We start from the raw sequence: 72,089 nt of genomic DNA, 5'->3' as shown, positions 1-72,089 counted from the left end.
CACTGAATTAATTGAGACTGTTGGTATACATATAGTTTATTTCAGAGTAACAGCCGTGTTAGTCTGTATACGCAAAAAGAAAAGGAGTACTTGTGGCACCTTATAGACTAACCAATTTATTTGAGCATAAGCTTTCTTGAGCAAGAGCTGTAGCTCACGAAAGCTTATGCTCAAATAATATAGTTTATTCACATCCATGTGTTTGTAGGATCAGAGTCATAGGTTTCGTTTTCCTACATACAATACTACAAGGCTTTGAACAGGGAACAGGTTGTCTTAGATAGTATGGTATATGGAACAACTCCTCTGTTACAGCTATAATAAATAATAAATTAATTATTTAGCACGGCCGCCCGCAGCTCCCATTCACCAGGAACGGTGAACCGGGGCCATTGGGAGCTGCAGGCGACCCTGCCTGCAGACGGTCAACATAGACACTGTGTCGTGACCCGCCAGCGTATTACCCTGATAGGCGGCAGGTTGCCCACCAATTTAGACTAAATTAATTTGTGTTTCAGGATCTTTTCACATAGTAAATACAGTATTGTTATGCTGCAGTATATTAGTAGCAGCCATCAAGAGTGGCTTTGATCTATGGACAATCACAGACGCCGTTAAACCTGTTGGGTATGCTAATTTCCTTTCATTCAGCCTAAATGAGGAAGCAATTAAATAACCCTTTGTTTAGTAATAGCTGGAAGAATAGAAACTACCACCCAAATCACAGACCAGCAAGGCAAGGCTGGAGTAGAAGCTAGGCCAAGCAGGCTGAGAGGTTTCCCTGGGAACAGATTGCAAATGTAGGGACTGGTCTTTATTACGGCTGTGTGTCTGTCTATGTGTGTGAGAAGCAGGAAGCTAGCAGGAAAGCAGCTAGGAAGGGCAGAAAACAGCAAGAGAAGCACTGATAGTGTGGCCCTGGGAGGAAGCTGAGAAAGAGAGCTTCTTTCCCTACTAGGAAACAGGACTTTTGTACATTCTTTATAAGTAGGATTGCACCCAAGAAATATCTGACTCTGTCATCAACCCACAAGCCCCTGAACATTTGCTAACCAGTTGGGCCAAAAGGAGCAAGTGTCATGTGTTATTAAATGGAATTAAATATATTCTAGATGTAGCTTGTTGTAGGTCAAACTTTTAGAACAAATACTGAATTAAATTTCTGGAGTACCTGATTATTTATTACATAGTTACTACTTGCTAAATCTGCACCCTCAGTGGGCTCTCATCTCCTAATGTACAGAGAAGTGTGATTATTGATCAGAAGGTGCAAAACAAGTGGATGGAAGTGTCTAAAACCACTTTTCTCATTGCATAGTGTACACTGATTTAAATATAGACTAAGTCTTGTTTTCATCACACTTATAGTGAACTTGCTCTTCTACCACTTGTTCCATGACAAGAATTGTGTCATCAGCAGAAAGGATTCACCTCTATTTAGACAGAGGTGATTTTACTATTATTACAGTGATCAAAAATGTTATCAGTATCATGAGAGTCAAACTTTATTATCACCAAGCAGTACCTTTTGTAGCATCACTTTTCAGTAGATAGGTCTAGATCCTTGGATAGTAGAAGTCAACATAGTTCCATTGATATATACCAACTTAGCATCTGGTCCTTGATATGAATGCTCTCTGTTTAGGATTACATCTGTCTACCATCAGACAAAACCAACACTAATGCTCAGTGATTTCTTAAATACTACCACCATAATAATGAGGGACTCAGAGAGAATTAGTCTGCCTATGAAGGAGCTCATTCCTTCTGTGAATACCACTAACTTACATCTGCCACAGATTACTTGTCCCTCAAACCATAAAAATACTCCTGTATATCCATTTTTTTCCAATTGGAATGCAACCAAGTCCCAATTTTTTAAATTTCCCCAGACACCTTTTCCTGGACTTATTACCTCCTTTGATTTCTAATTACAGAAATTGAACACGATGCTATATCATTAAAGTAGCCAGTTTGTCAGGAACACAGTGTAACCGAGTGCACTTATAATAGGTTGTTTGCCAGATGGTTACACTGATTCTAGTGATGAGAAATATTATTTTTTCAATAGAAAAACAAATATATAGGATCTTCACTTCCTGTACTCTGAGTCTCTCCCTCCCCTAAGAATAGAGGGTTTATTAATAGGCCCAGGAAGAAATATTTTTGAGAGCCCCTTATTAAAATATTGGTAGCATGTGACTGCAGATGCTGATGTCTTGATTTGTTTAGATGGCTTGGATAACTGTGCAGATTCACCTCTTTTCAGGTAGTGTTTTATGCACTAACTAGAATGTCCAAATTAAGTGAAAATTAAGGCTGCTGTGGCCCTTCTTCTATAGGGATTTTTAAGGACACACATGAGTTCTTAACTGCAAGGAAAAAAGGGGATCTAACCATCTAAATGGTTAATGCCTTTCTAATGTGACTAGTATTCTAGATATGGTTAATACAAATAAATCATACAGTAGCACCCAGAGTCTCTCTCTAGACTAGACAAATCCTCTCTGAGGAGCACATGATGCAGGTAAGGGGGGCATACAGGTCCTCTTGCACTCTCCTGATCCTGAGGCTGCTCTGTCCTATTGGGTTCTGGGAAGTGGGGTCCAGGAACTCAAATAATTACAGGGGACAACCAAAAATGTAACAGGGGCAGGTGTGAGGTCAAAGGATCAAACAAAGGGAACCTGAAGGGGAAACTAAGCAGAGAACCCCAGACAGCGCCCACTGCTCCTTGAAGGTGTTAAGGGAACCAGCGGACACTGCCCAGAGGAACTCTGCCCGGATACGTGAGCGAAGGCAGGATCGGAAATAGGTCCCAGAGTCGCAGGAAACCCCCTCAGCCAACCTCCTCTCCCAGGTCTTATGGATGGCTACTTTGGCCAGAGCAAGGAGGAGGTTCACAAGGAGGTCCCGCGACTTTGTGGGGCCAAGGATAGTGTGTGTGTATATGAAAAGGTGATGGGAAAAGTGCAGCCAGAAACGTACTGAAGCTGCTCTGTGCTGGGCCGGTTACAGCAACCGTCAGTCTGCTCTAACCAGCAATAGCTGTCTGCAACTCCAAAGAGCTATTACAGTAGCCAGTGATCTCCAGGTCATAAGGAAGCTCTGGCTACAGCCTGTTCACTTGCAGCTGGTGCAGCCAGGATCAGCAGTGCAGCCAGGATCAGGTTGAACTGTTCTTTTTCTCATTCAGAATCTTTGACCATGTGAATTGTTCCTCAGAGAGAAGGAAGTTTGCATGTCAGGAAAATTGTTTCCTATTGCAGTGTGAACAACCCAACTGGTAGCAAACTGGCTGTTTGCCATTTAAAATTGAACAGCCAATGTTAAACTGTGTCAGAGTTATTTTGTACTACTTTAATGCTTCCTAGCCACACATTGGAGCAACAGTGTTTTCAGATCATAATCTGTTCAGCTCACATAGAACAGAAATAGGAAAAGAAAGACAAGGAAGTTAGCCTGTCAGAAAATTTGTTTTATCTTCTATTGTAAATAGCCAACTGGCAGCTGGTCAGTCATTCAGAGTTTAAAGGTCCAGGGACACCTGTGTCAGGTGCATCCCTTCCTTAGTCTAACAGGATTGAATTCATGTGGACTAGGTGACAGCTTTGATTGCAGTTAACAGTTCATCTGCCATTTTCTATTTAAATTGTCCAATGGACAATCAGTTAACTGACGCTGATGGCTTCATCAATCAGTACATCCTGAGCATAAGTCTTCCTTCTGGACAAATAGCTCATGGGGACATTTTAATTTTCAATATATAAGACAAACTGGTGCTTGCTTTAAGGCCCAGTCCAATGCGCACTGAAGACAATGGAAAGACTAATTTTATTTTTAATGAGTGATGGATCAGTACCCTCGTGTACTTCTCCCCTCCGCCCCCAATGTATTATAAATGCATTTAATAGCATTAGGGAAAAGAAAAGAGATTTTTGTTCTGGTTTTCCATGTGTTGTCATTCCAATATAGTGACAAATCATCTCTTGAGTCATGGTGGATTTTTATGCAGTGGTTGATTCAGCATTTTAAAAAGGTTTCAGAGTAACAGCCATGTTAGTCTGTGTTCGCAAAAAGAAAAGGAGTACTTGTGGCACCTTAGAGACTAACCAATTTATTTGAGCATAAGCTTTCGTGAGCTACAGCTCACTTCATCGGATGCATACTGTGGAAAGTGTAGAAGATCTTTTTATATACACACAAAGCATGAAAAAATACCTCCTCCCACCCCACTCTCCTGCTGGTAATAGCTTATCAAAAGTGATCACTCTCCTTACAATGTGTATGATAATGAAGGTGGGCCATTTCCAGCACAAATCCAGGGTTTAACAAGAACATCTGAGGGGAGGGGGGAATAGGAAAAAACAAGGGGAAATAGGTTACCTTGCATAATGACTTAGCCACTCCCAGTCTCTATTCAAGCCTAAGTTAATTGTATCCAATTTGCAAATGAATTACAATTCAACAGTTTCTCGCTGGAGTCTGGATTTGAAGTTTTTTTGTTGTAATATCACAACTTTCATGTCTGTAATCACGTGACCAGAGAGATTGAAGTGTTCTCCAACTAGTTTATGAATGTTATAATTCTTGACATCTGATTTGTGTCCATTTATTCTTTTACGTAGAGACTGTCCAGTTTGACCAATGTACATGGCAGAGGGGCATTGCTGGCACATGATGGCATATATCACATTGGTGGATGTGCAAGTGAACGAGCCTCTGATAGTGTGACTGATGTTATTAGGCCCTGTGATGGTGTCCCCTGAATAGATATGTGGGCACAGTTGGCAACGGGCTTTGTTGCAAGGATAGGTTCCTGGGTTAGAATCATAGAATATCAGGGTTGGAAGGGACCTCAGGAGGTCATCTAGTCCAACCCCCTGCTCAAAGCAGGACCAATCCCCAATTAAATCATCCCAGCCAGGGCTTTGTCAAGCCTGACCTTAAAAACTTCTAAGGAAGGAGATTCTACCACCTCCCTAAGTAACGCATTCCAGTGTTTCACCACCCTCCTAGTGAAAAAGTTTTTCCTAATATCCAACCTAAACCTCCCCCACTGCAACTTGAGACCATTACTCCTTGTCCTGTCCTCTTCTACCACTGAGAACAGTCTAGAACCATCCTCTTTGGAACCACCTCTCAGGTAGTTGAAAGCAGCTATCAAATCCCCCCTCATTCTTCTCTTCTGCAGACTAAACAATCCCAGTTCCCTCAGCCTCTCCTCATAAGTCATGTGTTCCAGACCCCTAATCATTTTTGTTGCCCTTCGCTGGACTCTCTCGAATTTATCCACATCCTTCTTGTAGTGTGGGGCCCAAAACTGGACACAGTACTCCAGATGAGGCCTCACCAATGTCGAATAGAGAGGGACGATCACGTGCCTCGATCTGCTCGCTATGCCCCTACTTATACATCCCAAAATGCCATTGGCAACAAGGGCACACTGCTTCTTGGCAACAAGGGCACACTGCTGACTCATATCCAGCTTCTTGTCCACTGTCACCCCTAGGTCCTTTTCCGCAGAACTGCTGCCTAGCCATTCGGCCCCTAGTCTGTAGCTGTGCATTGGGTTCTTCCATCCTAAGTGCAGGACCCTGCACTTATCCTTATTGAACCTCATCAGATTTCTTTTGGCCCAATCCTCCAATTTGTCTAGGTCCCTCCGTATCCTATCCCTGCCCTCCAGCGTATCTACCACTCCTCCCAGTTTAGTATCACCCGCAAATTTGCTGAGAGTGCAATCCACACCATCCTCCAGTTGTTACATACATCCTCCGGTTGTATCGCAAAGCTTGGCTGTAGACGATGGATCGTGTGGTGTGGTCAGGGTGAAAGCTGGAGGCATGTAGGTAGGAATAATGGTCAGTAGGTTTCCAGTATAGGGTAGTGTTTATGTGGCCATCGTTTATTAGCAGTGTAGTGTCCAGGAAGTGGATCTCTTGTGTGGACTGGACCAGGCTGAGGTTGATGGTGGGATGGAAATTGTTGAAATCATGGTGGAATTCCTCAAAGGCTTCTTTTCCATGGGTCCAGATGATGAAGATGTCATCAATATAGCGCAAGTAGAGTAGGGGCGTTAGGGGACGAGAGCTGAGGAAGCGTTGTTCTAAGTCAGCCATAAAAATGTTGGCATACTGTGGGGCCATGCGGGTACCCATAGCAGTGCCGCTGATCTGAAGGTGTACATTGTCCCCAGATGTATGCAAGGTAACCTATTTCCCCTTTTTTTTTCCTAACCCCCCAGCCCCCCCAGCCGTTCCTGTTAAACCCTGGATTTGTGCTGGAAATGGCCCACCTTGATTATCATACACATTGTAAGGAGAGTGGTCACTTTAGATAAGCTATTACCAGCAGGAGAGTGGGTTTGTGTGTGTGGTTGTGGGGGTGTGTGTGTGTGAGAAAACCTGGATTTGTGCTGGAAATGGCCCAACTTGATTATCATACACACTGTAAGGAGAGTGATCACTTTAGATAAGCTATTGCCAGCAGGAGAGTGGGGTGGGGGGAGGTATTTTTTCATGCTTTGTGTGTATAAAAGATCTTCTACACTTTCCACAGCATGCATCTGATGAAGTGAGCTGTAGCTCACGAAAGCTTAAGCTCAAATAAATTGGTTAGTCTCTAAGGTGCCACAAGTACTCCTTTTCTTTTTGCATTTTAAAAAGGATTCCCTGGCATAGTGAAAGGTGAGGGAGTCAAAATTGTCATTTGAAGATGGAAGATGCAATCAGCTGTGGAATCCATAGGAAATTTCAAGCTACCGTTACTCTCCTAAATAGTGAATCAGACCATATTCTTGGATTCCAGGGACAGGACAGAATGGAGGTTGTTGGGTATCTTTTCTAACAGTGCTCTGCCGAGGTGCTGGAACAATTTGTATAGTGGGGGTGCTGAGAGCCATTGAACCAAACTATGAACTTTGTATATAGTGGAAACCACTTCAAGCCAGGGGGTATGGCAGCATCCCCTGCACCCCTAGTTCCAGCACCTACGCTCTCTGCACTGGCTTTACAATCTGACTTGGAAGATCACTTTCCACTTTCTGCCTGAAGAGAGGATGTTGCAGTAGCGTCTGTCTACAAGAAAGAAGAATAAACAAGTTGAGGGAGAAACAAACAGAGAAGAAATGGACACAGAAAGCAGAAATGGAGCATGATGTGGTGACAGGTATTTTAATCATTCACCAAATCCATTGCAATGGATTGTCCGACAACAGCAACAAAGGCTGCCAACCATGGCCTTATGTAGAATTACTCATTAAAAAACTTTGTGAATAGGACATTATGAAAGCTGTAAAGTCAAGCATTCAAAAGTTAGGAAATGCTAGTGTAACTCCAACAGACCCTGGTCATTGGCAGGCGGGATCGAATCTGGGACCTCTGGAGCTTAGTGCATGATGCTCTACCGCATGCGCTAAAAGCCAACTTGCTGTTAGCAGACTCATTTTATCTCTCTCTTAAGTGGTCTCGGTGCCAGTAGATGGGACACAACACCCAGAAGGTGTGTGGGTTATACTAGAATTAAGGTTGCCTGTGCAACCTTAATTTGGTCCTCTTGTACATATGCATTATGATACAGTTTTTAATTACATTATCACGTTGTGTTTTCATATTATCATTGCTCATAGCAGCTAAGACCTGCAATTGTGGCAAAAGTCCTGCTCAGCTCCAGGCTGGAGCATGCCCAGTGTAGACAAAATCTTCGGGGAAATTTAGCTGCTAAAATCTAAGAAATCTCTACTGAGCTTGTGCAAACTGTGATTTTTCAACTTGGCCAAATTTGGGTGGGTTTTCACAGGGATGGCGCAAGGCCACATCCCAGACACAAAGGCCACCTTCCTGCTTAATCCCAAATTCTGCTCCAAAACATTGGGTTGCGGGGTGCTAGGTGGAGCTGTGTGCTACAGCTTTTCAAATGAAAGGATGCCAGAATTTTTAATGTAGGAAAAATGTTTTTTCATAACCTCATTCTTAGAAATAGCTGAACCATTTTGTCTGAAAGTAAAAAAAAAAAAAAAAAGTCATCCTAAACCAGACATCCAACCGAGAAAATTTCATCCCAAATGATTAAAATTTGGCAGAGTTATAAGCAACTGACAACAAGATCTTATAACGGAAAAGATCAGGCAACCTTACTAATAGGTGGTGCTATCAGACCTGCCTATAATACTTGAAGGATTATCACTTTCCTATATGATGCCTATAAGCAATTATTTTAGCATTGGATGAAAATATTACTTAAAATTAGCTGGGAGAAGCTAGAAAGGGTGCAGGAATCAACTAAGTTTAACTAAGGTGAGCTTTTTCTCTCTGATTACTGATCCAGGACCAGTACTTAGAAAAACTTACTGGTCTTGAAAGTATTCATGCTACACTGTAAAAGATTTCTACCCTGGGAGGTTATGAAATGTATGACATGCTTTTTTTTTTTTAAATTATAATTCCCTATCATTAAATAGCTGAGATAATACAGAAAGGAACACATAAAGGAATACCAAAATAGGGAAAGAGCTTAGGTAGGAGGGGGTGGGGAGCTTCTCCTGTCTGAAGACAAGCAGCTCAGCCACACCCACATTCAGGGGCGGGAGCTCCCCGTCATGGAGGCACAGCTGCACCAATGGAGGAAACAAGGCTTACTATAAAGGAGGGACTACAGAGAAGGTGGGGGAGCTAGAAAGACCTAGGACAGCAAAAGGGCAACACCCTTTTAACCTTAGTTAAAGAATATTTGACTAAGTCAGATGTATTCAAGTTGGTAGGGCCTGTTGAAATTAATTCTGAGGGACTTAAGAAACTGATGCAATTTCAGAACCATTAGTGATTATCTTTGAAAACCCATGTGTGGCATGAGGTCCCAAATAGTTGTAGCAGGATAAACATAGTACCAATCTTTAAATATGGGAACAAAGAGGACCTGGGGAATTGTAAATCAATGTAACTTTGACACCAGGAAAGCTACTGGAACAAATTATTGAACAATTATTTTGTAAGGATAAGGGAATAGAAGGAATAGCCAGCATGGATTTGTCAAGAATAAATCATGCCAAAGCAACCTAATTTCCTGCTTTGTCATAGATACTAGCCTTCTGGATGGGGGAAATCAGTAGATATCATATATCTTGGCAGTTTTTTGTTTTGTTTTGTTTTTTGTTTTCTAGTAAGGCTTTTGGCACAGTCCCACAATAACATTTTCATAAGTAAACTGGAGAAATGTGGTCTAGATGGAATTACTGTAAAGTGGGTGCACAACTGGTAGAAATACCATACTCAAAGAGTAGTTATTAATGGTTTGCTGTCCAACTAGGAGGGCATATCTAGTGGCGTCCTGCAGGAGTCAGTCCTGGCTCTGGTACTTTTCTACTTTTCATTAATAGCTTAGGTAATGGAGTGGAAATTATGATTATAAAATTTGCAGATGACTCCAAGCTGGGACGGGTTGCAAACACTTTTGAGGATAGGATTAGAATTCAAAATGATCTTTACAAATTGAAAAATTGGTCTGAATTCAACATGATGAAATTCAATAAAGACAAGTACAAAGTACTACACATAGGAAGGAAAAGGCAAATATGCAACTACAAAATAGGAATAAATGGCTAGGCAATAGTGCTGCTGAAGAGGATCTGAGGGTTATAGTGGATTACAAACTAAATGTGTCAACAGTGTGATGTACCTGCAAAAAAGGCTAATGTGATTCTGGGGTGTATTAACAGGAGTGTTGTATGTAAGACACAGGAGATAAGTGTCCCATGCTACTCAGCATTGATGAGTACTCAGTTGGAGTAGTGTGTCCAGTTCTGGGCACCATACTTTAGGAAAAATGTGGACAGATTAGAGAGAGTTCAGAGGAGAGCAACAAATGATAAAAGGTTTAGAAAACCTGACCTGTGAGGAAAGGTTTAAAAAAAATAAAATTAAAAAAACAACAACCTTGGGCATATTTAGTTTTGAGAAGAGAGGGCGGAGGGGCGACCTGATAAGTCTTCAAATATGTAAAGGGCTGTTATAAAGAGGATGGAGATAAATTGTTTTCCATGTCCACTGAGGATAGGACAAGAATGGGCTCAATCTGCACCAACGGAGATTTAGGTTAGATATTAGGAAAACTTTCTGACTCTAAGGACAGTTAAACTCTGGAATAGGATTCCAAGGGAGGTTTTGGAATCCCCAGTATTGGAGGATTCAGGATACCTGTCAAGTCTCTGCTGAAGAGATGCCATGTTAATGGGCACTATAGAATTTCCTATACATTAATATATACATCAATAAAACAACTTGCTCAGCTAGGATGGAAACCTTAAAAGTTTTTGTAGTTAGAATGACTTCTACAAGTCACGGCCTTAGGGTGACTGAGATCTGATTGTGATTGCTTCTACTAGGAGACAGTCTGAGAAGAAAGCATTGATGACTTGTGCCACTGGAGAGCAGTCTTAATGATGCTTGAGACTCTGGAAATCAGGAATAGGACTTTAAAAGCAGAAGAGCATCTCTGAAACTTCAAAACATACAAAAAGTGGAATTTATTTGGAGTGGTTCTCTTTGTGTCTGAAGAGAAGACCAGGATTTTTTTTTTTTAAGTGAAACAGCAATGGTGTGCTCTTGGGATATAGTTCTCTGTGGTATGCCTGCTCTAATTAGGGAGTTATTGAAGGGTTCCCCTTCTTCTTTTCAATCAGCCAGACCCAATCTTCTTATATACTAGAAATGATGTAGAGAAAAGCCAGAGAGTGACTGAAAAGGTAAGCTAATCCGAATTGTATGTGTTTGATTTATATTAGTTGTACCCAAAAGTACAATGAATAGGATATTATAGCTGATCTTGCATGACCATAAAATCAGTAGCTTTGCAGTTGTGGAACTCCATCTGTATACTACTTCTTAGTGTATGTGCAACATGCCTCAGGTGGCACGGGACCAGGATTCATAAATGAATTTGGTCCACAGATTGGATCACTAGCGTCCCTGGGATGGAACAGGTACTGAGGGGGAGTGCGATGTGAATGCTGATCCATGGCCCCTGGAGTCTTTGTAGCTGGCTGAGAATGAGAAAATGGGGGCCTCACATAGTCCTACTTCTGTTCAGATTTCCTCACTGATCTTGGGAACATAGTAAGGACAAGCATGTGGGGAAGTAGGATTTATTTATTATTAGGCCCACTACCGACACAGAAAAACCTATGATAGATATGAAAGCCAGGGAGTGGCAGTTCAAATTAGTAGCCTGCCTCCACAAAAATAGATTATAAATTTGTCCAGGCATGTCACTTAGCCTCCTTTTGTCTGAAAAGCACCTAGCGTATTGTGGTGTCTGACAGCACCAAGTTGTTACCACGACTAATAAAGATACAGAAATTTTGTTATCCACAGAAATTTGCTTATTAGTAGGTGATGACACTGTAATTTCAAAACTAGTTAGAATAAAATTAACAAGTGGTCTTGATCGTTTGAATTTTGGTCAAACAGTGATGTCAGTTCACTTTGTCAAAATAATTAGAACTAGGCTTGGTCTGGAATCTCACTTGAAGTGAATGAAACTTCGTTGGTTCAGCCTAGTCCAGTTTGGATGAGCTATTACCAGCAGGAGAGTGAGTTTGTGTGTGTATGGGAGTGGGGGGTGTATGAGAAAACCTGGATTTGTGCTGGAAATGGCCCACCTTGATTATCATGCACATTGTAGGGAGAGTGGTCACTTTGGATGAGCTATTACCAGCAGGATAGTGAGTTTGTGTGTGTGGTTTTTGGGAGGGGGGTGAGGGGGTGAGAAAACCTGGATTTGTGCAGGAAATGGCCCAACTTGATTATCATGCACATTGTGTAAAGAGTTGTCACTTTGGATGGGCTATCACCAGCAGGAGAGTGAATTTGTGTGGGGGGGTGGAGGGTGAGAAAACCTGGATTTGTGCTGGAAATGGCCCAACCTGATGATCACTTTAGATAAGCTATTACCAGCAGGACAGTGGGGTGGGAGGAGGTATTGTTTCATATTCTCTGTGTGTATATAAAGTCTGCTGCAGTTTCCACGGTATGCATCCGATGAAGTGAGCTGTAGCTCACGAAAGCTCATGCTCAAATAAATTGGTTAGTCTCTAAGGTGCCACAAGTACTCCTTTTCTAGTCCTAGCTGTGACCTTGTACAACTATCTGTTGTTCCTTATGTAAAATGAATGGCTGATATTTGCCTTCCTCCTAAGGCAGGCATATAGGGTGACCAGATATCTCAATTTTATAGGGACAGTCCCGATATTTGGGGCTTTGTCTTATATAGGTGCCTATTACCCCCCACCCCATCCCGATTTTTCACATTTGCTGTCTGGTCACCCTACAGGCATATGAAGCTTTTGCTCAATAAAACGTGGGAAATGCAGAGAATATTTGACACCAGTCAGAAGAGGTGAATTTAGAATTCATGAGTGGGGAGAGCAGTAGTAGGATCCATTTTGTCCGTAGGTCCAGTTGTGTGTGACTGCTTCTGACTGATGCAGGCAGCTGACGAGAGCCCAGGAGAATACACACTGCCACTGGAAAAGGAAGGGACCAGCCTCCAGCACATTTTGTTAAGCATGTGTAAATGGTAATTTTCCCAGGATGTTCAGTTGGTCAAACCTGGACAGCGAAGGCTGCTCTCTGACCCCAGGGTGAGCAGGGCCGTACTGCGTAGGGCACCTGAAAATTTGGGGCACCACTGGGTCTTAGTATCCACCTTTTCTGCCTCTTCCTATCCCTGTTGTGACCCTTCCTGCTGGCTCCCACCACAGCTGGCTGCTGCAGCCTGGTGAGCCTTCCTCCGGAAGGGATCTAGTAACTTAAAAGTGAAAAAGCCTTCCAGCCTGCCAGACCTATTAGCACAACACTGAAGCTGTTAAAGAGCCATTCAAGTGGTAATGAAACCATTTAACAGGCATTTGCCAACCCCCAGGTATATGCTGTCAGTTTCTGAATTTACTGACAAAAACAGTTGTGCATTACTGTAATATTTACTCAGAACATGTTAGTCTACGGGACCTTAGTTTAAAATTTGCTTTTAAAATATTTCATTAGTGAGTTGGTGAAGATTATAAAATCACATCTCTAAAAAATCCTTGCATAGATTTTTAGCCCTAAGCACAATCATCTTTAGCCTTAAATACTTGGATCTTCAGACATATAGTTTTAAAAATAAATCCTTCAAAAGACCACCCTTATCTAAAATACACCTTTTAATTTTAATGACTATAGTAAAAAAACACAAAAACTTGCTTCCAGAGTCTTTCTGTCCATCCCTTTCTCCCTTCACACGCCACCCCCCCCACCCCGCCATTGAAGAGAGCCCTTAAAGGGACAACACCCCTTTCGTTCCAGATAGTTGGACAAAGAGTTTTCCTTTCTTTACTACTGACTATCTGATGAATTAGTTTTAAAAGAACTCTCCAGCAAAATCAGTACCTTAATAAGATATAAAATCCTTTGTTATGCCTAAAATCTTTGGAAACATATTTTTAAAGTAGATGAAATTTCATAAACATGTCTATTGTTATGGAGTAACAAAGTAAATTAGTGTTCTCTTTTTCTAAATGCAATTAACATTGTAATGAACACACTAAACTTCTATGACTGATTAATTTAAAATAATGTCTTTGTTTCAGTGAGTTAAATATAGTAATCTGGAATGATTAATTTATGAAGGTTTAAGAGTACATTTAAAATATAAAATCAGATTAGAAATATTGATTAAGAAAATGTAAAACAGAGAAGAGCTGCATCATGTATTCCATAATATTTAATATTGTATTCAGCAAGACAGCTGACTCACCCTTACTACAAAGTTTTTGCAAATAAATCTCTGACAAACTTCAGGGCATATCAAAAAACCTGTGACTGATATTTTTTATTCCCATGTTTAGTGCTTTTAATTAGGTACCTTCTGCATGTCCAGTCTTCGCCATCTGGCATGCAGTGGAAAACATGCTTCATTTTCTTTAGAAAGCAATTGCAGAAGAGTGTTTTTTCCAAATGTCATTTGCTTCATTTGGGTTCAGGGATTTGGCTGGAAAGGGGTGAGCAGGGTGGGGAGGGGGAAGAGGGCAGGGATCTGGGTGGAGTGGGGCAGGGCCTGGGACAGAGTAGGGGTGGAGTATGGGCAGGGCACAGGCAGAAGAGGTGGGCTGGGGAGCTTCACCCATCGCTCATGACAGCAGGTAAGAGCAGGTCGGCTCCTGTACACCCAGAGCGCACTGCAGTCTCCTTAGGCAGGGGCTGTATTTACAGAGCCAAATGCGCTGGCGCGTGCATTCTGCATGTGGGAGACGGTACGGGGGTCTCTGCGGGGAACTGTGACTCTCTACTGCTGTGAGATGGGCCGGGCGTCTTGGTGTCCTTTGGTGCCTCGGTTTAATAATACTGTGTAGGGCCCCATAAATCCTAAGGACGGCCCTGAGGGTGAGACTCTGTCAAATGTCAAGATCCTGCTCCAAATCGTGGAGGTGTTACAGCTGTTTAAAAAATGCATCAAAAATATTTAACATTGTCAGAATGATCAAATTCTTTATTAGCCTTGTTCTCTAAAATGGCTACACTGTTTTTGCTCAAACTTTCCACCAAAAAAAAAGAAAAAGAAAAAAGGAGTAGTTTCAGGCAAAGATCTAGCATTAAAAAAATTGAGCCTGAATTGTTCGGGTTTTGCCAAAGTTATAAACAATTGAAAACAGAGGATCATAATTGGAAGTGTTGGAAACATTAATATAAGTGAAGCTCCCTCTCCACCCAGTTGCAGATTAGCTATTGGGTCAATGGGACCTGTGCCCATGGGTCCCAGATAATTTTGGGGCCCCATAAAAATGGGCGCCCCCGTGCCCTGACCCACTCTGTCCTCCTGGTGCTCCTGCCAGGGGGCAGCGGGGTTGGGGTGCAGGGGCTTGCTCCATTCCCCAGCAGGAGCGCTGGGCGGGTGGAGCTGGGCAAGTCCCTTGTGCCCCAACCCCGCTCCCTGGTAGAAGTGCTGGGTGGGCAGGGGAAGCCCCCATGCCCTGCCCTTGCTCCCTGGCAGGGGTGGTGGGAAAAGACTGCAAGCAGATGGGGTGGGGAGGGCCCCCACTTTTTCTGGCCCAGGACCCCACAAAACTGTAATCCGCCTCTGTCTCCACCTTTAATATAACATGAAAATGCTTTCCTTCTGTTAGGCTCTGGGCAACCTATCAAGCACAGCTGGCTTGTAGTAGGGTGCCTGATTGGCTACACCGCTTCGTTGGTTGGAAGAGTTGGTAGTCTGTTTCTTAAGCCTAGAAGCAGCAGCAGCAGTTCAGTGGCTGCTCAAAGCATTTGTCTATGGCTGCAATAGCTCCTTTTTCAGACCCAGCCTTGCCTCATTCCTGGTAACCTAGCTCTGACCCTTGGCTCTGGCACCTGGCCACTGACTCCAGCTCTGACTGTTAGGCATGACCACCCACATCTCAGTCACTGACACTATCCATCTGTGACACCTCAGCAGTTCAGGTGCTTGAACCAACACATTCTCGGGCTCAAGGAGGGAGCGTGTTATTTTCAAAGCAGGGTCCTTGGCACTGGAATTTAATTCACTCCCTTGTTCCAAGAGGCTGAGTTGGCTGACTTTTAACTATTTTGCCAGGCTTTTGCCATGGGATGGTATGAATGGGATGTGGGGACAGTTAGCAGCTCTGATCAGTTGAGTCTATTTTATGGTGGATATCAGTCTAGTCTGCATTTTTTGCACATTTATTATTGAAATCCATTTTATGTGGGAATACTGTAGGTGTATTGTAAATGTATAGATCCTTTAGCAAACTATCCCATAAACTCAGGTATAGATATGTTAAAAACAAAAGAAGAAATCTTTACAATGAGCAAATACTACAAATCAAAATCTTGCACTGTGTATTTGTGCTCACACATATTTGTTCTTTTAACCTACATAGTAAAAAACCACCCATTCTAAGTTTCCTAAAAGAATTAAATTTGTGTCTCATTTAAAGTCAGAACTAGTTTGCTATAATCTTGGTGCTGGTACTTGAGAATATTAGAGTGCACCTGTATCTGTAATTCTGTCTGATTGTCCATCCCTGTTGTGGTGTGTTCTCTTCCCTTGAGTGGTACTTTATGGAATTCACATGCAAAGAATACAAGTGACAGTGCAGACGAGGGTCAAGAATAGGTCACCTTGGAGCGGTTGTGTTCTGCAGAAAGCTGAGTAAGTGTCTCTTGCAGCAGACTGTTAAACAGTTAATATGAGAAAGTGAAATGGAAAAAGGAAATATTTCTTTAAAAAAGGAACCAGAAGCAGGAGAATTACATTTTACCATTTTAGCAACAGCCGCAGCTGCCAAAAAAGGCATGGGACTAATTGCTTTCTAATTTTCATCAAAATGCAGGAGGTAGGCCAGTGTGAAAATTAGTTACTATATTAGATCTTTCAGGAGCACCACAAATACAGATTTAAAATGTTGGACAATTCTATTTTCTAGAATTGTGTGATTAGGAGGAACTGAGAAAAGGAGATGACTGAATCCTAATGCCTGTCATGTAGGTATAGTTCTGTCCCTAAACTACATGTGTTATTTTTCATATTAGTCTCTATTACAGCGCGTCTTCTGTAGTCACAAAAACCTAGGCATTCTTATTAACCCAGCACAGTACAGGTATTAGGATGGGTTAATGCTGTGTGGATCAAAAATGTAGAAATACAGTTCCAAAGTTAGAAGGACACGCTGGACATATTGGACCTGATTTCCACAAGAAACATAAGTATATGTCTAACTTTCAGCATGTGAATAGTCCCAGTGGCTTAAATGGGACTATATGCATGCGTGAAGTTAGACACGTGCTTAAGTTCTTTGCTTAATCAGGATCCTGGATAACTGATCTAACACACGCTGTCATGAGGGGGTAACTGAAATTTTTTACATCCAGTAGGATTTCGTTTATTTTCCAGCTCTCAGCTAGTACGTACATGTCCATCTTCAAAAATAATACCATCTTGGACAACAGTTCCTTCAGTCAATGTTAATAGAATTCCAAAGAGCGCGCATAATCCTTTTTCAATTTTACTGTGACTTTTTTTACAGAAGGATTCTGTCATTGCTGATTTTCTTTATATTTATTTGGATGGTTGGGGAATTAATTCTCTCACACAAATATGTGTTTTACACTGAGTTTAAAAATGATCTTGCTCAGGAAAATAAATCAATAAAAAGTAAAAAGTGAAAAAGTGAAAAGTAAAAAGTGAAAAAGTGAAAAAGTAAAAAGTAAAAAGTGAAAAGTAAAAAGTGAAAAAGTCCCGTAGAATTTAATAGAGAATAACTTTTCTGTTGAGTTTTTAAACCAACCTGTAGAATTCCACAGAATTATATAATTTGTATTAAAATATGTAGGTTTTTCAGTCCTATCTTTATGGATACTCAATGTCCCCTACCTCCAAACACCGATGTATCTCCAAGCCTTTTATACTAATTTCTGTAGCACCCTAACTTCAATAGAATAACTGGTTTCATCATTATTAAATTATATAGTACTTTCCCATAAAGGTATAAACAGCCTGCTTATTATCATCCATCTTAATCCTTTTAGTTTACTAAATCCTATGTCTAGATATGTTAATTATTATCTTAATCATTTGTTAGTTTTGCTACTGAGTGCCAGCAGTGTGCGCAACATTTTACATTAACGTTGTAAAAAAAAAAATTGTGTCTCATTTAAAGTCAGAACTAGTTTGCTATAATCTTGGTGCCCCATAGAATTTACGGCCAAAATCTCTGCTGGTGTGAACTGGCACAGTGCCCGTGTACGCAGTGGAGCTGTGCTAATTTACATGAGAAAAGTTTGCCCCTTAAAATCTTGATCCAACAAGTGACACTGTGGGCAGACCTGCACTGAAGTCCATGGAGCTCCATGCAGGTGCGGGGATCCCCTTCTGCAGTCTGTTGCAGGATTGGGACATACCCTGAACAGACAATACATTTCAGACACCCATTGGTAGAATGACAGGGACCAAAAGGCTTGTTCTCAATGTTTATTCTTTTTTTTCATTTATACCTTCTTTGGAAGATTATCATCTGAAAGGTTTGTGGATTGTGATGAGATATTACTTCATAGGAATCTTTTAGCAATTTTCTCTGCCAGGTGTTGCACTACGTGCAAATGCCAACACTCATGTACCCTTTGGACCGAATTCTGAAAAATAACTGCAGCCACTGTCACTTTGTAAAAATGTGCAGCCACACTTTAACATGCAGCTGGGCGAGAGAGTGGGGCAATAGCGAATGAATATGAATGAGTGCAACTCTATGTGCATGTTTTGCACATGGCCTAAGATTTAAACCTACTGAAGATTTGACCCTTTATAACTTGAAATGACACTGGCTGTAATTATTGTTGTGCTCAGTAATGACTATCCTTACGCATTTTTTGCAATAGCTGTAGCTAAGATAGTGAACAAATACAACTATTTTTGTTTTAAAGAGTTTTCACCTTTCTCTTATTTTTGGTATAAAGACGGTTTCCTCTGACAGTTTTTGTTGGTTTTTTTGTTTAGGTTTGGCTTGGTTTTTCTGGTGCTACATGACAATACTATAGCTATCCCAGGACTTTCCCCACATTTCACTGCAAACATAGCAACCCCCTGGGGGAATCTAAGAGGAACTCGTTCTTTTTCCTTTTCTTCTTTATTTGTTTGAAGACACAAGTGAACCCAGTTCATTTTCACTGAGAATTACAAGGAAAATTGTGAAAAGGGCCAACCATCATTTTTTCTAAAATATATTGTTGCATCTAGCAAAGAGGAAGTGTTGAGAGCCACAGATACTGAGCCACAAGGGAATGAACTAGGTCACTCCCCAGCTGTCAAAGAGGCATATCTTCCTCCACATGCAGAACTAGTTTATAATGCCTGGAATGGTTGTCTACAATCATAAAAAAAGGCTTTGCTTCTGATCTATGAGCTCTCTAGATTTATATTGTTGAGAGTCATATGCATAAGTCCCACATTTTAAGGGATATTAGACTTCTAAATCACCATAGAATAAACTTATTCCTCTGACAGAACACAAACATATCTGTTCTTAGAAAAGGAGTACTTGTGGCACCTTAGAGACTAACAAATTTATTTGAGCATAAGCTTTCGTGAGGTACAGCTCAAATAAATGTTAGTCTCTAAGGTGCCACAAGTACTTCTTTTCTTTTTGTGAATACAGACTAACACGGCTGCCACTCTGAAACATACCTGTTCTTGTTTTTCTTCATTGTTTGAACTCCTTCTGTGCATAGCATGACAGGCATCAACTCTCCATTCAAGTCACTCCTTAAACAGGCTCTGCAAAGTCTGCAAGCACTAACCCTGGTCTCTAAAAATGCTCTGAGCATCCCACCGGAAAAAAAGAAAAACTAACAGCCTAATTAAAGTGATGGTTTACAGTATAACCATCCTCTGGGTTTCTCATAGCATTTTCACTGTCCATGCTTAATCTACTTATTTAGCCCTTGAACCTGGAGAGACTTTCACGCATGCTTTAACCCTATCTTTAAGCAAGTGTGGAAGTCTTTTCAGGATTGAACCTTTGATTGTAAATTCTCTGGGGGTGAGGACTATCTTTCTTTTGTGTCTTGTACAGGGCTGAGCATATTGTCAGTAATTAAATAATAAATAAGAACAGCGTTGTATAATTTTCTCTCTGCAGTCTGTGATGATGAGGTGTTCCACATAACTGAAGGAATTATGAAGGTCTTATTCCCTCTGCTCCCCATTTACCTCTCCTCCATTCCTGTAGGTATCTCATCACAACCATGGTGCTTCTAGCCTTCAGAACAGTCAGAGAGTCTCTAATACTTTCAGTGGCCAGGAGGAGTCACTGTGGAGTAAAGTGAGGCCCTTCCCAGGCAGATCAGGGTCCGAGTACACTGTGTGCATTATTGTACAACATGTTTATGTTTAGTTGTTTACTTCCTGATGGGTTTCAATGGTTTAACAAGAACTACAGCAGCATCTTCCGTATATCTTTATTTGCTTAAATTAACAAAATACAATTTACATGTTATTTTCAGGTGAACTGCTTTTGCCATTGAGATATAGTGCTGCAAGCTGAACATTCACAACTTTAATTGGTTCATTCTTTTGAGTTTTTGTCTTTAAACAGCAAACCAGCATTCTCTATGAAATAAACATCTACTGCAATGTTTTTTCCAAATCTGCTGAGTACAAAATGTTAGCGCTGTTACATCTTGTTCAGCTAAGCAGACACAACTTACTACGAAAAAACATGTTAATACTTTATTAAATACTTTTTTGGCACAATAAATACAGTACTTACATTACACTTCTTAATTATACACCAGCTGCACCTGAGTCTAGCAGCACCAGATGAATAATGAGATTAGAAAATTGGCTACACAACTGGCACAGAGCTCTAAAAAGAGGAATGTGGTGGCAGCATCAGAAGACCACTTGGCCTGTCTGATAAACAAGCTATAGCTAACATGTTATAAAAGCCAGGAAGTGAATGGTAAAGCCCTTCTAGGAGATGCTCAGCAGCCTGCAAAGTTGAGTCCATAAAAGATGTTACCAAATTCTTCAAGGCAAAGTTCAATGCTTGCTCAGGCAGCAGCACATTATCAATAATGCAAATTTCTCAGTGGATGTGCCATAGCTCTTCATCCTGAGTTTAGTTTGACACTTGAATTTGTTGCTTGCTTGCTTACTCTGCTCTGTACAGTACCTTGTAGAACTCAAACATCCCAGTGCTGCCCCGATAGTAAAACTACCTATTAACAACCTGTATTTGTCCTGACCCCTCTTCTGCCCACACTCCTGATGAAGTTGCCAATCTACCATTCTTCAGCAGGCTTCTATGGAGCTCCTTGAGCAAGTGCTCTTCAAAGAATTTCAGTGAAGTAAATTTATAGACACTTTGAACTCACTATTAATCAGTTCTGAAGGGTGGAATTGGATTCCAGTAATAACCAAGGAAACCAGGATGACCTAATTGGATCTATAGCTTTCATGGTGGCTGAGCTTTAATTTGACCTGTTGTGCCAAAGTGGCCACTGAGGCAGTGTGGCAAAATCAGGTAGAGGCCACACTGAGGCATCCTCTAAAATGTTTTTAAAATATCATACAATTATAAAGATCCAGATTATAGAAAATGAATAAAGTGAAGCTTTCTGTGCCACCTTGCACCGTAGGCCTCCTTTATAATCTAAACCTGGAGCAGTTCCATGCCTGTAGGCAGAGCAGATGATTAAAGCTGAGCACATAGAAATTAGATCTGGAAAATACCTTCCTTGTCAGTGCAATTTTTATTTCTACAAGAAATTTTAAAACTATTAAAGACTCTTAATATCCATCCTTCAAAAATGGCAAAGTGAAGATCAAGTAAAAGAAAAGCAAGGCATTTCATAATGGAGACTCTCCTTAATTTGTTCCTTTGGACCCACATATGGCAGATTTCACTGTTCCAGCTACGCTATATCCTGCAGTATGGAGGCATCTATAGATGGACTATTCTTTCTGCATCTCTTTGCTTTTGTCACTTTGTGCCATGCCCTTATCATTACATCAGTAATGGTTTTGTTTGCAATTCCTCTGTCATTCTCTGATTCATGGATGCTTTGGCTGAGTTCTTTATAGATCTAAGATGAATTAGTATTGGGTGGTTGATGGCTGAGGGAATGAGTAGACTGGGACTGCCTGAGAACCTCATGGGAAGAAAACTGTGGTGGTCTTTGCTTTCTGGGATAGCTGTGAGAAGAGGGGTTTACAACAGGTTTCAAACCATATTGCTGGTTCCTAAATGGTAATGCCATTTTGGGGAAGACTATCCTTTCCTTTCAGCTACAGGACTGCATCTCACTGTTGTTCTGAGGGGAAATGGAATTATATGAGCAGGAAAGGGGAACGGTGGTGACAATGAAGGTGTTGTTGGAAGCTTTGGGCTACTCAGCCAGGCGAGCTAATGTAGTTGCAGTGACTTACTTTACAAAGGGCCCACTTGGCATTTGCATTTGGTGGGGTCTAAGACTACGTAATTTTGTTGCAACCTCTTCCAGAGCCAACATTTCAGTGGTTCTAGTGGCACCTTAGAGACTAACCAATTTATTTGAGCGTAAGCTTTCGTGAGCTACAGCTCACTTCATCGGATGTAGCTCATGAAAGCTTATGCTCAAATAAATTGCTTAGTCTCTAAGGTGCCACTAGTACTCCTTTTCTTTTTGCGAATACAGACTAACACGGCTGCTACTCTGAAACCTGTCATTATGCAAGGCACTGCATTTAGCCGTATGGAGTGGAAATCTGTCAACTTCATGAAAAAACTCATACAGATACAGACAGAGGAATGCATCCGATGAAGTGAGCTGTAGCTCACGAAAGCTTATGCTCAAATAAATTGGTTAGTCTCTAAGGTGCCACTAGTACTCCTTTTCTTTTTGCGAATACAGACTAACACGGCTGCTACTCTGAAACATTTCAGTGGTTATGTCTCTAATGCAGCAGCCCACCTTTGTAGCCAAATTTTCAGAAGAGCTCAGGGCCAGATTTCAGCATTCTCCAGTCAGGGCTAGATGTTTAAAAACACTCACCACCACTCTGGGCACTCTTGAAAATCTGGTCACTTACTTTGGTGCCTACCTGGGAACTGAGTTCGCTTAAAAATCTGGCTGACTGTGGGTAGTGAGCTATAAAAAATCTGGCCCATATTGCATGAGATTGTGTTTCGGTAAGTAGCTGCTGTCTTGTGTCTTTTGACCAGTGCACTTCATGTGACCTTTTGTCTCTTATGACATAATAATAATAGCTAACTTTTAAGTAGCATTCTTCATCTGTAGTTCTTGCTCAGTGTGATCCAGTAGTCTGGTGGTAAAGCCAGGAACAGAACTGCAGTCTGATGATGCAAGCCCGTTATTTTATGTACTAGGCCATGCTACCTCTGCAACCATGCTGCTTTCAAGATAGACACCTAAACCTAATGTAGTGACTAGAATGGACTGTCTCACAATGAAAAAACATTCAACTTATGCATATGATAAAAGGGCATGGACCCATCACTGAATGTCTGCAGGTCATACCTGCACAGTCAACCTGTGGAACTCTTTGCTAGAGGATGTTGTGAAGGCCAAGACTATAACAATGTTCCGAAAAGAACTAGATAAATTTCATGGAGGATAGGTCCATCGATGACTATTAGCCAGGCTGGGCTGGGATGGTGTCGTTAGCCTCTGTTTGCCAGAAGCTGGGAATGGGAGACAGGGAATGGATCACTTGATGATTACCCATTCTGTTCATTCCCTCTGGGGCACCTGGCAATAGCCACTGTCAGAAGACAGGATACTGGGCTAGATGGACCTTTGGTCTGACCCAGTATGGCCGTTCTTATGTTCTTTCAAATGTACCTCATTTGGGAAAGGGGTGGGTCATTCATTTTAGTCCCAAAGTTACCTGCATTCCACACACATTTGGTGTACCCTGGCTTTTATTGTTAAAATTATTCACAGCAGAAAGAGTTAATTACACTATAGAAATGGATCTGCCATCCTTAAGTTTCCTGGAGGAGTAACATTTTTGTGCTCCTCATTCAGAATCTTTGTTATATATTGTGTCCCATACATGGGCCTTGGAAGGTGGACAGAAATGACAGCATATCTTTTCCTATGGATTCAAACTGCACAAACCCAGCATGCTACACCATAAATGAGTGGTATTTCCCTGTAGCGGGTGGCAAACAGAAAGGACATGAGAACTACTTCAGTGACCCAAGAGGGTTTCCTTTAGTGGTAGAAGACTGAGATTTTGAAACAGACACAATCAGCATGTGTTCCTAATAACCCATGAACATATGTTTTCTATAATAGTTGTGTCTATTGTAACAAATTCATGTGCTGTAGACATCAAATATTGCAGGGGTAAAACAGAATCCTAAATTGAGGGCTTGACAGGTAAATAAAGGGGAAAATCATTTTCATATATTTTTCAAAATATATGTATCCATATGTAAATCTAAACATATTAAGTTATTGATTTTGTATCTCAAAAGTACATAGTTAATTAACAAGGTATTAGAATGTTGTCATTTCCCTTTCAAGTGACAGCATGGCTTTGGGCTCTTTGCCATATCTCTCAAAGTTACAGGAACCAGGGCACTGGTCAAAAAAAAAAAAAAAAATTCTACATTTAAAGGAATGTGCTTTGAGTAATGCTCTTACTAGTGGCCAGAAAAAAGGACATAGGGTACTCTGTCAAAGTACTCCACGTATACTGCATGAATACCTACTAATACAGCTTAAAAATAAAGTGCTTCCTGTCCGGGACCTGATACAATATAATAAGACATGAGTCCGAGGATGAAAATTTGGGACTGAGTTATTAAGAACAGCCTGAGTAGAACTCTATTTTCTATTAATCATTTGAAAGGGCTGGATCCTATTGGTCAGTTATATTAATGGGAGAAAGTTTGTGGGTCAAATCAAGGGAGATTTGAAGTACCAGACGCCAGGGTTTTTATGGGGTGTTTTTGGGCAGGGCGATGGGTATTTTGTTTTAATATTTCTTTTAAAACAAAAGCAGTTCAGATATTGGATTTCAAATTACCACAGCTCTCCAAAATGAAGGTGAGAGATTAATGGGAAAAATTCACCATTGCGCTCAACTAAATTAATTCTCTCTCATTCTTATTGCTTATGTGCAATTACAGCAAAATTTGCAAATAGAATGTGCTGCTGCTCCTCAAATGTATTGGCCTGAACAAACAATAAAATAAAATATCAGCTCAGTCCATGCTATTTAATTTCAAGAATTGTTAAATGCTCCCATGCTGATAGAGATGCAGCAAAGCATTACTATACCCTATGTCACAGAAAAAAGGCCTCTGAACCAATTCTAGTCCTTTCACAAGAGTGTGAATTATAAAGTTGTTGCCCATCTGACAAGACATTAGAGTTTCATCTTATTTTGTTTCCCATTTCTCACTGTAAACAGATGCATTAAAGCAGTCATTTTCAATAACACAGAACCTCTTGGTTGTGTTAGTTCTGAGATCAATGACAGACAGTATTTTCATGCATGCATATTTAACAATACTTTTGCATATGCTGTAAAATACTTAGCATATTTGGAGCTCTTAAAACCTGCATAAATAAGTGTTCTTATATATTCTTTAGTCAGCTAATACCTCAAACACTACAGTACACTGCTTTTTAATAACTAGAAAATTGTGTATAAGTTGGTATTGTCCTAGATAAAGGAAATGAAACCTCTGTACCCACCCTATTGCCTGCTTATATATCAAATTAATACATATGAAAATGTTGATGTATATCAGAAGAACAAAGCTGTCAAATTACACCAGAAAATACAACATTCTATATTTTTTTTACCTTAAAATGATCTGTATTGACTTGGCTTGTTCATCCTAAAAGACTTTTACAAGCTGCCAATCTTTGGCAATCACAATTCATGTTAAGAGCCATGATTGTGCTGTCTAGTTCTCAGTTTCCAAGTGTAACTTAAAAGTTGTCAATTTAGATGCCTAAAAGCATTGCTTGTTTTTCCATTTTCCTTTCCAGTAATTCTTTTAAACTGTTCTTCCTGTGTTTGAAGTATAGGTAATCAGAGAGAGAATGGCTGAGTCTGGCCTTTTCAAAGGGTCTAAAGCTCAGGCATTCCTTGTTATTCGCAAAGCTTCTCTCCTCTTGGTTTTCTTCTTTGTCTTGATTTCCTTTCCCCTCCTCCAGTCCTCCTTCTTGCAACATTTCCTCCTTCTCATCACAGTAGGACTCTTTGAAATCTTTCACCACGTAGTCTGGTTTGCTAGACAGATCTCGGGGCATATACAGCTTGTTGTTTTCATGATGGTACATGACAGGACTGTACTGCTCTGCTTCATAGCAGTTGTCTTCCTCTTCCTCCTGACATGAGCTTCCCTTGGCACTCTCACCATCAGAATGAAATGAAATTCCTTTCCCTTGGCTTTTCTGGGAAAGGTCAAAAGGCTCTTCCTGTTCCAAGTTTCTCAAGACACCTGTTTGGGACAGTGTAATTCTTCCTCTTCCAAAACCTTACGGTGGTTTTAAAAAAAATGTTACTATTTATACATAACAAGTTTATTTCATACTGCCTTTCTAGTCAAAGCATGGTTTGGGCTTAGATTTTTTTTTTTTTTAAATGCAATTTGTGTGAGATGGCAGGATATTTAAACATTGAGGGCCCTTACAGAGTATCCTTAACCCAATTAGCTCCAAGCACTTTATAAACATTTGTCTCTTGGCACCCCAAGAGTTACCATAGAAAGAGGTACCATATTGTACCCTTTTACAGATGAATAAACTGAAGCACACAATAGATTATTGAACTTGTCAGTCTGTCAGTGACACAGCTAGGAACAAAAAGCAGTAGTCCTGACCTCCAGTTGACTACTTTTGCTACTAGATTTACCCACTTCTTTCCCCTTTCATATTTTTACCTATACCTTGATCTTGATAGCCTACATCACAACCAAAGTTCTAATATCTGCCCATTTGTGGGGAGGAAAAAAGGTATAAAAACCTTTTATGGCAACTCTGTTTTCAAGGCAATGCTATTAAAATGGTAGACCTTATCATTTCTAAATAATACATCTCCATTTAGTTTACTCTTCCTCATTTAGTGGTGCTGAAAGCCTGCTATGCATTATTCAGTACTTCTGCTAAATTACTGGGGAAATTTAATCATCATCATAATCAGATGATATTTTTGAACTGTGTCTTAGTTTCTTTCTCTCCATAACAATACTCACATTTGTCTTGTCTCAATATTTGCCTGAGCATCTGCTCTGTATGTTTCTCTTCTGCTTGTTTGAAAACAGAAGTGAGCCCAGACTATAACCTCAGATCCAAAAACCATCCAACTGTGAGGAAGCTCAAATTAGGATTCCGACTTTGCAGTTTGGGCCCATCTTTTTTTTTTTAAATCAGTGAGTGAAATCCTAGTCCGACTGAAGTCAATAGCAAAACTCCCATTGACTTCAGTGGGGGCAGTATTTCACCCATTGGTTTTATTTCCTCCGTAACTGGCAACAGCTTCCACAGAATGCATGCAGTCTAATTGCTGCAGCAGTTACTGTGTGACAGGTTGTGTTTGTTGAAAGGGTTTATCGCCTGGCGGCAACTCTTATAAACTCATCTGTTTCATGGCTGATAAGCCTGAGGGGGTGAAGAATCTGTATGCACTGAAATGCACTTAACCATCTTATAGTTATGGGTAATTATACTCCATTGTACCGTAAGAGACAAACATGGGGGGGGGAACCCTGTATTTTAAATATCAGGTCAGCTAAACTGTTACATGTTAGGATCCACTTCTGTTTCATTTTAAGACATTATTAAAATCATGTATTCCAGGCTATATGCATCCTAGCAACTATTAAAACACACCAACAAATCCCACCTAGCTCAAAAGACAGTTATCAAGAAAATCTAACTTAATAAAATCTCTCTGCAACCCAGATTCCCAAATGAAACCCATGCCCCAACCACCTCAATTCTGCCCAAATGTCTGTTTGAAGAAATGGGCTTTGCAGCATATTCTTCAAGGGTTAACAAATGTGGATTGTTCAGACCAAGATGGGGAGTAGATTTCAAAGGTGTGGGCCCTAATGGAGAAAACTCTCATGAATGCTCATTTCCTTGTAAACTGAGGGAGCTCTAGCTTGAGCTCCTCCTCTGATCTCCGCCTCTCTTGTCATGCCTTATTGACCCAGCAGTCTCTCAGGTGGGAAGATTCCAGACCATTTGGGGCTTTACAGGTCAAACCTGACACTTTGGAAGCCAATAAGCGGTCAGTGAGGATCATGGGGAGCTGGTGCCCAATGCTTCCCTGTGAGATACTGCAACAAGAAATCTGCCATATCTTGTACCAGCTTTGAGCTTCCGAAGGGTGTAAGGTGTGGCCCCTTATAGAGCACCGCTGTAGTAACCAAATCTTATGGTGACCAAGGTATGGCTCATGACAGCATGGTAAAAATCTGGGAGGAAAAAGTTACAATCTCCTGACCAGATGAAGTTGGAACAAAGTCCTCCTGGCCACTGCTCTGATTGCATGGTGTAAAAACAGCTGTGAACCCACCAAATTAAGTTGCAAATTTTACTTTTAAAAAAATAAATAATAAAATAGAACTACACCTTCAATCAGGAGGGTCAATATAATAATCTCAGCTATGTCCTCCAATTGTTTCTTCAACCCGCCATGATTGCCTTGGTTTTATCAGGACTGACTCCCGACAAACTCTCTCCCATCCATGGCCCAAACTTATCAGTGAGAGAGAAAATCTACTGCACTACCTGGGCTGGACAAGTTGGAGATACAAAGATGATGGATATTGGGGAACAGTGACAGGTCAGGTGGGGAGTAATGTTTAGAAAATATTGATGTGGTTTAATAAATCTCTCTCACTAATATAATCTCCCAGCAGTATGAGGTTCAGTAATTTCTAGTATCAAAAGCAGAGAAACAACTGTATCTTCTGAGATCTATGTTATTGTGCCCTTTACAGTGTTGTTGATATGTTCATTCAAACCATTGCAAGAACAACCTTCTTGCTAGTTATTACCTGGAGAATGAAATCCTCTTTCCATGACCCCGTGTTTGACTTTCATGTGTCTGGTGAGGTTTCCCTTCAAGGTGAATTTGCTGGGACAGTAGAGACACTTGAATGGTTTGCTGTCTGAATGCAAGTGCATGTGTCCCATTAAATTGTGCATTCTGTTAAATTCCTTTCCGCACAGCTGTCAAGAATAATGGAAATTAAAATGATTTATTTTGTAGGTACACCTACATGGCAAGCAGGTAAATACAATCTCCCCTTGAGATGAGAATGTACTGCAGCCCAGACAGCTTCTGCCAGGAACTTCATTTTATCGTTCCAAACTGTGTCCAAACAACAAAAACAAACTGTCACTGTAGGAATATGTGCTTGGGCTTATTCTGACCAGACACTTTCATACACAGCTAAGCAAAGACTTCGGGTTGTTTTTTTCAAATGATGTAAGAATCAAAATCAAGGGCCCTTCAGAATCAGAAAGCCCATAGAATGGGGATAAGAGGCTCAGTTCTATAGGCCTAGTGCTATAGCTTTTAACTTTAAACAAATCACAAGTGCAAAATTCTGTTGTCAGGCCATATACTTTCTGCTTTTTAAATCTAGACCTTAATCAGGAACAATACCATACCATGATGGAACATGGAGAACTTCTGGTGAAAGATCAGACAGGTGAAAGGTATCAGTAAAACAGTGAACCAGTTTATAGCTTCCCTATCCATGGACTTCAAATGACAGAAGCTTTTATCTGAAAGATAGTAAAAGCAATTCTTTCCCCCCTCCATCCCCTCTGTTCTTCTCTGATCCTTGTCTGTGTACTAGCTTCTGTGTTTTATGCCTATGATGAGTAAGCTGGAGTTTAGGCAGTCTTGCGGCTGCAACAATGACTCAGGTTTCGCTGGAGCATGTTAGTGCCAACACTAGCCATTGATCCAGCAGGGTTCCCTTTAATGAAACAATATGTTGGGTTTTTGTTTTGTTTTGTTTCTAGATGTCTCCTTTCATTACTTCTTCCCCTATAAACAAAATGTGCTCTCAAACACACAGGCGTTTGTTAACCCTGTTATAGACTTCTGGACTTCCAATTCCTGATAAGGGTGTGTCTCCCCCAGTCAGGAAGGTTTCCAGCAGCTGTAGAACCCACTGAATGCTGTCCATTTGAACTCCTTTTTGGAAGAAGACTTTTCCCAGTTGAACTGATTAATCAGCATCTTCATATTCCATGAGCCCAGGGGCTCCTTAGCTAAATATAGTGCTTTCTATAGGGAGAAAATGCTAAAAGAGCATTTCACTAGATTTAAACTAGAAACCTTGGTTTTGTTTGAAGTTAGATATTTAACATAGTTTTGGGAAATCTGCTATACCATTGTTTGAGGGATTATTCAAATATGTCAAGCTGTCTACTGGAATATCTGCTGTTGTGGGGGAAGTTTAAAATTGTGGGCTGATCTTCGGTAGAATACTCTTCCCTCCCTTGCCCCCCCCCCTTTTTTTGATACGATAACTGCTTCCCACTTTCCTCAAAGAAAAGTTAACTGGACTATTAAAACCTGCATGGTATCTGAGTATTATTTTAAAATCTATGATGATAGAGTTGAATACTGGAAAAAAAAATCTGAAAATGTCACTTGTGTTTTTAAATCATAGAATATCAGGGTTGGAAGAGACCTCAGGAGGTCATCTAGTCCAATCCCCTGCTCAAAGCAGGACCAATCTCCAATTTTTGGCCCAGATCCCTAAATGGCCCTCTCAAAGATTGAACTCACAACCCTGGGTTTAGCAGGCCAATGCTCAAACCTTTGCTTCTGCTGTGTTAGTCCTTGTTTTGCCCTCTGCAAATACGTTAATGAGTTTATTGGCAAAAGCGTTCACAGAAAAGAACAGTTTTAACTATACACTTCAGAATACTCACAGAAAATGAATGAATAGTTTGTAACTGTGAGTATTCACACAGGACACTTGATTCTAAGAGTTATTCATCCAGTTAGGAAACAGGACTGAATGTACTATGCATCCAAGAAAGGTAACAAACATCATGGCTTATATTTTGAATTTTGATTATTGAATATTTGCAGTGAACAGGATATGCACCATCTATAGGTCAAGAATTATTTGTAGAAATTGTGACAAATCATTTCAGACCTATTCATTCGAGAATTATAAACTGTTCATAGACAACTGACTCATTTTCTGCTTGTGAAATCTTGTTTCATCAGTTGAATAGTTGCCCATTACTTGACCACCTCTATTCACAGCAGACTGTATACAGAAATAATAACATATGCAGATTTCACCATGATCTGGATCCCTTCCATCCTCAGATTGCTGTCTGATGCTTTTTTAATTTAGTTTTTTGCTAATCTTTTGTAGTGGTAGTGACTGCAGAAATTGATTTACCATAATCAGTGTAATCAAATACTACAGGATCAAACTGTGCTCTCATTCACATTCAGTGAGCAATGCTTATTGAAACCAATGACTTGAAAAGCATCCTAAATATGTTGGGAGGGGAATGGAGAGGCAAAGGAGTGTTGATTAGCACAGTAAAGTCTATGAAGGGCAATAGCTGCTCTTGACAGCAGCTGGAACAGCCTATGATAGATCGATGATTCTCTGAATTTAAAAACCCTTCATAGAGATGAACTGTGCCAAACAGATATTTTTTAGCATGAGGTCATCTATTGTTTGTGTTACAGCTAATCTGTGTCTCAGCCTGGTAGATATTCGTACCTATAAATCTGAAACACTAACCAAAGAAATGGAAGTAAAACACCAGTCTGAATAATTAAAGTAATTATTTTATCTAGGACTCTTTATAAGGTATTGGGTAAAAATAAGTACTGTAAGAGCCTTTTTGGCCAGCAGTACACATTTCTGCTTCTTTTACTCTGGAGGAAACAAAAGGGCACACGATGTGGCACAACATGGGTTTTAGTTTATGGACAAAGAGGATTTCCATTTCCCTGAATCATTCACAGTTTCAGGGATGGAATACAGCTAAATTTGCTCCTGACCCTAAGGCCACTTTTCACTAGAGCTGAGGAATGTAGTTGGAATCTGAATCCATGATGGGGCCGCGGGAGGGGGGAAGTGATGCCAAGAGAAAACCCATGGGAGAGATGCTACAGGAAAATTAAACAAAGGAAATAAAATTATGTCTTTTGGGGAGAGGGGGTGGCAGTGAGGGGCACTATTACAGGGTGAGCTGGTCCTCTGTGGGGTTTCAGTCTCAGTTCCACTCTCTGCCAGGCTTAGCCTACCTTCCCAACTGAAGGGAATAAGTTCCAGGGTCACATTGTAGAAGATTGTGACTCAGAGTCAGGTCTGTGGGGATATAAATGGCAGGCTGAGTTCAGGGAGCATGTCAGAGAGAAAAAAGGAGCAGAGAGGCTCTCCTTAGGTCCTAGGCAGACAGCCTGGGAGTGGAACCCTGCTGGGAGCCAGCTAGGAAGGCTGGAAGCCAGTCTGTTGGAAGAAAACTCCAGCAGAATGTAGTAAAGAGGCTCTTAATTCCCAGGCAGTGAGATCCACAGGGAGCAGACAGTCTCCTGTGAGAGATCCCAGGTCAGGGGAAAGGACGTGATTTACATATGGAATTTATTTTAAATTGGTTTATTTGTGAGAAATAAAACTCAGTCCCTGACAAAAAGGAACTGAACTCCTATAGCTGCTGAGAGAACTGTTGCTTTGATGTACTGGCCAGTGAGTTTGGCCCACTGGTTTACAGGACCATTCATTACAAAACTTTGAGTAAGCTGAGGCATTTGCTCATGCTGCACAGTAACCCATAGCACAAAGCACCACTCTCCAAAGTCTTGCTATTAGAATCTGTCAAGCATTTTATGAGTCTTTAAAAAGTTTTTATAGCATGATTTCATTGTCATTGGCTACTGGTTTGAAACAATGCTCTTGGATGTAATGGGGAAGCTTGGTACACACTAGCACCCCCATTGGCAGTCTTGTAAGAGAAGCCAAGGACTGAATGAGCATGAATTAATCTCTTACTCCAAGATGGAAGCTACCAAGTATACTTGGAGTATTGGAGAGAAAACCGTATTGTTCTATATTAAAGGCTCAAATGCTATTGATTTCAGTGCCAACAGCAAACCTCCTATTAATTTCAGTAGAAGCAGTCCTCACATTTTACTATAGCAATAGTGTCTCATTGGGAGCAATTGCTGCAGAATACTGTAGGATTTTTTTGTTAATAAGAAAGCCTAGACTTCGTTTTTTAAAAGCTGCAAGGATCTTCACTCTTCAGAGAGCAAGCCAAACGAGATTACAAGCTGCAGCTGGGTGAGGAAACACAAGGCACAACTATTTTCTACTCCCTATCCCACAGATAGTCTGTGCATGGCTGTGATTAGACATATAGGAAAGCCTTGTGTTTTCTTTTGCTATGAGAAAAAAGCCACGAAAATTGCGGCCTGCAGTGAGATAGAAAGGCCACTGCTGTGCTGTCTTTCCCTTACATTCTTCTTCTTTTATTTTTTTTTCTTCATAAGAAGGGTGTTCCTTTCCTCACAGAGAGAGAGGGAGAGGGAGAAAGACTGTAAACTGTCCAAAAGGACCGTGAGAAAACAGGAAGCTTTGAAAAATACAAGAGAAAGCAAGATGAAATCTATTTGCAGGCGGTTCCCTAGGGACATATGAGCCATTGTTAAGCAGGCAGTTCATGCAGCTATATCCTTCCTTCTGCTGAGGAGGAGCTTGGTGCCAAAAGGCTGCTATCTGGTCATTGCCTTAACCCTCTGAATACCATTGCCTTAACCCTCTGAATCCAAAAGGGCTTGACTAATCCAAGTTTCCTTTGGGGATTCTGCCAGACAGGCAAGGGATATCCCTAAAGCTAGGGGCCCTGATATACCCCTCACTTATAGCAGTACAACTCCATTTGACGTCAGAGGGATTACTTCTGATTCACACCAGTGTTGTGGGAAGAATCTGAACCACAACACTTACTTGTTTCTGTTCTGAGAGGGGATATTGGGTGGAGATAGGAAAAAAACAGGTGTTCCACCGAACCTTTTGCTAGTAGCTGAAAAACATGTTGCTTACTACTCCAGTTTGATCTGAATCAGAACAAAAGGCTGAAATTTTTGAAATTTCCCATAGATCAAAAACTTTAAAAATTATGTATTTGGTACCATCAAAACATTTTGTTTTGATAAAGTAAAATCATTTTGTTTTGGTAATATCAGAACAATAGAATATAACATTAAATACAGTATGCTATAATGTTAACTATCACTGTAATAAAATTAAATAATATTGTAAAATATAAAAATATGAACAAGCAGAATTGAAATGATAAAGTCGAAACAAATGTTTCAACATTATTGAAACAAAACAAGAAAGTTGAAACAATTTGTTTTGACTTTTTCCCATTTAAAATTTTAATTGAAATAATTATATTCCTGTTAAACATTTTGATTTTGGCAAAACTGCATTTTCCAACAGAAAACTATTTAATTGAAAATTTTTTGATTAGCTCTACTCTTGGTTTCCCTTAAGAACCGATCTAGTTCCAGACTGTTGAATGAAGAATTTACAGAGATTGTATCCAGATCAATCTCCAGGTGTTTATGCAGAAACTGGAAAATATTGCTTGCTAGGCATTTATATTGCACTCAGTGACTGTGTGCTTAATAGTTACCCAAGTGAGAATGAAACATGCAAGTTTGGGCATTTTAAGATAAAGCTATATTACTGAGCCATGTGGGCAGTTAAAAGAAGTAATACATAAAAGAATCAAAAAGGAGGATTGTACAGGCCAGCCTTAAGCAGGAAAAGAAACTTGAATAACGTCTTCCCTATGAATTAGAGATGGGTGTAAACCAGAATCACAAATCTAAATGCCTCCAAACTTACGGGAAGTTCAAATCTAGGTGTGCTTTACATCTCTTTAATTTCCCATGTGCTGTCTTGAGGGAGGTAGGTAGCAATCCTGCCTAAGATGATCCTATGTTATTTGGTTGACGCCATGAAGAGGCAAACAAGTATTTTTCAGAAGGCTGTTTTGTTCGGATACTAATGTCCTGGCCAAATTTCAGTTTGGGGCAATTACCTTTGGCCTATTCAAAATCTCCCTGTAGTTCTGTTATGCTATGATGTACTTTGTGTCCTGAACCAGCTATGGTGTAGAATTATGGGGCAGTGTTAATGTTGGTACATTTCTGTGACTCCTGGGATCAATGTCTTCAGGCTGTTGAACACTTTAGAATGAAATATGCCAGATAAATGTCAGGTATTTTTATTATCATTATCAGTCTAGCAACTACATTCAGTACTCACTAAGGACGAAATACAATTTCAAGATTAAGAACACTGATAATATATAAGGGTGGTGGGGGGAATGAAAAATAATCTGGAAATTCTCCTGCCCCTTTTTTGAATGTTATTCCTGCCCTGAAACTACTTGGATTAAGAAAAGAAACCAAACAATTATTTTGAAAAGTGAATTTGAAAAAAGATGTAATATTCTTTTTGGCATTGCTTTTCCAATTGCATCCGGCCACATGTAATGAAATCTCGGGAGCATTCACTGATTTTGTACCTCTGCAAACTCATGACAGATGCTTACCTTGCATTTAAAGGGCTTGACATCAGAGTGAACAATCATGTGTGCCTTCAGAGTCTGTTTCTGCACAAAGCTCTTGAAGCACAGGTGACACTGGTAGGCTCGGATATTGGTGTGGATCAACACATGTCTCTTCATGTTGGCTAGCAGAGTAAACTCCCGGCCACAGATCCCACATTTGTGCTCTTTCACACCCTTATGGAAACAGAGAGTCAGAAAACTGAATAGGTGTGCCTTTTTCAGTCATTTATTTTCAAAGCCATTATATGAATATATATTTGAAGCTGTGCTAGTGAAGCAATGAATAAGTTCAATTCTTGTTAACATCACCCTGCTGAAGTGGCAGATATTTGGATACTTTTTTCTTCTGGTCAATTTCTGTAAGATTCTAAAAGGTGGAAAAAGAAACCATAAAATGTCTATACCATAAAACAGTATTAGTAGGACTGAGGAACAATAAGTGGCACTTCCCTCAATAAGTTTTACAGAGTAGTCATTTTTTCTTCTGGTCAATTTCTGTAAGATTCTAAAAGGTGGAAAAAGAAACCATAAAATGTCTATACCATAAAACAGTATTAGTAGGACTGAGGAACAATAAGTGGCACTTCCCTCAATAAGTTTTACAGAGTAGTCATATCAGGTTATTCTGCCTCAGCTTTCAAACTCTGTTTAGATAATATTTTGAGCTTCTATAGTGCTTTCATCCAAGGATCACAGAGCACTTTATGAACATCAATGTAGGGGAGCATGTTCTCCATTTCGCACATGGGGGAAAACCAAGGCATGGGGAAGTGAAATCACTTTCCTAAGGTCCCACAGAAAGTCTGTGGCAGAGCCATTAAACTTGAACCCAGGTCTCCTGATTTCTGTTCTGTGCCTTAGGCACAAGACCATCCTGTAGGCTACAAGAATATCATTTGATTTTATTAGTGGTGAGAAATGATTATACAACACTGTGGGAAAAATTTTCAGAAGTATTTAACTCAGTGGTTCTCAAACTTTTCTGCTGGTGACCCCTTTCACATAGTGAGCCTTTGAGTGGGGCCCCCCCCTTACAATTAAAAACACTTTTTAAATATATTTAACACCATTATAAATGCTGGAGGCAAAGCGAAGTTTGGGGCGGAGGCTTGTGACCCCCCCCGTATAATATCCTTGCGACCCCGTGAGGGGTCCCAACCCCCAGTTTGAGAACCCCCGATCTAACTCCTTTTAGAAAATGGGTTGTAGTAGCTTGTTGCTTGCTTTTGAAAATTTTACTCTGTATTAATATCACTAGGACACCTAAATGACAAACCAATGGCAAAATTCTGCTACCCTACTGTATAGCTTATCTACCAATTGCATGTATACCAATAGCATGTCAAGCATGTATAAATTTATTAAGTGAGACATAAAATAACTTTCCAACATCTGATAACGATGAGCCTGGGATAATCCCTGTTGAAGTCAATGGCAAGACTTTGACTTCAGTGGGTATTGGATCAAGCCCTGTGTAACAAAGAAAGAACCTGCCTCTGTTTTGAAGAAAAATATGGAAAAATAGTACCTGCTCAATTTTTGTAAGAAGCAAAGAGTCATGCAATTAAGAAATAATATTAGTGGCACTGGGCATTTCCTGGGGATTATTGACCATCCCTAGGCATAAGACATTAACTGTGGAACGAATGATAGCTTTGAGATACACAACTACCTGATTTGAGGCTGCACTCAGGCAGTTAGACAGCTAAGTACTTAAACTGTGCTCACAACCTGACTAATTGTGGGTGAAAAGTAGAGGCTTTCTTGGGCAAGAGGGTATTGCATTTTTTAATTGGAAGTTTTTATTAGACTTTTAGGTAAGTTTAAAATTATAGAGTAAAGCCAAAGAAGGGTTGGTCCTACAGAAGCGACAGTAGGGGAAATGGGAAGAAAACCAGAAGTGAAAATACAGATTGTTTTTTAAAAAATTTGCTTATAATACTTAAATTTTGCAATTTTCTGTGTTCTTAATGTTTAAATTTAAACATTAACCCAAAGTAGACCACTGGGGGGAAAACACAAATCTGAAAGCAATTCTTCATAAAATATAAGGATGTGTTCATTAGTTTATCAGCATTAGTCTATTAAAATGCCTTTTGATTGTTAGATTAAAATTGATCCTTACAATACGTTTGTGATGTTGGGATAATTCTGATTTCAGTTGTTACACATCACGCTGAAAACTCGTTTCTGTTTTAAAAGAATTCTTCAGTTATTCATTCCAAATTATACACCTAATCTCAAACCCATTGATGCTAGTGCAAAGACTCCCATTGATGTCAATGGGCTTTGGATCAGGTCCTTTTTGCCCAGTTCTAGTCACTTGTACTCTGGATTATTTCTACATAACATGGCCGAGGTTGGTTTGGTTTTTCTAAATGTAGTGCAGAAGCTGCTTATACAAAATCTGCCAAGCAGTAATATACTTGTCTATTCACAGCTATAAAAAAGTTCTGTAGAAGTTTCACTGCTAAAGATTATACAAAACTATGGTTTTCATGAAGATAAAAACCAAACTGGAGCAGAGAATGTGAATTTAAATTTGGGAAGTAATACAAACAACTTGATTGAACTCCTGGTTATGGTCTTTTTCTTTCATTGCCTTTGTTAAGACTAGAGCCAGTTTCTGTTATTGGCCATACTGTTCTTGTTCTCTTTGCATAAAATTCAGATCCATACAAAGGGCCTCTCTCTACAAGGGCCTGTACACCATGTCAGTTATTTTGGGGGACTTAAGTGGGACTTTAATGGTGCATAAGCCTTGTGCTGGCGTTCAGAGCCGGGGCACATGTAACCATTAGTGACTTACCTTGTGGGTTAAAGAGTGTTGCTTGAGATGGTGGGGCTGCACAAACTCCATGCCACATTCAGTACAGATGTATGGACGGATGTCTTTGTGCTTCATCATGTGATTTTGCAGCTGGCTTGGGTACTGGAAAGTTTTATCACATTCTGTGCAATTGTATTGTATAGGACCTCGATGGGTTGTTAAGTGTCTCTTCAGCTGGGCCAGGGTTGGAAAGTCAAGACCACACTCAACACAAATGTTCTCTTGGCCACTCTCATGCTTGGACTCGTGGGCTTTCAGCTCACTTGGATAGGCAAAACCTCTGCCACAGATCCTACAGTTGTAAGGCTTGATGTCACTGTGTTGCATCATATGTCTCTTCAGGTGACTGGTTTGGGTGAAAGCCTTGTGACACACCTGGCACTTATGTGGTCGAGTGCCTTGGTGTGTCAACATATGAGTGTGCAAGTGACTCAGCTGCTTGAAAAGCTTGCCACACCGAGTGCAAGCATGAGGTTTGATGCCACTATGTCCCAAGATGTGGGTGACCAGGTTGTACTTAGAAGTGTAGGACTTTTCACACATTGGACATTGCCATCGTTTTTGTTCTCCCCCTACATCAACATAATAGCTGTCATCAATCTGGAGGTTGACATCTACTCTTTCCACCTTCTGTTTATTGTCACCACTTTCCCTCAGTTCAGTCCTCCTGAATGCTGGCTCCGGGGATCTTTTCAGTTGGAAGGAATTCCTGAAATGGAAGTTTGGGGGCATAATAAAAGGAAACATCAGGCCAGGGTGGACTTTTGGGTAATAAGAGTAAGGAGTCTGCACAAATGCAGGAGTGTTGGGCCACATCATGTTGGGCTTTACTGGTTCTTGTTTAATGGGCTTGGCTCCAAAGTGCTCCAGACTTCTGTAGAACTGAAAGCCAATGTCACACAGATCAATCATTTGGGAGTTATATTTGGGCTGTGTGGGTTGTTGGTACATCAAAGGAAGACTGGGGGAGCATACATTGTTGTTTTCAGATCTGTGTGATGGTGACGTAGGATCTCCCGTAGGGATAGTATGAGGCATTTTTGTGGGCATGCTTTTGCGTTTCCGGGACCCTCCTTCTAAGGATCCGTGAAAGGTTTCTATATCCCCCAGGGAAGGACCATACTGGAACTGTGCAAGCTGTGCCCTGAATTCTTCACTGAGTGGTGCAGTTCTGTGAGACTTCACATCAGGCTCCACTGGCTGCAGGCAGTGTGATGTGTGCATTTTGTCAACATTGAAACATACATCCTCATTTTTCATCGTATTTAATTCCTTCTGCATTGTCTGCTTTCCTTCAAAAATAATAATAAAGAAATTCCTTTATTTTTTCTCATGTTCTCCTAAGGCCTGTATTTTATTGTGTAGTTTATATTTTTTTAAAAAAATTAAGCATTTATAAAATAGTCTCATAACCAAATAAGATATCGATTTACTTCTGCTATACAAAATCTGTCTGTTCATGGAAACTAAGAAGGTTTGAAATTAGTGCTTTAAATCAAGCTCAGATCAAACATTAGCTTTATGATCTAATGGTATTGTGCTTGGATACGTTGTTCAGCATATATTGTAGTATTGCTGTGTAATTCAGCCAACCCACTTGTGGGCCAAATCCTGTCCTTGAATGTGCATGCACAGGCACTAGAGTTTGACTCGGTAACTAAAGAATACAACAATACAAACAATAATGCATATATTGCAGTATGGTTGTGACATAAAAATTCACAGCCAAAACGTTTGACGTTTGAACTTCTTTATATCATTAACTCATGCTGCTGTGGAGAAAACAATGGCAAAGTGAGTTCAGAACACTGTGTACCATCAGCTTCCACACTGGATTTCCTGGTTCCTGAAAGGTGGAGATAAACATTGTATGTGTGGTTAGGGAGTGAGGGGTTCTTCTGTTTTTAAAAAAGAAAAAAAGCTAAAATGTTGAATGGAATTCATGTGGGCAATATATATATTGTTTTTTTACCTGAAGCTTGTCAGGTAAGTGTGGCAACGTTTAAACAAAGAAAACATATTTAACTTAGAATAATATCAACTACCCCTTCAGCTTTCCAAAGCAGCTGACAACCTGAGTTTGCCAGCTCTACTTTGGCAACATTTCACTGCCTTTTCATGCAATAAAATCATGAGGCAAAATCCCGAAATCCACATGCAGATTTTATGCTATTGACTCCAGTGGGAGTTTAGCCTGAATAAAGATATAGTAAAATATCAAGGATTTCAAAATTTGGTCTATTTAAATTAGATCACTGGGATTTCATATTGACCCTGCAATGGTACATGTGTTTTGGGTGTATTGCTGTCTGTTCAGGATGAGGTTAAAAGAAAGAACCAGGCACATTTTTGCTTTGCCACCTCTGACGTGCTGAGGCAAGTTAATTTATTGATAGCTATTAATAACCCCATTCTTGGGAGGCGTGGAGATGGTCAAACAGTGCTAAAGAAGCTCCAGTTACTTTATCAGGAAGCTCCAGTTTGGAGAAACTTCCTTCTAAAAATAGATGGAGAACAGCTACATGGCCTAGATAGGGTGTGGAGAGCAGAAGACATTTAAAGACTTGGTCGCAAGCAGATCATTTAAATCTTTTTAGGATATACAGGAGTAAAATCTGAGGAGTTCTGGGGAGATCTCTGAGGCAAAAGGCGAGGTGATGCTACTTTTCAGACACCTGGCAGATAAAACAGACAACTTTTAGGATAAGAATCCTTACTGATGGTAGTAGAACTAATGGGAATGCCTCAGTGCAAGTCCTGGGGCCTCTAGAATTATAGTTAGTAAAAACAGAATAGTAATAGCAGAATCTAATGTTCTAGCCTGAAAAAACTCTTTAAGACAGGGATTATAGGGGCTATTATCACCTAGAACTGAATTCCCACCCAAATCCAGTCCCTCTTTTGGGAACACGCAATGGTTTGGTTCATAAAAATGGGAAATCCTTTGAGACCCAAGAGGGACTTACATGACTTCCTCTCCCCATATTCGCAGGGGGAAAAGGTCAGGCAAATTTGAACTCATTTTAAGTTATTCTAAATGTATGTAATTTTAATTTGAAATCCACCTAGGTCTCACAATGTAAATCTTCCCTAAATATTGTGGGCCCAACTTTCCATTGTCCTGCTCCTTGTACAGTCATTCACATCTGTGCAAAGTAGGTGAAATGTTCAACAAGTGCCTGGCAATGACAAATTAGGCCCTGCTCTCATTATTGTTATGCTGTCAAGAATCTATAGAAGCTACAGTGACTAAGTGCCTTGGTAGGTGCTCATTGCTCTGTTGTCTCTATGCTGCCTGCTTCTCTCAGCTTTCATTATCTTCATTGATGACTGGAGATTTCAAACCATCCTGAGACTGAAGTAGTGGCAGTGTGTTTGAGAGTCTTTTCCTTGAGGTAAAAGGAGCTTTACTGGAGAGGAATCATTGTATTGCTCAACAAAAGCATTAGTCACTTTCACAAAAAGCTTATGTCATATTATCCTATAATGAATTATCATATAAGTCATCGGATCAGGTATACCTTGGAAAGAGGGAGTTCAAGTATTCAAGAACCCAGCATTAACACAGAGGTTGGGTGCAATCAGACTGAGGTGAATGAAGGACCTGAGATGGGAGGAAGAATAAAAAAAATAAAATATGCCTGCAGTACCACTTCTTATAAATAATAAAATAGCATCTAAGGGCCCCAAATCCTCTTAGACTCTGTACAGACGTAGGGGAGACACACCCTGACTGTATAAATTTGCAATCTAAGTTTTTCAAAACCTCATATCAAACCACTTCATAGCTTAAAAAAGCTCCAATTTCAGGTGGAGTCGAATAACAGGTAGAGCGTTTCAAGGGATTCTTATTTACCCAAAGGGTCTGCCCACCACCAATGGAACACAAGCGTGTGTCTCCTTAATTTCTGTTTTTAGTTTCCAGACATGAATATATTTGAATATGATGTATTAGATACAAAACAGAACGGTGTAAAGCACCTCTACAGTGAGTTGGAAAAGCTGTTGAGGTATTTCCCGAACAAGGCTTCTGTACCGCTATTTATAAGTAATGTTGTTATTGAATTAACTTCCTTGAAAGAGGAAGAGAGTTTTTGACACAGAAAATGAATCACCTCTTATTTTCTCATTTCCAGGCATAATATTTCCCCAGAAGAAAAAAACTAAACTTGTACATACATCATGCAACTCATTTTACCAGCACATATATCTTTAGAGTCCCATGGGTGAAAGCCTGATCCTATTGGGATGTCAATGGGAAACCTCCATATATGGAAGCCTTCACCAATTATTTGAAGAGGCAGAAGGACACCAGTATAAATGCGAGTGGTCTAAGTAGCTCCAGTTTAGACTATAACTACCCCTTTGCTACACAATTGCTCTGCTGCTGCTGCTACTGAGCAGAGACAATAAAAATAGAAATGAGACCAGAATGAGTGAGAACTGAAAAATGAAAAACCCTTTAAGATAGAAAACCCATACTAGTTTGATGTTCGAGTGGAGCTTGGGCTGAAGACCTGGAAACAAGCATGAAATGGAGGCTAGTGTGGAAAATATAAAGGTGGTAGATTTGGGCCCAGCTCCTGTTAGCTCTAATAGGAACTGTGTGTTTAAACAACCACGTCTGATTAAAAACATAGCTGAATGTACCTTGTCAGTTCATTCCTACTCTCCTCCTGGCGTTTGAAAAACAGATGCTGGGATTTGGGGGGAAAGAATGAATTATAATTGCATTTCTTTACTATTTGATTACTTCATTTTGTGTACATTATGAAGAGGGTCAACTGACAAATCAAATACTATGAGACTCCTTCACTCCAGCTGAGCAGGTGAAAGCTTCGCAGATCTCACTGTGCAAACATCTGCTTTTCAATAGTGGACATTTGCAAGCAGTCATTTTAATGATCCAGTTATTGCTGACTCGGTAGGTTTCATGAGCCTCTCCTTTACATAACTTGCCCCTAAGTTTTGTTTTGTTTGCGCCAAACCCTGAAGTCCTTACTCAGTTTTTAATCATTCCTTGTTTGGACGAATCTTCCATCAACCTCAGGATTCGACTGATTAGAAATTAGACCTGTAAAAGACCCATTTGGTCATTCAGGCCAATGCAGAATTGTTCCTTACAGAATATTATCAAATATTTTGCTGAGTACAATTTGAATCAGTGAAAGTATTAAGAGTATTCGTACAAATGTAAATTTGTGTATTACCATCAGCTACAAGCTTTCATTTAATTAATGTGAATGAATTTGCAAAGTTCTGCCTGAGCCTACGTATCTGATCTCTCCTCACATTTCCCACTCCTCCTTTGTTTCAGCAACAATGACTTCTTCATTTCCTTCTCCCATTCCCACCTTCATGCTGCCTCCTATGCATGGAGTAACCTCCTGCTCCCTGTGTGCCTCTCTTCATTCAGATCTCTCCTAAAGCCCCACTTCTTCTGTAAAGTCCACAATTGGAAAAAAAAAATGGAAATAATAAAGGGCCAGTGATTAAATAAGGTAACTCTTTCCCCTGGTTCTCCCAGTGTGCCTTGGCTATCCTATTGGTTCTGTGGTCTGTGCCACTCAGGAGGTCACACTAGGCGAGGATCACAATTGTTCCTTCCAGCCTTATAATATGAGTCTGTTTGTCATCTATACTGCAAGCTCTTTGGGGCAGGGACTATCTTGATATATCTTATACCAGGTCCAACACATTTTCAATGCTTAACTAATGAGAATAATTTCAGGATTCGATGTTTAGTATTATTTCTCACTGCATGTGTTGCTCGATACTTGGCTGTTTTCATAATTCCTCACACTCTTTTAGATGTACTATTTACTTCATTTCTGCTGTATATTTGAGTGAGCTGTAGTAAGCAGAGATAGGTATGAGGTGCAGAGTTCAAATTCAGATCCAGATCTGAACTTCCCTAAAGTCTGAGGATGTTCTTATCCGATGTGCCAGGTCAGACCCCTCTCTAGCTGTAACTTTTTTATATTTCATGTGTTTCGTATTTCTCCCCCCTCACTTTCTCCCCCTCCCCCCCAATCATCTCCCTTGATGTACGAACAGACACAGGTGCTATTTGCACCTAGCTAATGTGGAGGCGGCTCATCTCACTGTTTGGTACCCAAATGCCAGATCATCAAATCATTGCTCTTTCTCGTCCACTTAGAGCACAAAGCTGTGGAAAAAATGATGGTGTGGGCTTCAGCTATGCCACTCACTGGAGAGGAAAAGGAGCAACTGTAGCTCCAGTTCCCTAGTCCTCTTTCTGATATCTCAGATCTTCTTGCTGCTGCCAGGCTAATTCTCTTTCCTTTTATGCCAACTATCTCTCTTTCACCCCGATGTCACATTATTTCGTATGTGAGGAAGGTAAAGCAGGGTGCACTTTCCATCTATGCTCAACTTGCTGAAGTAACCACACACGCAAGCACATGAATATGGAAAATGGGCTGTGCCAGCCTTATCGCTGAGTGAGTCCCAATTCCTCCCTAAAACACTTGTGCTGTAAGCCTGAACCATGTGGACTGAATCTAGAGGAGAGATGTTAACATAGAACAAAAGCATTTTTTCCTACACTTGGCAGCAGTGTGTGTGTCTGACAGAAATTGTGCTATCATCAGGCAGACATGAGGGTGGGGTAGGAAACTCCTCAAAAACCACTGGACGTAGAGACGCATTAGGGAGTCATAAAATGGGAGATCTTAGGAAATGAAAGGGCAGAGTTAAGAAATGTAAACTTTCTGGAGCTTTAATAAATCTCTTCTTTTAGTACCAACCGCCCTTTCAGTCTCTCCCTCTCTCTCACACCCTCCTTTGTGTACAGTGAGGTCTATAGGACTTAAGCAACAGCTTAAATGTAAGCATGTGCTTAAGTGCTTTGTTGAAGAGGGCTGCTTTCATGAATTGAACCTAAGTGTCTTGCTAAATTATGGATATCTTTAAGACACAAGACAGGTGGTCACCTTAGCTAGTTTATTTCTCTTCCCTTTTTCTGTTTGCTGTTGTTAATGGCATTGGAATTAGAAACATGTACACAGTTCAGTTGCTCATGAACATGATCTGGAATGATTTGAAATCAGGAAGTGGGCAGGATCAGGTTTTTCTCCCTGCATGAACATGATACTGTTGAGAGGTTTGCTGTCTTTTCACTTCTCCCTGGGAAATTACCTTCATGTGCTGATTAAGTGCTGCAGGATAAAACTTCTTCTTTCCAGCAAGAAACATTTATCATCAGCATTATCCTGTGAAGTGGAACTGATGATTTGACAGCTCTTTTAGAGCCTGATCCAAAGCCCATTGAAGTCAATGGAAGGACTCCCAATGATTTCAGTGGGCTTTGGGTCAGATCCTTAATGATTTTCCATGTAATTTGTCACAAGGCTAGTTCCCCACTGGTAACTTTTCTTTTTAAATTCACTTGATTCACTGTGATTTAGATTTAACAGGTGGCATTACACTTTATGCAGAAGAAGAGTTTCCAATAATTTTTCATCAGTTACACGCATAAGCCACTCATCTGAAAAATTGTATTTTCTGAAGGATTTGAACAGTTTAATGTGACACACTAAAATAGCTATAATAGAAACACGTGGTTTTCATTTATAGTTGTATGCAATTAAATAATATTTGGTTTCTTGGATTATATAACACAGTACTTGTATTCCATGTTAGTTTCATTGGATCTGTTTTTAGCACATACTTGACTCACTTCAGGCTTGACGCTTAAGTTTTTAAATTATTTCTCAGGCTCTTGGAACTATCTCCACAGTCTGAGCTTCCCAAAGCAGCACATCTGCATTTGTCTCACCTGTGAAAATGATGCTAGGAATGAGAGAAGTCATCTCTAGTCAAATGGAAAAGAAGACATGTTTTCATTACTTGAGCCACATCTCTGTTGTTTCACTGCGCCTTTAAAAACATTTGTTTTTTGCCAATCACCCCTCCCCCTATGTTTGGGAAATAGTCTATTTGCACAATACTATCTGGCTATACAGATTGTAAGGCTTCTGTGTCATTTTGGGCATACATATCCATTATTTGTTTTTCACACCCCGGTAGACAGATATTTGCTAAAAACACTTTGCAGGGTACATTTATTTTTGTCATTTTCTATAGCAGGGAATTTAAAAAAATCTTCTCTGAAATAAATCAATATCCCATTGTATTCATATATTTTAAAATAATTATTAAAGATGTAGAGCCAGATTCTGAGATCATTCCCAGAGGTGCATATCTGGAATAACTCTGTTGTCTTCACTGTCAGAATTCAGGTAGTCTATGGGCTGAATCTGATGTCTTGACCTTGCCAGAAAACATGGTTATGGCATAATTTGGTCTTGGGTGGTGCTAGCAAGTATGTTAAAAGAAAAGTGTTTAGATGGATGGGTAGGTGTGCAGGTCCTTATGTGTTATCACTGTTTTCTGCTCTTTTATTCCCCTGCTGTTTTTCTCCTGCTGCAGTTCCTTTCCTCCAGAGATGAGTAGCTTGCCCTTAATTTGGCAGACTGATTCATTATCATTCCTATTATACTTTTACTTTGTTTCCCAAGGCAACTGGGTATAGAACACTGAGCTGTGTAGTTTGGTTCATTGAACACGGTGCTGTGGACTCCTATGTAAAGCTTAAACTTGAGTTTTGTAATCTTATCCCCAGTGCCTCTCTTAACATGCCTCTACCCCTTATTGGGAGATCCTTAATTGACCATCTCCAGCCACTTTAATGTGTCAGTGATGCAAAGTGGCCTTTGCATTCAGTTTATGCCCACTGCTGGTTTTGCTCTTTGTTTCTCTCCTTTTCCCCATCCTTCTTTCTCTGCTTTTTCTTCCTCTTTGTTTGTTTCCTCTGTTCTTCCCTCTGCATATCCTTCCCCAAGAGGTTCACTCCTAACCCCTGCCCTTTTATGTGTTAAAATGATCAGCAATTAAATAGTTAGTGTTGATAGTGAAGTGTCATCACTGGGCTTTAGAGTGGACACTCCAATTATATTAATGGGGATCAGGCAGTTCAATCTCAGAACTATTGTTTCAGGCTGTCTGCAGACTCAGGATGATCGTTCTGCATTGGTTACACCTACGTCACATTTGGTAGGTTTTCTTCACAAATACGAGGGCTAGACACTTTGTTTTATTAAATAAAAGCTTAAATTATGCACCATCTGAATGTGTCATGCAGGCCATAGTTGTACCTCAAGTAGGCTGAATACAGTGTTTGGCAATTCTACATTTTCTGGATATTTATTTACATTTTTGAGAAAGCTCCTGTGGGGAGAGGGATGTCTTTGGAGATGGTTGTCAGGAGAGGAGGACTAGGCTACAAGCTAGTAGTCCATAGGCGCGCGCGCGTGTGTGTGTGAGAGAGAGAACACCTCTGATCTAGTACTATAATACTTATTCCTAATAGCTTAATCCAGATTTATACCTATTAATCAAAATTATTAGTATAAATATGGATCCAGGTATGAGGATGAAGTACTTTATTAAACAGTTACACAAATGCATCATCCTATATATAGTTCGTTTGAAATAAATGGAAATACTCCAGGGAAAATTTGGCCTAATGTATATTATTTACTATGCTTTCCCTTATGTACCAATACTGCAGCCTTTCTGCTGTGTGGGATCTGTCCATCTTTCATTAACTTATTGTTAAAATTTGCTTGGCTACATTGCAGTATTTTCCCCTATGAAAATGTGTCGAACAACTTTGAGTGTGTGTGAGAAAAGCCTGTACAATCTCTGATGTGTAATGGACCAAATTTTGCCCTCAGTTACATCTATGTTTCCCCATTAGAATTAGTGGACTAGTATAGCTGTAACTGAGGGCATTATCTGCGCTTTGAGATCAAGTTATGATCTGATGTCAAAAGGATACATTCCTTCAGACTCTTATATAGATAAACCTAACAGTACTCTTATCAAAATCTGGAACAAGGAGTTTGTCACCACCTTTATAAAATGTACAAAATAGTTTTTTAAATCACTGCTTATGATTTTAAATCACTGCTCATCTCATTCCATCCTTATTTCCTGCTTACTTCCATATCTATCATTGGCAATTGAAAACATCACACTTTTGGCACCAGAGCCATTGTACATACCAAACAGTTTTCCTTTGGAATATTACCAGATTAGGTTAACAACTTTTTAGGAAACTTTTCTCCAGGAACTAAAGTTAGTGAAGATAAATTGAGGGCAAATAAATGACTTAAACTTTTGGAGGAAGAGGACTTCAGTGATAAAATTGCATCAGTTGAGTACAGTCTCTGTGGTTTCCTCAAACAGACAGACTAGTGTCATTTACCAAACATAACAATTATGTACTATATATGAAATTCCATTTACAAAATCTTCTTGGACTGTTTAGCATTTTGAATTTTCGATAAATAATGGAGCCCTGCAGATTGTCCAGAATGAAAAACTAACCTTGGCTAAACACTTCTGCTTTAGGGCTTTGTTGCAAAAGTGAACCTTTCAGTGCTATTTATGGACCTTTCAAAGGGACTTAGGTTGGCTTAAGATCCTTTCTTCCCACCATAGTATTTCACTCCTGCTACTATCTCATAGAGGGCCAGGGAGTGGCCTGGTAGCCTCCCATCTCCACAGGTTTTAGGAGCAAGTAGATGGGGACGCCTGTCCTTGATCTGCAAGCTAGCCAGCCAGTTGGCTTGCTCCCACATCATGAGTCTTTGGGCCCAGACAGTCCATCTCCTGAATGCTTCATTTGCATATAAACAGGTGCCTAAAAGAAGAGATCTTCAGGTAAAATGTGTGTGCGCATGGAGGGAAGTCATGTGAAGAGAAGGGGTGCTACTGTGGGGATACTCAGCTGACTTTCATCAGTTTCCATATGTCATCTCCAAAACAAGATTTTAGATGAAAACCTGGACCTATTGAAGTCAGTGGGAGTTCTTTGCCATTTACTTCAACACGGTCAGGATTTCACCCTTTTTTAAAGTTTTGCTTTGAATTTTTGGGTTCACACAACTCAAAGTGAAATTCAGAGGTGTTGAAACGATGGGAACCAACCTACCACTAAGAGTCTGTGGAACTTGTGTGAACTGAAACAGGAGGACTCAACTCCAGATACTGACAGCAGGAGATATAACCTATCCACTGCTCACATCTGTCTCAGTTTCCAGTTCCGTAAAAATAGTTTACAAATTATGCATCCCTCATTATTATGAAGCTTAAGTGGATTTAGTTGTGTACACTTTCAGTTATGAACACGTAGCTGAAGTTTGATTCAATCTCTTCTGGAAGGTCTGGACACCTATTTTTAATATATATTGCAATTCCTAAATAACCCATTGACTGACCTTTTTATAAGAGAGAGGTTCTTAAATACAGTGTGCTGGCCAAATTCTTATCTAGATTGTTGCCTACATTTCCCTGGCTATTTCAATTGGATACATTATTACTCACTTTAGATCTGATTGTGAGCGGTTAACTGCCTTCAATTCCCACTGACTTCAGTGGAGTTACTCTTGTCTTACATTTAGTGTAAAGGAAATCAGGCCCTTTACCTTTAAAAACAACACTTTGCACAGTGGCAGAACAAGGACAGAACCCAGATATCCTGAGACCCGGTCTGGCACTTTAACTGTAAGACCATACTGCCTCCCAACAATTAAAACTCCCTAAAACAATTGTAGTCAACTATTTTGAAAAATATACTTGAACAGGTGCACTAAAGGCTGCCTTTAAGTTGGTCCTTAAAATTATTTATTGAAAATAACCAATTTGAAGAGCATGATTTTTAAAATGTCACTTTCATATAAAATTAAAACGATACGGGGAGAGGCTGTCAGTATTTTATAGATTCCTCTCATTCTGTACGAACTATTATTCTGAGAGCTAATAGTATCATAGACAGGTGAGCACTTGTTAGTTGCCTACATTTTGGTGAGAGCTACAGTACTCCAACGTGAGGAAATGTTATGTGCTATACCTGTCTGCAACGGAGAACTCTTGTTTCTAGGGCCATTCATCTACTATCTTTCACAAGCACTAAACAAATGCAAAATGTTCCCAATCAATATAATTTTAGAGTACTTATCTGAAGATGAGTAGAAGGGAATTGAGCCAAAGCAACCAAAAAGTATATATCTTGAATGGTTAATTATAAATTCCCGTATTATCTACTGGAAGGTATACAAGAGAATTCATCTCTACACTATTGAAGGGATGTGGTATGGAAGATAGTCTATGCTTGCAAAGTATCATCTGGTACTGGCCACAGCCAGAAATGGATAGTGGACTAGCTGGACCCTCAGTCTAATCCAATATGGCAATTTCTATGTTCCTATTTAAAGTTCAGGGTAGAGCTGAGGAGGTTAAATAAAAAGTTAACATAGGCGTTTGTGTTAGCTAGTTTTCCCAGACCACACTGGTGACATTGACAATAGTACAGTAGTTTAGCTGTTCCTCAGTCCAGAGGAAAGCCCTCCAGAATTGGGTGCATTGTATGCAAGCCTTACTCCAGAACTTAACTAAACATCTTTTCTCCTGTTTTTAAGGGAAAATACTTCCCTAAGCCAAGCATGTATCATGGTAAGACCACACTGAAACCATGTTAAAAATTGTAAAATCTTCATAGAATATAAGGAAACTAAAATACAAAGTTAAGGGCTGTATTCTGCTAATTTCTGGTCCATGTGCTTCCAGACACGTGCATATCTGAGGGCAGACTCTGGCCCTGAGATTTTGAACTTGGAGTTTTCTCTTCATCAGCAAAGTGTGCTGCCTAATTCTCATCAGATAACACAATGCAAGTAAACAAAAATTTGGCTGCAAGAGATGTGATGTGTATGTAACCATATTGCATTCATCCCAAAGTGGCCTTGCTCCCATTCTATTGTTTGTATTTCTTCTTTAAGGGGTGTAAGAAATGCGGGCTACAAGTGTACCGAAACAATTCTTATTTGAAGCAGTTCTATCAGAAAAAGTACTTACACTACCAGATTCCTGCCTCATCTATGTGCAGGTGAAGGGCAACATCCTTGGTGCTTTAGCTCCAGCTCAGAACAATGTTTCTGACTGACCAGGTCAAGAGCTCACAAGAAAGTAATTTGACAACTTCCTCTCTGGCTTTCTCCCCTTCCCCTGTGATCCCAAAGTTGAATCCTGTAATTAGTTGAGTAACAGGCTATTTCTTCTCTCTGATCCATCAACGTACATCCCATATAGAGTGTTTAATTATTATTTTACTAAATTTAGTGATTGCAAAAATTAAGGTTTTAAAAATAAGCAACAGTTAGTTGCAACAGGTCAAAAAGGACCTGAAATTGGCACCACAGTTGTCTGGTTGGTTTGGGGTTTTTTATTATTTATTATTTTATTTTATTATCATTTCAGAACTAAAATTCAGCTTCATCATTTTAATCCAGTCATTATGGCAGAAATGTATTATGGCTGACAAGTTTCAATCAAATACAATTTTAATGGCATTGTTACAAAACTCTGAAAAAATGAAGCCCAGGATGGTAATGGCGACTCTTAGCTTAACATCACGAACGTTATACTATAATAATGATTAGAAGTTGTCAAAAAAAAAAAAAGAGGATGTGGCTTTTGAAAAAATATTGACAAAAATTGCATCCAGTTTTTAATCAAAGTTTGAAATTTCATCAAAATTTTCAAGCAGCTCCAATAATTACTTAGACTTTCTATTAATCACTTTTAATCATCAGTCATCCCAAAGGCCCCATTTAAAAAGTGCTTTCCATCACAAGAACAATGCTCAGAATACTGACACACCCTTATACTCAAAAACCTCCATCCAACCAAAAAAACCAGACAACTGACTGTTAAAACAAATAAACCTTGAAAAAAGACAAAGCAAAGAACAAAAACAGTAACTTCTTAAAGTTAAAAAACAAAAACCTTTCCCCATGCAGAGTTTTTGTTTGTTTTTTCCTGAGAATGGAAAAGTGCCAGAGATTCCATGAAGTCCACTGGGGACTTCACTGTTGCTATTGACTTTACGTGGAAGGTGCACATCTGCTACAGTGATGGACATCTGTATAAACTCCAGGATAGATAGAATTCTCATACATTATTTTGACTTACTGGTTTGGACATGTTGCACCACTGCGTTACACTTACGTTACAAATACGTTACACTTGCTCATGTGTTTCGTTGTTGCCAGTAGTGGATGACTAGTGGACTTGTTCATTAAGGTCATCAGATAGAATCCTGGATCCTGATTCTCTACCCACAGGATACAAGGAACTCCCATTGAATTAAATTTCTTGATTTGTGACTTATATTTAAGTTGAGAGGTGTTTCTTATCTTCTAGGATAGGAGAATGGCATCCTGTATATTGGGAGTCAAAAGTTTCGAGATCTGTTCCCAGTGACACACAGGTGGTTGATGCTGGTATCTGTATGATTGCAGGAAAAATTCTGCCTTCAGATCTGTACTGCTTCTCGTAACTGGAACAATTTAATGTTTTGGGGTCAGTGTTAATCAGAGATACTCAGTGATAATTTGCACGGTACTCTGAGTCCCTGTCTTTTGAAGGGACAACATGTGTGGCCAGAGTTCTTTTTCCTTCATTTCCATAAATACTTACTGTGAGATGAGCACCTCTTATTCCTGTTAAACGTGGGAACAATTAGATAATTCAACCTCTACTAGTGACTTCCCTGTGGTTTACTTCAATTTCCACAGGAGATCTCTAATCCTGTGTTGGCTTCAGTAGACACTGCACAGTTGCAGAAAACTGCATTAATGAATTGCAATTTGGGGTGGGTTTCTAACAAGTTATTTCTTTCATTAGAAAGAGAGGGGAAATATTGCCCTCCAAAAAGAGATCAATATGTCTAAATTATTTTTCAATAGTGCATATTATTTTCATTAAAGCTACAGAGTGCATCAATAAATCCATTGATGAAATATGTGCACATGTAGAAAGAGGTACGCCTACCTTCTGGGAGACCTGCCATGAGGAAGACATCATTTTCAAACTTTATGCATCCTAATGATTTTATCTGGTGCCAAGATACCACAGGAATGGGTGCTGTAGTAAATATGTGCTAGATTTATACTACTGAAATGTTCCTATTACAATTTTATATGTGGAGAAAATATTGTGAAATACATAAATACTGCAGATTTAGCTAAGGGCCCAATCCTGCTCCCACAGACGCATAGACTTTAAGGCCAGAAGGGAAGTCAGTGGGTTTTTTACCATTTACTTCAATGGGAGCATGAGCAAGCCCAGTGTGAGATAGTAAGAACATATTTTATGACAGAATAGGGCCCACAAACTCCATCAAATTACAACTCTGGTCATGGGCGGACAAGCAGAGACTGCTTAGCCAATATTCCCCCCATCCTGCAAGCAAGTGGGTAGTGAGAAAAGGCATAGGCGTAGTCATGGCTTCTCCCAACCCCCTTTACTTGCCAGCCGGAGTAGTTGTTCAGGTATCTGGGTAGGGATGCGTAAATTGCTCTCTGAAAAGGAGTGAAGTAATTTACTCCCCTCACAGAATAAGGAGAAAGCAGGAAAGAAAATGGGACATTTGCTGGCTCATAATTCATACTCTTTTCTGCTCCTGGCATAGTGCAGCTATGTGCTATCCCATTACTCAGAACAGACTGTAAAATTACAATCTAACCCAGAGAAATTATATAGTTTCCATCCTTGATCAATGAATAAGGAGAAATTATTGCTCCAAAGCGAAAGATCAGACAATGGATACCTCATTGCTAATGTTAGCATACTTCTTTAATACAGCCTCACAAAATAATAATAAAAACCCATGGTATGATCTCACTGCCGCTTTGCTTCCAGTTTCAAATCAATGGCACTTCTTTCTAATCCAATAGAGAAAAGTGGAGGGGAGAGTGTTTGTCACTGAAAAGTATCAACCTACATACTAACTAAAATCATCTGACTGCTTTTGTAAATTCAGCATTGTGAACCGTCAGGCCCAATGAACATTTAAACTTTTCATTCCTTTTACAGCTTCCAAAATCCTGCGTATGTGAAGTGGTGCCCTACATTCCCAATCAGCATGGGCCATCGAAAACTAGGGCAGTTTTAATTTTAGTTGTTTACAAAAATTGCTGGAAAAAAATAAAAATTTGCTATCCAATTAATGAAAAACACAGATTTCCTAAATCTTTTATAAAGTGCAGTTTTCACAATTGGTATCAAACTATTGCTGGCTTTCATCTAGTGTTTTTTCTATAAGATGAAAGTGAAAGGTATTTGCATCTTTTGTTTTTCAGGGTAGTTGGGAAACAGAATAATAGCTAAAAGGACAGGAGTACTTGTGGCACCTTAGAGACTAACAAATTTATTAGAGTTTAAGCTTTCGTGAGCTATAGCTCACTTCATCGGATGCATAGAATGGAACATATAGTAAGATAGATAGATATATACATACAGATAAGTTGGAAATTACCATACAAACTGTGAGAGGCTAATTAGTTAAGATGAGCTATTATCAGCAGGAGAAAAAACCTTTTGTAGTGATAATCAAGATGGCCCATTTAGACAGTTGACAAGAAGGTGTGAGGATACTTAACTGGCTAGGATGATTTAATTGGGGATTGGTCCTGCTTTGAGCAGGGGATTGGACTAGATGATCTCCTGAGGTCCCTTCCAACCATGATATTCTATGATTCTATGAACTTAAGGAAATAGATTCAATATGTGTAATGACCCAGCCACTCCCAGTCTCTATTCAAACCCAAGTTAATGGTATCTAGTTTGCATATTAATTCAAGCTCAGCAGTTTCTCGTTGGAGTCTGTTTTTGAAGCTTTTCTGTTGCAAAATTGCCACCCTTCAATCTTTTACTGAGTGGCCAGAGAGGTTGAAGTGTTCTCCTACCGGTTTTTGAATGTTATGATTTCTGATGTCAGATTTGTGTCCATTTATTCTTTTGCGTAGAGACTGTCTGGTTTGGCCAATGTACATGACAGAGGGGCATTGCTGGCACATGATGGCATATATCACATTGGTAGATCATAGAATCATAGAATATCAGGGTTGGAAGGGACCTCAGGAGGTCATCTAGTCCAACCCCCTGCTCAAAGCAGGACCAATCCCCAATTAAATCATCCCAGCCAGGGCTTTGTCAAGCCTGACCTTAAAAACTTCTAAGGAAGGAGATTCTACCTCCTCCCTAAATAACGCATTCCAGTGTTTCACCACCCTCCTAGTGAAAAAGTTTTTCCTAATATCCAACCTAAACCTCCACACTGCAACTTGAGACCATTACTCCTTGTCTTGTCCTCTTCTACCACTGAGAATAGTCTAGAACCATCCTCTCTGGAACTATCTCTCAGGTAGTTGAAAGCAGCTATCAAATCCCCCCTCATTCTTCTCTTCTGCAGACTAAACAATCCCAGCTCCCTCAGCCTCTCCTCATAAGTCATGTGTTCCAGACCCCTAATCATTTTTGTTGCCCTTTGCTGGACTCTCTCCAATTTATCCACATCCTTCTTGTAGTGTGGGGCCCAAAACTGGACACAGTACTCCAGATGAGGTCTCACCAATGTCGAATAGAGGGGGACGATCACGTCCCTCGATCTGCTCGCTATGCCCCTACTTATACATCCCAAAATGCCATTGGCCTTCTTGGCAACAAGGGCACACTGCTGACTCATATCCAGCTTCTCATCCATTGTCACCCCTAGGTCCTTTTCCGCAGAACTGCTGCCTAGCCATTCGGTCCCTAGTCTCTAGATGTGCAGGTGAACGAGCCCCTGATGGCGTGGCTAATGTGATTAGATCCTATGATGGTGTCACTTGAATAAATATGTGGACAGAGTTGCCTGATTCAAGTTACTGACTGTCACTGATAACATAAGCTTCTAAACCATGCAGCAAGAAACCAGGAGCAAATGATGCAAGAGGGAGAAATTAAATCACCAGATAGGGAATATCATTGCAGTTTAAAAAATCTTTAGAAGTATCCCAATTTCTTTTAGTATAAGACTTTTTTAATGTAATTGTTTGTGATGTCAAAGAAGGAAACCAGCTTGCAGTACCTTACAGTTGTCAACTGAGAGGAGAAATTGCTTTGTTGTGACTGTACAAAGACCACGGTAGCACCTGTGTACTTCCATTTGTGTTACTGCATAGGTATAAGTTCCCTGGGCATCAAATGAAAGCATTAAGTACTTCTTTCAAAAAGATAGGATTCTTTCCTAGAATCATTAGTATTTTTACACTAGGCAAGAAGGACTGATCCCTGCCAAATGGATATGAAGGCAAGTCAGACATCCTATATGTATTACAATAGGTATGTAATTTATAAAACATATTTCATAACCATTAGGTGTTCACCTAGTCAGAAGCTTTTGACTGGATGAACATTCTTAATCCTCATGCTGAATGTTATCCATTTAAAAAAATGGTATTGTAACTTTTCCAGCAGCAGACAGCTGCAGGCTGAGTTTCATAACTGTCAACTTCTCAACATGAAAATGAGGGTAACATCAGGCTTCTCCAGTGTCTGATTCCTCTTAAGCTAATTTTTCTGCCTTTTGCCTTCTTTTTAAAGACTTCCATTTATTTTTTCCTTCTAAAATCCTTTCTCTGAGACATTTTTCTTCTCTGATCTCACTTCTCCATGCTCAGTTTGTCCTCTTGGGATGGGAAGTGGGAGTGGAGAAGCAACTAGGTTTTAAAAATACATGGTTCATTTGGTTTAACAACACTTCTCAAAAAGGTCCTTACTGTAGATGTTCAGGACACAAAATTGGTAAAAGTCTGTCAGATAATGAATACATTTATCTCTGTCTATATTTATCTTCTTTTACATAGCACTATTGCTATTGTATCTAAGGGACCAACCCTGCAAAGGGATCTGCATGGGTGAAATAGTCTATTCATGCAGATTCCTTTGCTGTATTGGAGCCCCAGTGATATAAGTTCAATACAATCTGCCTGGGATAATCAGTTTTCCAGCCTACTTAAGGTCTGTCCAGCACTACTTCTAGGAATGTGGTGGTCTCCACTCTATTTTGGATTTATCTTGCATTACTGGTTTGAGGATGCCAAGAAGTTTTCTTCCATTCTAATTCTAGACAATTAATAGGTGTGCCAACACATCTATCTTCTGGATATACATTCTGCAGTGCCAAAAAAATATGCAATATTGTAGGTACAGCTTTATAACTTATCTGTATCCACATTATGCCCAAGTTGCCTTAAGAACAATTAGGCCAAGACTCTTCAAGGTTTGTGTGTAAAATACCTGATAATTCAAGGTAAAAATTCTCCCATTGCCAAAAAAAGACCACCACAACAGCTATAAGAGATGCCAAAATGTGAGAGGAAATACATTTAAAACATTTAAAACTTAAGAGCCAAATCTCAGCTGGTGCATATGAGCATGACTCCACTCGAACAAATTTGTACTAGCAGAAGATAGTGTTTCTATCGAAAGAATCTCATTGACTTCAATGGGCTTTGGATCAGGCCCTTTCTCCTGTGACTTCCATGGAGCTAGTCACAGAAGTAAGGCTGCAGCACTGGGCCCTTACCCTTATACTAACTTATATATTAGCTAGTTAGTACATAATAGTTCAAAACTACTGTGATCAAAAATTTTCCCGCTAAACGTTTTTTGTTGAAATTTTCATTGAAAATTTCTCAAAATGATTCATTTAGATAAGGTTGAAATATTTCAACATTGTGTCAACTTTTGTTATGGACTATTATAACTTATAAGATAACAATGTAATATAATATAAAAGTTGAAATCTTTTGACATAAAAGTCAAGTCGGTTAAACTTGAAATGAAAGGTTATGACCTTATTTTTTTTTTAAAAGGTTTGACCTTGTTGAAATGAAATAGTTCAATAATTCTAAATGAAATTTTGGAATTTTCATTTCATGGGAAATTTCAAACTTTCATTCTAATTTTGGAACAATTTTAAAAAATATATTCAGAATATCCTGTGGAATGGGAATTGGGGTTCCAAACAGCTCTATTCAAAACTACACCGTAACTATGTTTTTGTTTTTAACAAAGCTGGCTAGATTGTCGGGCTCAACGGGTAGTGATCAATGGCTCCATGTCTAGTTGGCAGCCGGTATCAAGTGGAGTGCCCCAAGGGTCGGTCCTGGGGCCGGTTTTGTTCAATATCTTCATAAATGATCTGGCGGATGGTGTGGATTGCACTCTCAGCAAATTTGCGGATGATACTAAACTGGGAGGAGTGGTAGATATGCTGGAGGGGAGGGATAGGATACAGAAGGACCTAGACAAATTGGAGGATTGGGCCAAAAGAAATCTGATGAGGTTCAATAAGGATAAGTGCAGGGTCCTGCACTTAGGACGGAAGAACCCAATGCACAGCTACAGACTAGGGACCGAATGGCTAGGCAGCAGTTCTGCGGAAAAGGACCTAGGGGTGACAGTGGACGAGAAGCTGGATATGAGTCAGCAGTGTGCCCTTGTTGCCAAGAAGGCCAATGGCATTTTGGGATGTATAAGTAGGGGCATAGCGAGCAGATCGAGGGACGTGATCGTTCCCCTCTATTCGACATTGGTGAGGCCTCATCTGGAGTACTGTGTCCAGTTTTGGGCCCCACACTTCAAGAAGGATGTGGATAAATTGGAGAGAGTCCAGCGAAGGGCAACAAAAATGATTAGGGGTCTGGAACACATGAGTTATGAGGAGAGGCTGAGGGAGCTGGGATTGTTTAGCCTGCAGAAGAGAAGAATGAGGGGGGATTTGATAGCTGCTTTCAACTACCTGAAAGGGGGTTCCAAAGAGGATGGCTCTAAACTGTTCTCAATGGTAGCAGATGACAGAACGAGGAGTAATGGTCTCAAGTTGCAGTGGGGGAGGTTTAGATTGGATATTAGGAAAAACTTTCACTAAGAGGGTGGTGAAACACTGGAATGCGTTACCTAGGGAGGTGGTAGAATCTCCTTCCTTAGAGGTTTTTAAGGTCAGGCTTGACAAAGCCCTGGCTGGGATGATTTAACTGGGAATTGGTCCTGCTTCGAGCAGGGGGTTGGACTAGATGACCTTCTGGGGTCCCTTCCAACCCTGATATTCTATGAAAGGCACCAATAAGCTTTTAAATAAGATAAAAAAGTGTGTCTCTGGTAAATACCTGTTTTATTGCCTTCCATGAAAACAATGTTTTAAATAATATAGGAATTAATCACTAAAATACATTTCACAAACATTAAGCTTATGCTATAAACTAACAAATACCATAAATTTAAGGAGGCTGGCATTCATAAGCTATGATTCTCTGCCTATAACTTTTTCACAATGATGCGAGACAAGGACAAAACTCCATTTCCTAAACTCTCAAAGAGAAGTTAGGTTTCAGAGTAGCAGCTGTGTTAGTCTGTATTCGCAAAAAGAAAAGGAGTACCAGTGGCACCTTAGAGACTAACCAATTTATTTGAGCATAAGCTTTCGTGAGCTACAGCTGATGCATTCAGTGAATTGCATCCAATGAAGTGAGCTGTAGCTCACGAAAGCTTATGCTCAAATAAATTGGTTAGTCTCTAAGGTGCCACTAGTACTCCTTTTCTTTTTAAAGAGAAGTTAGTTTGTTACAACTATATTATATAAAATCGTGTTGTATTGATTTTATAACAAAAAAATGCACAATGTAAAAGACATTGTAAATGACCAACAAAAAAGCATTGTATCAAAGAGAAATGTAACTGAAAGGTGTAATCCATGAATGAAGTACAAAGCTCAGGGTCTATATTTACAACTAAATTATAAACTATCATTCTGCAGTGCTATTTTACTTAAACATTAATAGAGAGCTGAATATAGAACCAGCACTTTATTTTTTGATTAGGTACTATAACATCAAGTATACACACTTTTTTGCTTCAGGATCATAGAATGACCTCTTTTCAGAGCTCTCAGAGAAAGGATATATAGTAAACATGGGCCGAGACTGCAAGCATACATGAATTTGTAGAGATTGTCAAAACTGAAATCTGGATCTAAATTTTGCAATTGGCTCCTGTCTTAATTGTAGATTGAACCTAAATCCTGGATCTAACCTTCCCAGAACTTTGGGGTGTTTGCAATCCAGATCAAAATTTTGCAGCTTGAGCTCATCTTTGCTGTGGTAACAGCAGAGAAACAGAGAAATTCTGTGGCCTCAGAAGCTGTAGACAGAGCAAATCACATACTTTACAAGGTAAATTAACAAAATGACTTCTCTGTTTATCTTATTTGACATACAAATGGGGGCCCAGTTTCAAACGTAGTCACCTAAATAGATGTCCAAAGCCCACATTTGGTTGTCTGAATCAGTACTTGGTCACATAAAATGGCCTTTTGTCCAGCTAAGTGCCAAACTGGGTATCCAAATAAAAAAAGTACACATCTCACTTTCACGCATGCATTTGAGAACTGGTCTCTATACTGGTAACCTTAAATACTTCACCTACAAAATGTTTTTATCCAAGGCTCATAAATAGCACCAAACTAGACAAACTTGATACATTTCACTTCAAACCACATTAAACAATAAATTGATCAGCACTTCATAACTGCTAATAAATAGAAGGAGTAGAGAGACATATAATTTCATATAAAAAAACTTGCTAATGTGGGGTAGATCACTCCCTACCATGGGGGGAGGGAGGGGGGAGGGGAAAGCTATAGAAAGGAGCCACAAGGAGGAATAATGTGTTTGTTCAGTCGTTGGGGAAAATTATATCTCCACTTCTGAGAAGGAGGCTCAACCCCCCAGAACCCATGGATTTCAGGGGACCCACCAACAGCCAGAGTTGTATATACCAGCTCTGGGGTTCCCTGCCCTGCATTTGGAGCTGTGCTGCCAGGGACTTGAATGTCCCACAGAACATTCTGAAGCTCTGAAGTCTCACTCACAAGTTAATGTGGGCTCAAGAGATGATCAGGCTTCTCTTTTGTAGAAATGTGACCTATTCTACTCCTCATCCAAACTGCACCTTCCTATATAAAAGTTGCTATTTCTGTTGAGTTGCCTTAGAAAAATAAAATTCATTCTTAGATCATACTCTTTGCTGACGGTGCAGTCAAACTTTGCTAGCTTAACATGTTGTACCTGATACTTGGAAACTGTAGCTGACCAGCCACTGGCTGATAAGGAATATAAATGACTAGCCAGTATTTTATCCTCATACTGACATTGGTGGGTAATCTTAGTATTTGTGACATAGCTTGTAACTTAGTCTTTTTAAATGAAACTGGATCTCACTTAACTGGTGAATATCACTGCTTTCAGACTGCATACACCACAGGCACTAAGATACAAACATGTGCACTCTCTCTCACACACTACACAGCTCCATTTTAAAAAACCCGAGTAATTCTCTCTCTTTTATGGCACAGCTTGATGACAGCTCAGTTGCTCGGTGTAACACTTGAATGAATATGTTTGAAGTAATGGTCAGAGATGAACAAACTGTACTAGCCTATCAATTACGAACCTACTTATCCTATCTCTGCCTTTGTGAGGTCACAGTAAACCTTGCTGAAACTTTCAATATAAAGTAAGTGACGTCTAAAACAAGCTACAGGGGCTGCTGGAAAGGTAAGGTCAACTACTCAGCTTCATATGAAAGAATTCACAACACTGAATACTGCAGACATTCTCAATCTTACTGAGAAACCGCTCCTCAATATTGGTTAAACCTCATACTACTAATGGCAGTATCTAAAAAACTGACTATAGATATTTTAAAAGAAAATATACACTGCATGCCAATGCATACAGTCATTATCTTTTGTCTGGTAGTTGATAAATGTCTTTCCTGTATTTAAAGGTGTATATATTAAACTAACAGAGATTTAAGTAAAAATGCTTTCTTGGTTAACTTACCAATTGTTGAAGTTGGAATGAGCTAAGCTGTCTACCTGCTTTCCTGTTGGCAATCTCTCTTGCTCCCTGTGTAGAGATTGCAGTAGACTTAGAAAACTAGCAAGGACAATGTTTCAAATGACTTAAGAAAGAGAACAGGAACAATCACTTCGTTCTCTTTTTTCAGATGAGTACAGTACCTTCAGAAAGAAGGAAGGAAGGGAGGGGAGAGGAAGTCAACAACCCTTTGCTTTCCTGCAAAAAAATAAGGAAACAGTAGATAGCCATCTCATTTTCGCTCAAACAAAATGTTTGGAAAAATAAATATAATTGTACCAAAAGGAATTCCTCAAGTATATATCTGAATTATTGGCTTCATGAGGACTAATTTATAGCTCTCTTTCTGTGCAACTACAACAAAACAAATGAAGTTCTAAAAGTAGTGTCTAGGATTAAAAATGCCCATTTTAATGGCATGTAGAGAACTCCAGTAGCCAAAAAAGTACAGATAACAATCCTCCAAACAAGGAGAAATCTTACACGTCACAATAAAAACAAAATACACATGCAAAAAAAGGAATGAAAAAATCTCTTTGTGTGTTAAAAAGAATTCAACAAATTTAACTTTCACAGAATGTTATAGAAGTGAGACACTTTTTGAGTCTCATAGATAAAGTATAGGGGTCATATTTATCTGAAGTCAGAATTACACCTGAGATTAATTTGGCTTTTCTAAAAATGGAAAAGCATAGGATTGATGTAGAGTGCACCTTAATATATCAAAATTAGAATGATTTATCATGCTCTAGATATATTTTCATGCTTTTTAACTGGAAAAAGAAGCAGAATTGAGTTTGATATCCCAGCCAGTGAATAAGCATACATATGAGTCAACTCACTATGCCCCACTTTGCATTTTTTATGGCTGCTTACTTTTATCGAACTCCAATCTCAATAATAACCAGTCGAAAATTACCTTTCTTTCACAGATTTGTGAATTTATCTATGTTTTTAGTCTATCTAGCACAAACATTGACGCCATTAAGGGTTTCAGGTTTTTACCTGGACTGTGTCTTCAGGAAGCATTGATGAAAAAGTAATCTCTGTGCCCTGTTAGTTTACCCATGTGATAGCCAAATGTGGAAGGCTCTTTGATGAACAACTATGTCATTCTCCATGAAAGATGAAAACAAAATGCTGCCTCACATGGCCTCTGAGAGGAAAAATGTCAGGTTATATTCAGCTCTCAGTTATAACGGTGTAAATTTAAATGAACCTTGTTAAAGTTAATGGAGTTATAGTGGTGTAAATCCATTGTTAATGAGAGTAGAATTTGGTAAATTGTCCTCTATCAATAAAAAATTGCTATTTCCTTTACAATACAATAATGAGAAGTGATAGATGGACAGATTATCTGAGAATGTGCAGCTCTTGACATGCAACAGCTCTTCATGCATAGAAAGAGCACTAGTGCTATTTACAGGAGAAGAGAGGAGGTCAAGCCAGGGACTTGATTGTAAAGACCTTCCATTTGTATTCTGAACCACTTAAAACTTTAGTTATGGAAGTCGGGCTTTGACACAACTGGGCAGGTGCTAGATGTGCTGTTTGGAAGTATGATGCAACCAGTTGTTTCCTGTTGTATGTGGAAAGGATGAAAGAGTAATGAGGGGGGAAATAAAAAACAAAGGCTGCAAAGGGTTAACTTTAAATATATGTGCCATTGCAGAAGTATTTCGTCATTCCTCAGGGAAAGAGTATTCAGTCAAATGGAGTTTCTGCCAAATGCTGAGCATCAGGAATGTTAGCAGGGTGTGCTGAGAGATGGAGGTATATCTTGCACCAGTTCAGAAGTCAGAGTAAAATTTGTATTTATTTTGAACAGCATTTCCCAATAGTCCTATACAAGTCCCAAAATATGACAACAACTTCCAGCTTTTCAAGCTATTCGTGAGTTATTTCATGGAGATCCACCTTGTATACAGGATTGCCAGGCAGCCCAGACCACTGAAGATAGTGATCAAATATAATCATTTGGTTATCCCCCATTTGGAACATACTGCAGAACTTAGTCAAGAGCTGATTTTGGCAAAATTAGGAGCAATCTCACAGAACTCAAGACAGGCATATCTGAGTCACATTGTAGTTCACGATGGACTTAAACTTCATTGTGATAGAAGTCTCTTACTTTTCAAAGAGAGGATTTATTTTTTCTTTTGAGGCTTTACAAAAGCTAAAACTGCTGTGCTGTAACCCACAGCAGTGGAAGAGAATCCTGGCCCTTAAATCAAAAAATTTCCTTAGGGGTGGACAAAACATGTTTTTGCTGCTTTTAGAAATGAAGCTGAAGAAAAATCAGATCTATGGGCTATCACTGAATATAAGGATTCCAGATTCAGCAGGCTACAGCATGGCTTCAGTACTTTGTCTTCAGACAGTGATTGAAAAATAAAAAAAAGACTCATTATGACATCATTATGTTAATATGTAAATTGACAGTCTACTACTATAGCTGCTTTATACTTCAGTTTCTGAATGAGGAAGAATAGGAGAGCGCCCTACTTCAGTGGTTGCCTCTAAAATTACACAATAATCCAATCAAATCTACAACAAATGGCAGTGTGCATGCATACTTAAAGCTTTTAACTACCATGTGCAGCTGTCTTTTAGGATATATTACTGGTGGTGGAAATACTCATGTCATTGTCCTGTAGTGCTGCAGTAGTGGAATACATGTTTCCACAATTAATATATCAAAACAAACCCATTCACATATATGCAGCAAACTAGAAGCTCCTGGCCCATCAGCCTATTTTCTATAAACCTGAATGGGAATCAGAGACAAAATATATTCAGGGACAGAATCGGAATGAGCACTCAACAGCAGACAGTGTGAATGGAGGACTTGACTCATGCTGTTCTGTAAGATCAGATCTAGATTTGAACCAGATGGACACTAACTATGATTAATTGGGTATTGGATTTGTTTTGCTTGAATTTGAAATACATTTTTGGAGATTGTTAATTCTGACCCAGCCTCAATCTGGTGATAGCAGGGACATTTTAATTTACACTAAAGTGAGCACACAATTTAATATATCAGACCAAGCATGAGTCAGACATGCTGAAAACAAAAACAAATTAAAATATGAAACCTTGTCACAACAGTCCACAACAAAACAAGCAGAATGTAGAGCAATGCCTTTAGATAATCACACCAGCGACAATATTTCATTTTAATTTGAGAGAATGAGACCACAGGTGACAAATTTAGAGAATCATATTATCTTTTTGGACAATAAAATTAGATGTCTTAGTTGCCTGTGGTCAAGTGCATCAGAATACTTTCCTTCCGGCCTCATATATGCTGATAGCACTATTTAAGTAGTACGTAATAAGAACATAAGAATGGCCATACTGGATCAGACCAAAGGTCTATCTATCCCAGTATCCTGTCTTTTGATAGTGGCCAATGCCAGGTGCCCCAAAGGAAATGAACAGAACAGGTAATCATCAAGTGATCCATCCCATGGCCCATTCCCAGCTTCTGGCAAACAGAAGCTAGGGACACCATCCCTGCCCATCCTGGCTAATAGCCACTGATGGACCTATCCTCTGTGGCAGAGCTCTGACCTTGTCCCTGTGGGTCCTGTGCTTCCGGGTGGTTTATGGTAGCCTCAGAGGCTCACTGTGACCCTCCATGTAGCCCTTCTCTCTCTCTAGGGCCAGGTCTATTGAGTCTATTGAGCCCATTTCATCATAAGCCTGCAAGGAGGTTGGTGAGAGAACTCCCAGAGTCTCTGTTGTCCCTATGGGCTTATTCCCAAACAGTTTAGCCTCCTGTCCTAGGCATCTTTCCCGCACAGGATGTGTTTCTGTAGTGGCGGGTTGGGGGGAACCCAGGCCTGCCCTCTACTCCAGGTTCCAGCCCAGGGACCCTAATGGCAGCAGCTGTTGGCAGCCGACCTTTCACTGCCAGAGGTGCTACATTTCCCTGGGCCACTTCCCCACAGCTCTCCCGCTTCTCTCTCTTAACGCCTTCTTCACCCTTACCTTAGGGTTCCCTTTCCAGTGGCTTGAGGGTGTCTTCATTACCTAGCCCTTCAGCCACACTTCCTCTCCCCTGGCTCTCCTTGGCCTGACCGAAGTGAGCCCTTTTATAGTATCAGAGGGGCCTTAATTAGAGTCAGGTGTTCGCATTAGCTTAGTGGCCTCACCTGATTCTTTTCAGGCTAATTGGAGTCATGTGTCCACCCTAGCCTGGAGCAGCCCCTGCTCTGGTCAGTCAGGGAACAGAAAACTGCTTTTTCATTGGCCAGTATATCTGCTTTCTACTACTCTGCTGTACCTAACTGGCCTGGGTCGATCACACCTCCATGAACTTATCTAGTTCTTTTTTGAACCCTGTTATAGTCTTGGCCTTCACAACATCCTCTGGCAAAGAGTTCCACAGGTTGACTGTGTGTTATGTGAAAAAATACTTCCTTTTGTTTGTTTTAAACCTGCTGCCTATTAATTTCATTGGGTGACCCCGAGTTCTTGTGTTATGAGAAGGAGTAAACAATACTTCCTTATTTACCTGCTCCGCACCAGTCATGATTTTATAGACCTCTATCATATCCCCCCGTAGTCGTCTCTTTTCCAAGCTAAAAAGTCCTAGTCTTATTCATCTCTCCTCAAATGGAAGCCGTTTCGTACCCCTAATAATTTTTGTTGCCCTTTTCTGAACCTTGTCCAATTCCAATATGTCTTTTTTGAGATGGGGCGACCACATGGATTTATACATCATAATAAACCCTTCACCTAACTGCTATAAAAAAATCTAATTGTTTCTTGTAAGTCAGTCTCAGATATGCCTCTCTCACTTTTTATTTGGTTTAAATGTTTGCTTTAGGCTGTTCAGGAGTGAGCTGGCAGAATGTGAATATGAACACAGAGACTCAGACTTGAATTCAAAGGACTTCCCTTCTAAAATTCCGGTGCATGAAGAATGTCACGTTGAGGCTTATGCTAATATTAATATCAAGTCAGCTAAGTCTAATTACGACTTTTACATGTCTGCATACCATATGCATACATAATGTATTTTGGATAATAATATAATCTAGTATCAGAGCTATTCTGTAAATATTTTTGTTTATTTAGCTGAATAGCTCTCATAGAAAAAATATTTAAAAGTTTCATTCCACCTGCCTATCTCTCATAATCATAATATGATCAAAGTATTCTCATTACTATATGCATGTATTGACAGATATAGTACCTTGGGATGTAAATCCTTTTTATATTTATTGAGAAAGGTAACATCTAATCAGCATTTAATAGGGTATTCAATTTTAACCTTCAAGGCATCCACAGTTTGTTAATTTACTGTTTTGGGGTGAGGTGAGTGGAAATAAGTACTCAAAACTATTAAAGAGATGCATTTCCTGGAAATAAATGTCTTGTAATAATTTAAAGGTGCCCTTATTTAGGATCAAATTAATTTCTTGTGAACTCCATTAACTACAGTAATTTCAAAGACAGACTTCCTAGACCTTTTATATGGTCACTACAATTACCTTTATTATAACAATAGCACCAAAAGCTTACTTTACAAAGATGGTATGATAGATGTGTGTTTTCAAGTGTAACATGAATGAATTCATCACACACTGCAGATGCACAGGATAATGAGCCTCACTGAGGTCCGCAATGAAAAAGACATGGTTTTGTTCAATATGTCTGAATTCACTGCAGTGTTTGCAGATCTATAGCACATGAGAATTTGCCAAACTCTCTGGAAGTTTTATAAGTTGGTCTCCACTTAAAAAATCAACAATTACCAACCAAAATATCCAATGAGCATACTGCAGTTTTGCTATCCAGTTAGACTCAGAAATTAATGTGCATTTGGAGTGGTCACTGTTGGTAAACATCAATATTTTAGTGGTAACCACTCTACATGTTTCTTTACTGACATGTTCACAGTGTACTGTAACATATGAAATTCTCCCATCTACCTACCACATAGTATAGGAATGTAATGTTATAAAAGGTGTTGTCCCTGAGAAACTTATGCAAATGATCATTACTAAGCATGTTTATCCTATGCAATGATATCTTTCATACTTTCCAGCATTACTGTAATTTTCTCTGGTTTATGCCATAAGTCATAAAATTGTATTTCTGAATTTTCTCCCAGAAGTTTAATTTGAGAGTAAATTTCAAAATGAATATGAATTTAGGTAAATTCTTTTAATCTGCAATTCATTCATTTAGTCCCTCAATCAGATAATCTGACTAATGTGGAGTCCTATAACATGCTTGCCTACTAGTTACGATTTTGCGGTAAATGTTTCTGGACCTCAACTGGTAAAAAGTTGGGATGTGATGTTCAAAACCACTCAGCATTGGCCTAATTCTACTCCCACTGAAGTCAGTTTAAGATTTATCATGCAATGGGAGCAGAGATGGGCTAATGGAGATTTCTTTTGAAAATCCTACCCTTAATGTTACTAAATATTGAATTAACAGTATAATCTCTAGTTTATAATTATCATAGGTCACATACTTGGGACCATGTTACACTCTTGAAAATCCAGTGGCGTTACTGTACAAATGTGTTAACGAGAACAGACCATGTTCCTTTGTCTTTTTCAAATTCCTACATAAGTAGCTTTAGAGAAAGGAGGATTCCCTTCATTTTCTCCTTTTTGGCTGTGTGGAGCACCTACCATTTCACTGTCATGTAGTGCTCAAAGTGTTAAGTCTTTCAATGTCAATAATAAATGCTATAGGTGACCGAACCATGGGAGAATGTTGGACGCAGCAGACATTGTAAACAAAGGATGGTCGATACTCAGCCAGTAGTATCATTGACTCCAACAAAAGCTTTTCCTGAGTAAAGACTGCAGCACTAGGCTCAACATATTTTAAAGGTTAGAAACAGTAGTTTTGTTGTCAGATCATTTAAATTTAACATTTGCTTGTGTCAGAGTATATGGTTTGTGGTTCAAAGCAGTTATCAGTGAATAAAGAGTGAGCATCAAGAAAGCTAACTAGCCAAAAATAATTTCTTCGGTGAAAAGAAAAGCAGAACTCTTAGGTCTGTTAGATTTCCTCCGTTCTACAAAAAAAAGAAAAAAAAAAAAAGAAAAAAGAAATATAGGAGATTGTGGTTTATTTGGTTTTTTAAAAAGGAAAACTTTTGCTTCGACTAGTATTGTTTAGTAGAAGAGCAACTGATTACAACTTAAAGCACAGGAAAACCCCCCATTTACAGGAAAAACCTCAGACTGGCCTAGAAGTCTTGCCATTGGGATTTCTTCAGCTGCACATTTCTCCTTTATTTTCAGGACAAAGGGTGTCCTAACTAGTATTAATCTGAGATTAAGCAACCTCATCCTCTTTATATCTAACTCCAAAATATCCCGGGGCATTATCAGAAACAGGAATTTATGTAAACTGATTTATCTTAGTGCCTGCCTGCTAATGTGACAAAATACCTGGACATTTCTGAAGAAATTGTGGTGAGGGGGGAAGGGTTACAGGGTTAGTTTGTTTATAAAGGCTCTTGCCTGTGTTTTAAGAAAAAAACACAGTTGTGACTGGCACCAAATACAAGTTTTTGTAGAATATGGCCCTACAAGCACTGTGTGTTATAGGATTGGACCACTGCTAACAAGGAAGGTTTTCAATGGCCCTTTATTTTTAAGAGATAATCTACCACTATTAAAACTTCATTGGTCATGGTGCTGTAAGTCTGGTTCTCCATTGCTTTGGATTTTGAGCAGTCATTTACACCAGTCCAGATCAGAATGACTGCCTTTTACACACATTTTGTACTCATTTTGCACCGGTATAAATGACTGCACAAGGTGCAGGGCAACAGAGAATTGGACCGTTAGTCTTTAAGTTTGTCATTTCCATAATGCAACTGCTTTCTACTAGCTTAAGGGGCCCAAAATGGGCTCCCGAATCTCATCCTTCCTTTAGGGCAGCACATGACACAGCATGTTGGTCACGTTTCAAGTCTATTTGTCACTGTTCTATTCCATTGAAACCACCCACATTGGAAAGATTGTTAGCTTATATAATAAGGCAACTTGCACATATCAGAAAATGAACATGAAAAGAGAAAAAACCTTCAGTTCTTGACAAGCATCCCCATTAAACCTGCACACTGAGTTCAGAACAGACCCAAATGGTTCCAAATCAAGTGGTTAAAAAAACACAGCAACCACAAGTTGTTTTTATAGACCACTCCAAAGAAATATTTTGTGGAGTAGTAAGTTAATCAATTTACTTAAGAAAATACTGTAAATAGCTGCAACTGGTAGTGAATTCAGTTTTTTCTCTAGAGTACCTTATAGCTTCTATTTAATTTTAAACATGTTAAATCCTGATGGATTTAGATTTTTATAACACATGAGAAGAATAATTCCAGCATACTCTCTGTACTTCTAACTATGAGCTAGATGCTTATCTCATTTGTGCAGGTGTAAATCCATTTAAGTTAATTGAGTTATTTTAGATGTACATCAATGTATTTGAGATCAGAATCTGGTCAGAAATGACTGTGGTATCTGAGCCTTGCCAAAATGACAAACCACCACCAAGATCTTTGATTCTCTTCACCTTCCAAGAACATACAACACTTAGGGTTTTGTTATCATTATTAATCTAGGAATACTGTGGAGCAGAGAGGAGTTTTATATATCCTAGTGAATATGATAAGATTAATTATTATTCCTATTTCTTCTGTAATGGTGTTCTCAAACATTGGACCAGTCACCAGAAAAGCTACAGTAATTAAAATATAGTATATAAAAGAATACTTATATCTGGGTGTATGGACAATAAGATTATATAAAGGTAGAGACAGATTTTAGATAGCAGATCTGAAATACAATAATACATTTTACATATACCTGGGTTTCCCATGAATATAGAATTGATTACATTTTATAGGAAATTGCTGCATCAGCTGTTGTATGCAGTGCTGTTGTAACCTTGTAAGCCCCAGGATATTAAGAGACAAGATGGGTGAGGTAATATCTTTTATTGGACCAACTTCTGCTGGAGAGAGAGACCAGCATTTGAGTTACACAGAGTGTTTCTTCAGGTATGGGAAAAGCAATCAGAGTGTCACAGCTAAATACAAGGCCAAAGAAGCTAGTCTAGCATAAATAGTTAGCACATATTTGTTAGTCTCTAAGGTGCCACAAGTACTCCTTTTCTTTTCACATATTCTAAAGGGACCATTCAGAATGAAGTGGCCCGTTAACACCCCTGTGATCATAGGACAAAAGGGGGGTTAGTGGGTTACAGATTGGTGTAATAAACCATAATCCAGTGTCTTTATTAAGACCATGATTTTGAGTGTCTAGCAAGATTATAAATTTCAGCTCCCAGGCTCGACTTTTGAAAGTGTTGTGCAGGTTTCCTTTGAGGATGAGGACTGATAGGTCAGATATAGAGTGATCACTTCGTGAAAAGTGTTCACCCACAAGTGATATGGCATTTTTGTCTTTTATCGTTTTCCTGTGTGAGTTCATTCGAGAGTGTAGTGATTGTCTTGTTTCACCCACATAGTTGTTTCAGAGTAGCAGCCTTGTTAGTCTGTATCCGCAAAAAGAATAGGAGGACTTGTGGCACCTTAGAGACTAACAAATTTATTTGAGCATAAGCTTTCGTGGGCTAAAACCTACTTCATCGGATATATGCAGTGGAAATTACGGTAGGAAGATATATATATACACAGAGAACGTGAAACAATGGGTGTTATCATATACACTATAACGAGAGTGATCAGTTAAGATGAGCTATTACCAGCAGGAGAGAAAAAAAAAAAACCTTTTGTAGTGATAATCAAGATGGGCCATTTCCAACAGTTGACAAGAATGTGTGAGGAACAGTACGGGGGGGGGGGGAGAGGGGGAAGAGAAATAAACATGGGGAAATAGTTTTACTTTGTGTAATGACCCATCCACTCCCAGTCTTTATTCAAGCCTAATTTAATGGTGTCCAGTTTGTAAATTAATTCCAATTCAGCAGTGTTTCGTTGGAGTCTGTTTTTGAAGTTTTTTTGTTGTAATATTGTGACTTTTAGGTCTGTAATCGAGTGACCAGGGAGACTGAAGTGTTCTCCGACTGTTTTTTGAATGTTATAATTCTTGACGTCTGATTTGTGTCCATTTATTCTTTTACGTAGAGACTGTCCAGTTTGACCAATGTACATGGCAGAGGGGCATTGCTGGCACATGATGGCATATATCACATTGGCAGATGTGCAGGTGAATGAGCCTCTGATAGTGTGCCTGATGTGATTAA

The 72,089-nt window shown here is 39.6% G+C and overlaps 1 protein-coding gene across 2 annotated transcripts; it reads right to left on the bottom strand.

The window, feature by feature from the left end:
• Positions 1-22,114: 22,114 nt before the first annotated feature.
• On the bottom strand, positions 22,115-61,896 carry ZNF366 (zinc finger protein 366). 2 transcript variants are annotated; one of them, XM_073344306.1, is made up of 6 exons: positions 61,797-61,896; positions 41,499-41,581; positions 37,957-39,269; positions 35,130-35,321; positions 28,559-28,733; positions 22,115-26,029 (listed from the first exon to the last, which is right to left on the bottom strand). In XM_073344306.1, the coding sequence occupies exons 3-6, from the start codon at positions 39,256-39,258 to the stop codon at positions 25,494-25,496; spliced, it is 2,205 nt and encodes a 734-aa protein (XP_073200407.1). In that variant the 5' UTR covers positions 39,259-39,269; positions 41,499-41,581; positions 61,797-61,896; the 3' UTR covers positions 22,115-25,493. The 2 variants fall into 2 exon arrangements, with proteins under 2 accessions (XP_073200407.1, XP_073200408.1); XM_073344307.1 differs by lacking the exon at positions 41,499-41,581.
• Between the last annotated feature and the right edge of the window lie 10,193 nt (positions 61,897-72,089).

Source organism: Lepidochelys kempii, chromosome 5 (assembly GCF_965140265.1).
Source record: "Lepidochelys kempii isolate rLepKem1 chromosome 5, rLepKem1.hap2, whole genome shotgun sequence".
NCBI lineage: Eukaryota > Metazoa > Chordata > Testudines > Cheloniidae > Lepidochelys > Lepidochelys kempii.
Note: the sequence above shows the minus strand (reverse complement) of the source record. Positions and strands in the feature narration are given on the sequence as shown.

Coding starts and splice junctions, on each gene's coding strand:
- ZNF366 (XM_073344306.1), bottom strand. CDS start 39,258: ATGCAGAAGGAATTAAATACGATGAAAAATGAGGATGTATGTTTCAAT. Junction 35,322..37,956: donor AACACTCTTTAACCCACAAG/GTAAGTCACTAA, acceptor TGTTTCCATAAG/GGTGTGAAAGAGCACAAATG. Junction 26,030..28,558: donor AAGAGGATTTCATTCTCCAG/GTAATAACTAGC, acceptor AACCACCGTAAG/GTTTTGGAAGAGGAAGAATT.